The sequence below is a fragment of the Pholcus phalangioides genome, unplaced genomic scaffold, assembly GCF_987345545.1.
Source record: "Pholcus phalangioides strain wild (caught in Gottingen) unplaced genomic scaffold, Ppha-v1.0 ptg000014l_1, whole genome shotgun sequence".
In the NCBI taxonomy this organism is placed as follows: Eukaryota; Metazoa; Arthropoda; class Arachnida; order Araneae; family Pholcidae; genus Pholcus; species Pholcus phalangioides.
Window position 1 is genome coordinate 25,064,936 of NW_028301607.1, and position 72,089 is coordinate 25,137,024.

Genomic DNA, 72,089 nt, shown 5'->3' on the forward strand with positions numbered 1-72,089 from the left:
ACGGGCCACTCAAGTGATCTGGAACTGCATAGTGGGATTAATTAAGTGATTTTTTATGTGACACTTAGTTAATTGCGGTTGCTTAATTAAAATTAGGTTTGAGATCGCAAACAATATCTTCGAGGACCACATTTGGCCCGCGGGCCTTATGTTGAACATGTGTATATATATATATATATATATATACCATCTACACATCAAGTTCCCCGAGTTTCTTGTTCATCCCCCCTCCCACGCTCAGAATTTTCTCACCACCCCCCTTCCCACCGAGTGATCCCATAGGACGCTACATCGAATACGTAACTATTATCGCCCCCCCTCTTGGTCCATTGTCCCCGGAGGGTGGGTGTGATATTACACACTTTGGGAAACGCTGTGATTTACATCATAGCCCTTTCATCATATCGAACGCGCATGCGTTCTGATGAACGCCACAAATCATTATAAAAAAAATAAGAAGAAACAAGAAAAATAATTACTCTTTCCAGTCTTGCTCGGACTAGATCACGTATCCGATAAGAATTGAGCCAAATAATAATAATAATGATCATTATAACGATAACAATATTGTGTACTTAAAACGTGGTTTGTGGTACGTGTTTGTAGGGGGGGGGGGGGTCCCCATCACTTCCGCTTCACCCTTTTCCTCTCAATATATAACGATTATTACTATAAAGATCTTCTTTTTATTCAAGGAATGGTATCATCACGTGACCTTGATGGACAATACACGGGGAGAGGACATTGATCTATGAATACATTAGTGTAATGTACTATGCCATTACAATGCCAGATGGATGAGTAATTGTGAGAGTGCCCCCCCCCCCCCCTCGGGTCCGTAACTAGGATTTTTTCCACCTGGGGCAAACATGATTTCGCCTCCCAAACAACTTTAAAATTCGATAATTTTATAACGTTGTTCTTTGTCCCCATCTAAAACTGCCGCCCCTCTAAATTTTGACGTCCGGGGTTGTTTGTCCCCCCCCCTCTAGTTCCAGCCTTGGGACCCCCACCCCCGTCAAGACCAAAAGCTGAGATCTTTAGACCTAACCCTCCACCTAGTAAATTTTGGGTAAAATATGAACAATAATAAGTCGATATCTTGGGAAGCGCTGATCCAGAGGGAGGCGATCACACCCTCCTCCCCAGAGCCAAATACTAATATGGGGGAAAGTTCGTCTGTCCCGTAAAATACGGGACGATCCAACGAACCTACACAATATAAATCGCCCCCACCCAACACATCGTCTTTGATCCGCACCTGATGCCTATCCTCTTATAATACTAAGGTGCTCCGTCCAGCCCCCCCCCCCTCCTCCAAAGATTTATAGGACCCGTCTCCGAGTTCAAACCAATTTTTCAAGCAGTTTTTCCCGTTGAGAAGCGCCACTGGCTGCATCATCTACATTATGGCTACTCGTGATGACCACGATCTTCCACTCGACAGGGCCCTTTCCCAGAGACGCCAGCGCGGTAGCCCAGGTCGATAAGATACTCACCTAAAGTACCAAAGGATGTTTAGAGGTGTCGCGAGTTCGATACCCGGTTCGTTCTTGTCAGAAACATTTGCTGACACAGGGGTACAAAAAAAAAACGGCGGCATAACCGCAGGAAAAATTGCTACTGCAGGAAGTCCCCTCGATACCCCTCGATGAGTATAAAAAAACAAGCCTGACGTTCGGAATCGGCAATAAATTGTAGGTTCCGATCTAATTAGCCCTTGTGTGCAGAAAATGACCGTGGTGCGACAACAATGATCAAATGACCACCAAACCGAACATGATACCCACTACCATATCCTCCAAAGGAGTTAAGAAGTCATGCTGGAAAAGTCTTCCAGTATCCAGGCCGGGAGAGCCACCACGCAGAGGCGCAGCCCGCAGTAACCAACCCCCCCCCCGCACAGTGTGTTATTTTGGACATCCGAGGGGGGGGGGGGAGGGGACAAAAATATTTTCTCTGTTTTAAATTGATCGAGATGATTGGTTTATACAGCACTACACATAACAAGCATTACAGAGAAACAAAAAACTTCACGTCAGGTTTCACTACACGCACACGCACATTACCGCATGTACCGATTCGTTGGGGGTTCCGGGGGGGGGGTGCATGTGTGGTGTAGTAGTAGTAGGTAGGGCCTCCAAAAAATGGCTCGGGGATCCATGATGTTCTTAAGTCAGCCACCTCGTTGGGCAATTTGCCTGTTGTGGCGTTGTATTTGTATAAATTTTGGTCTATCTATTATATTTTCTACGAAAAAGTCGTTTTTATGTCAAATTTTAGGCAAAATTCATGTGATATTTTCGAAACACGATTGCAAAATATTTTATCAATGAAAAACTTTGTGATTTTCACAGTGCATTTAGCTAGTAATGTTGCAGGTTATAAACCAAAATTTAAAGGATTGCACGATATGTTCATAAGTTACACCAAAATATGTTTATGTACGTGTGAATTTTTTGAAATTTCATCCTACATTTTGTCTATAAAACACTGTAATTCAAAAAATATATGTGATAGATCTTAGATTTTGGTTCATAACCTCAACAATATATAGCAAAATATCACATTAAAATTTCGTAAGGATGCAATGCACCAATTTTTACAAATCACGTCACAAAGTCAAGGAAAATGTCAAAAATAGCATTCTTCGTAAAACACGTTTAAAGTCTTTATTCGCGTATTAGTTGTATGTAAAAACGCAGCACTAAAGTGAACGTAACTTTGATTCTAAGCATCATATAAACAAAACAAGGCCCGTTTTGGAATCACAACAAACAGGGCTTTTATAAAAAATAAAAAAATGAAAATCCATATTTTCTTCCAAAATGACGTCTTCAACGTAATCGGACACCTTAAAAGAAATTCGAAAAAAATAATAATAATTTGTGTGATAAAATTCCCCCCCCCCCCTACTTTACAAAGTAACGTCTTCGGGTTAATTCTAAGCAATTTTGAAGAAAAAAAATTTGAATTAAAAATATCAGAAAAGGATGTAAATTGAACGAAATCAGCGAAAAAGAAAACGTGTGATATACACTGGACAAGCAAAGTTGACGGAATGAAATGGGTGACGAAGCCCTGTGAGAGGTGTGTGTTTGAGACCGGGCATGTTTAGACATGTTCGAACACAAGTGTGCATGCTTAAAAAAAAAGACTCGAACCGCATTTCCACAACGTGGGGACATTCTTCTATCGAGAAATACAACGTTTTGCCCTTTTTCGGATCAGTCGAAAATTTAATTTTGTCCTCCTAGATCGGGGGGTTTGCAACGTGAAAGCTTTCGCGAAACCCTTGAAGAGTATGAGACTTCTTCTCCATGGAACCCTTGGTGGTAGGCTACTCTTTCTCAAAGTGTGCGTCGTGGGCTCCTAGGGTTGTCGCCAAGAGGCATCACGGCCAGCTGTGGATATATTGGTTTCCGTCCCTATTTATCCTTTGAAGTGGTTCCTTTATGTGGAGAAATATAACAAACTGTTCTGGGGAGCCACTTCCTCTGCCGTCCCCTAGTTGCGGCTCTGTCCATGCCTACCCTGGGATAGAGTTCCATAAGCTTTCTTGTTGTGGGGGTTTTATGTATGACCGTTTCAACATTAAAGGTTACCCATCATGGGTTTCCTGGGCAAAGAGATGTTCTGTGGCCCCCATACTTAGTTGAAAGTAGTAGTAAAGTAGGAAGTAAAGAGTAAGTAATAAAGTAGGAAATAAAAAAAAGTAAAGGAAGTAAAGTAGTTAAGATATTTACATACTTTTTACACTCAAAAATGTACCCGGGTCGGTGGAGATAAAACTACTATTACCGTTTTCACAGTTGTTTGGTCATCCGAATTGGTCATCTGAATTTGTTAAAATATGTGCCTCTTTTTCGTCAAAGACAAAGTGCAAAAGAAAAAGAAAGCATCTGCAACAAGAACGTTTTTTTCTTATTTGCGACCACACCGGGTTCCAAAAAGGTTTTATTGATCCATGACGTTTGATTTCGCGGAACACCAGTTGGAAATCCATGCCCTAGAATGTAGATTGCCAAAATGACACGCTGTGGCCCTGGGGGGGTGAGGAGGCTTGACTCCATCAGCAGCAACCAACCCCAGGAACTACCAGAAAAGCGAGCGCAAAGCGGCGCTCGGCATGGGTACTCCACGCCAAAAAAACAGATTATATGACATGTTGCTACAAAAATGTGAAAATTACGACAGCGGAAAACACTATGAACATCAAATGCTCGCCAATATGACACGAATCAAAAAGGTAAGGAAACAGATCGATGCAGAGAGATTACAGACTTACATCGACTACAGATACTATGCAGAAATGACATGCCTCCATGAGATGCAGTGGATATCAATGCCCATCAATGATAGCATGACACAATAATGTTCGCATATGGAGGATGAAACATGTTGGTTGCAAAGACAAAAATATACAGATAATAAACATTTTGCTATCACGAGCCCCCTTGCCTCCCCCCCCCCCAGACTACTACTTTACCACCCACCAACTCCTACCATATTGCCATACGGCAATTTCCGACCGATGGAATCAGGTGGGAAATGAAGGCGCCATCAGGTGGTCGCCTCAGGCTACGTAGGTCTTGCTTACATCTCTTAGTTGAGACAGCGGCGGGCCATGTTCTGGTTAGGAGACTCGGTAGGTAAAAAACTTTTTTTCTGTCCTTCCCACAATCAAACCCATGGACCCTGACAGTAACCAACTGAAAGACGAGCATCTTACTACTTCATCGTTCGGGCACAGGCCCCTAGGCTGGGATCTTTTACGGACCCCCTTTATAGTGAATTTATAGAATATATAATATGCATAGACAAAAAAATTATAAGAATCGTCCCGGGCCACAGCCCCCGGATGGCATCATTCTTGTGTGGGCCATGACGAGGCCCCCTTTCTGTACTTCATTCCTTGGGACGTGCCCGGATGTTCACACGTGTAAAGACGACACTGGTGGGAAAGCCCCCCCCCCCCCCCCCGCCATGCCAGTACTATACGTCTAAAAATGGATTTTATGGCAAATTTATACATCAATATGAAGAAAAATAGTTCTCCTTGTGTGGACCATGACCGCGACCTTCATCAAGGGAAACATCGCCGACAGTGTTGCCAAGCAGGACACGCAACTAAAGAAGGTGAAAGCAGGACTTTTTCTTCCTATTTCTTATGTAAGGATACTGATAACAATGGCGGCGTCTTTTCTTATTGTGTCCTCATCATGATGGACTGAATCCGATTTCGCGTTTTGGGTCGTCGTGGTTCCGTGGGCATGAGTTCTTTCCGGTCTCGAAACCATTGGATCCATTGTCTTTTGGGAATCTTCAAACGCGTATCGTTACGAAATTATACAGCCATTGATTGGCCATTGGTTTGGCGCATGTTAACAAACCGTGACATTGTTACTGAAGAAAGTGTTTCGCAATGTTGTGGTGCATTATTGTATATTATCAAGCAGTGAGGTTATAACGCGGACATGATTGGCGAATTACGGTATGTCTTAATTCAAGGGTGTTCAACTTTTACGAGAGCGCGGGTTACTTCGCGTTGATTTGAGAACATGTTGCGGGCCACTTAATTAAATGTGCCGCAGGTTGCTTAAGTGATCTATAAATGTCCCGTATGACACTTAAATGTGCCTCGGGCTGCTTAATCCGAAAACGTGCCGCGGGCCACTTAATTAAGCGATCTGTAACAGCACCGCAGGTTAACTTAAATTATCTGTAAATGCCCCCCCCCCCCCTCGCATGTCGCTTAAGTGATTTGGAAATTTTCCGTGGGTCTCTTGTATGATCTGGAACTGAGTCGCGGGTCACTATAAGTATTCTATAAATGTCCCGAAGGTCACAAAGTTTTCTGGAACTGTGGTGCGGTGCGGCCTGAAAAAGTGCTCCGGGTCACTATTCATCTAGGAATATAACGAAGGCCGCTTAAAACTGATATGGAACTGCACACAGGATCACGTAAATGATCTGCAGATGAGCCGCGGGCTGCTTAAGCAAACTGTTAATGTACCGCGGGCCACATAATTAATCTGGAAATGTGCCACTCGGTTCATTTTTTTTAAAATCAAAATTTAGTTTGACATCGCTGGCTACATCAAATGACTACGAGGGCCACATTTGGCCCCGTGGGCCATGTGTTGAACATCTATGTCTTGATTCGTTCGGATTCAGGTTCTCTTCGGCTGAAGTTGAAAGGATGATCGCCAGATTTGGCGATATAATCCCATCTGAGGCAATTTTTAAATGTGAATTTTAATTTTTCTGATAACCAATGATATGTTAGAAACTTTCTGGAATCTTTTTCTGACTTTCGACACTTTCCTGGTTTTTTTTCAATTTTTCTGATTGAGAAATTGTTACATTGTTCCTATGTAACGTATCTGGGGGATTAGAAAAGTGTTCGTTTAAACGAGATTTTCGCTATAACGGTATTCGGTTGTATTTCAGTTTCATTGATTTTTTTCTGATTAAAGAACATGTACATAAATGTTCAATAACCCAGAATTTTTCTTGAAATTTACCGATTATTTTAACTTTTTCTTAACTGTATTCCTAGCTTTTCATCATAGTTTAGGGATTCTTAAGCCATGGGTCACCGGGGCCTCCGAGATGGGTCGTTTAGATCAGCGTTTCTTAACCTTTCTTGCCCGTGGCCCCCCTCCCTTTGAAGCATATTTTTTTCTCTCGTGGCTCCCCTGTCTTACCCAGAGTCTTCGATCCTCATCTAGAAACAAGATCCTTTATACATATTGAATTGGTTTTTTCAGTGAATTTATACTGAAAGAAAGTTTTGCAAATAAGATTGGCCTCCAGACCACTGGCCTAGAATTTATTGAGCTCCCCGCTAATCCGAGTTCTATTCAGGACCGTCATCAACATCATGGGCCCCCTAGGCAATGATGCTATGGTAGTCCCATACTTAGCCGGAAATAAACAGCCTACATATTTCCTACTTATTTTCAAAATTTATTGTACTACACAAAATATCATAAGGTGGGATCACTTATGGACATTAGACCCCCCTCACAAGAGTGGGACTGACAGAGCTGCAGCCCGGGGCCTGATATGGTTTTCATCATTTTTTTGTTTTTCCACACTATGAATTTATTATAGAGGAGGGGTCTGTGAAAAATCTAGCCGGGGGCGTGCGAAAAAACCCCCATCCTAGGGAACCTGCTGCAAAATGTAGGTGGTGAGGCTCGGGTGGGTCCATGTCCTAAGATGTGCCTGGTTTTGTTGGATTCTGTAAGTGTATAGTCAGTCACCACTAATATAAAAGCTTTATTTCTTCACACCTTAATTGTTCTTCTCAGCTCTCTGCAGCCCTCCAAACCACCTGTCATATGGCCCCCCCTTCCTGAAGTATCCCAGTACCACTAGGGAGCCATATGGCCCCCGGTTGAGAACCACTGGTTTAGATCAACTAACAACCAGGGCCTCTCGAGCTATGGGTCATGATTCAAACTTGATTCGCAGGTGCTTCCGAGATGATCGTACAAATACATTTACAGCCAGCAACTTTTGAGTTACATAGGTCACGTCCCAAACTTGATTCTCACAGGGGATACACAAATCTTACAGTCAGTGATTATTGAGCCATGGGTCACCATCTAGACTTGATTCGCTTCTTAGATGAGTCGTACAAACCCACTTACAGTCGTTTTAGAAATGCACTTATTGCATCACTGGTTTTACCAATTTCGAAAAATAAATAGTCCCACGGGTCGCGAAGCCTTTTCCATAGTCCATCCACAGATAATACAAACTTCTTGAAAATTCCTCCGAAAATTTTATTTAAAATACAATTAAATTTTTATTTTGAAATTTCTACACAAAATATTAAATCCTATAACAATTTCAAATGACACGTGATCAAAATCGCGATTTTTCGTTATTATTGCCCGTAAATTGAGTACGTGAATCGTAAAATTTTAATATCCGACACACTACATATTATCTTATTTTACAATTTGGCGATTTTCCAACAACACATAGAAAAGAAGGCGAAAAATCGCTTTTAGGAATACATAAAAAGCGTATCAATCAATTCTCAAAGAAAGAAAGAAAAAGACATGATTATCACTTTCTTGAAGAACTTGATTTTTACTCTCGTTACCATTTTAAGAACCGTTTTGAAGGTCATCTCATGTTAGAGACAGAGAGAGAAGCCAAGCCTTATGACACTTATCTACGGACATATATCATAACGTTACCTTAATATGGGTCGCAAGGACTTTTTTTTCAAAAAAGGACTCGGACCCTGGACACGCCGCCAAGGTCTTTTTTTAATCTCTGTAACATCTGCCAACATGAGTTTTTTTTTGCTTTATTTCCGTCATTTTGTTTAATAAGACATTGAACACTTGTTAAAATTCGTGTCCACAATTGAGCTGTGGGTAAGACATGCATCGGAATCTCGTGGGCGATCGATAAATATCGAGACTTTTGTGGGATTACGTCTGTTTAATGGTCACTTTTGATTCCTGTCCGGGTACAGAGGTGAAGAAAAAGTCACTGTTGTGCGTGGGAATTTTTTCATTCAAACCATTGTTGCTGTTGTCCGAAAGAGAAATCCAATTGCATTGCAATGTTGATTTTAATGTCGAAGGAACTTCCTCTTTCACACATTATTATTGGTTTCGGTTGAAAGCAACAATGGTTTAAAATTTAAACACAGTTATCTCGATATCTCCCGATTTTTCCTGTAATTTTTTTATTTTATTTCCCTGATGTTTTAAATATTTTTGTGATTTTTCTGAATCTTTTGTGATTTTTCTGTTACTTTTGTGATTTTTCTGTTACTTTTGTGATTTTTCTGAATATTTTGTGATTTTTCTGTTACTTTTGTGATTTTTCTGTTACTTTTGTGATTTTTCTGTTACTTTTGTGATTTTTCTGTTACTTTTGTGATTTTTCTGTTACTTTTGTGATTTTTCTGTTTTCTGAAACTTTTGTGATTTTTGTTTCCTGAAATTTTTCGATTATCTGATTTTTCTGAAATTTTTTTTTCCCTGATGTTTTCTGTATTTTTGTGACCTTTTTTTTCTGAAAAATTTCGCGGTTTTTGTTTTCTGAAACTTTCGTGATTTTTTTTCCCTGAAATGTTTTGATTATATACGTATATCTGATGTGTTTTCTGAATTTTTTTTTCAACTCTCTGACGTTTTTTTCTGTATATTTTTGAGATTTTTCTGTAATTTTTTTTGATCTCCCTCATGGTTTGAGTGTAAGAATGTTTTAAAACTATTCGTGGCTGTGAGAATTTCTTAAAACCATTGTTGACTGTTACAATTCTTCTAAATCATTGTTGAGCGTTATAATTCTTTTAAACCATTGTTGAGCGTTATAATTCTTTTAAACCATTGTTGAGCGTTACAATTCTTTAAACCAATTTTGAGCGCGACAGTTTCTTAAAAAGCTGTTGTTTTTCAATAATGTTCAGCACGAAATTTTTTAGAGCATTGTTGACCTGAGAATTTTTTCAAACCATTGTTAAGCTTGAGAATTTACTAAAACCATTGTTGTCTAACGAAATACTTTGAACCATCAGTGAGCGTGAGAATTCATTTTTACCATAGTTGACCATGAGAATTTTTCAAACCACTGTTGAGCTTGATGATTTCTGTAAACCCTTGTTGACCGTCAGAAATTTTTAAACCATTGTTAAGCTGGAAAAAAAAAAATTGAAATCATTGTTCATTGTTGAGCCCGATAAATTCTTTTACAAACCAGTTGTTGAATGTTTAAAACCATTGTCGAGCGTGAAGAAATTTTTTAAAGCATGGCCGCAACTGGAGGGGAGGGAAGAGCAGACGGGTCTGGTGCCCCTGGCGCTGGACTAGAGGGGGGGGGGGCGCTGACATCACCCTTTAACTCAAGGTTTCTAGAATATATAGAACTGCTACAAGAACAAGGTTTCTACTATATATAGAACTTTAACTGCTCTTTATACATTACATGCCAAAATGAGTGCTTGCCCGGCTGACAAAGTATCTAGTTGCTGTGGTTGAGAGTGAGAAATTTTAAAACTGTTTTTGAGCGTGATAATTCCTTCGACGAGTAATAATTATTTTTAAACCATTGTTGCGCATGAGAATTTACTATAAGTCATTGTTGAGCGTGAAAGTTTTTTAGCGTGAATTTTTTTTTCAATCATTGTTAGGAGTGGAAATTCGTTTTAAACGCTGTTTAAAGTGAGAAATAGTTTTAATGCCATCGTTGAGGATGAGAAATATATGTTTGAGACATCGTTGAGGATGAGAAATATATGTTTGAGACATTGTTGCTCGATGAAAATATTGTGTTGTCCCTCCCCCATTCAGCATTAGTGAGAAACGACGATAACAGAGCCTCTAGTGGCGGATGAAAGAACTAAGCCTTTCCGACGATTTCTCGCTCGTATAGTGAAAGCAAAGAAAGAAAAGCGTCATTGTGTGTTGTGGTGTTAACCGAAAATTCAAGGTCAATGAAATATTTGTATTTAAAAAACACATTGTTGCCAAAACAACAATGAGAAATGACGATGGTAGAAACAGGAAGAAAAGAATGTCTTAATCTTAATCAATTCGGGGGAGACATTTTTTTGGGGGGGCCCCCTTCAACTCAATTCCAGTTAAAAAATCTTTCACACATCAATAAAAAAACTGCGAGGGCAGTTTGACCCTGGGCCCCGTTGGCCCGTTCGTTATAAAACGTCACTCCGCGGAAACTCTCCAACTCTATAACAATACCAAACACATACAAGGAGAGGCAAAAAGAAAAAAAAAAGATGTCTGACCTCGCCATGGTTGAAGTGAACTTGCTGAGAGAGATGTTTCATTTCTTTTCCCTCTCCTTCAATGAGACCTTCATGTGAAGGATAAGGAAGGAGAGCTTCGTGATGGGGTCCTGTGTATGTGTTTCGCTGAGTAATCAGGAAATCAGAAAAAAAAAAGGGAAGCGGCAAAAAACAGCTCGCTAAATCGCAAGTGTTCCTTTTAAAAAAAAAAGTATTTAGCTTTACAAACAAAACGCGATGGCTCGACTTCTGCGGGCCCTTGAACGAATATGGCACCAGTGACGAGATGGCAAATTAATATAAGACCGGGCTTGGGATATCCCGGCCAAACGGGAAAAACAATTCTTCACCACATGATCAGGGCCCGACTTTGACAGGGTGGGGCTCTCGAAAGCGGTATGTCAAAACATTGGGGGAGGGCGATGCTTCCGAACGCAGGATGATCAGGCGCCCGACTTCAACGGGGGGGGGGGGAGAGCCTCCCCCCCGAAAGCAGGATGACCAGGACTTGACTTTGACGGGGGGGGGGGCTCCCGAAAGCAGGAACCCCTTGTTCACCAAGTCAAAGACGTTTATTTTTATTATTACACAAGGCAAAAGAAATCAAAAAAGACAATCACAAAAACTGTATTTGACCCAAAGGATATGATCCTTCCATGGGCCATAAAGAGTAAAAATGGGTCATGAAGTCAGTGAATTTTCTATATTGTGCAATTTCGGGTCTCAAAATAAAGGAACTCTAGACAAGTTGGGGGAATACGCCCATGCGGAAATCCGGCCTTGGCCATTATAAACCTAAATGTCCCGAAATCAACCATTTTTCACACGGAATCACCAAATCCTGGTTGGAAGGGCCCTTTAAAGACATGATCCAAAGAGCCTTTATCTGAACAAGGTTTCGATAAAGCTTATCCAAGGGAAGAGACCTTGCGGGTCCCTTTGAAAGTCTTCTGAGAGGGCTCATCAAAAACATGGCACAAGGAGTCCCTCTCTACCCCCCGTCTGAAGAACGAGTCTCATTAAAAGCTCATCCAAGAGAGTCCTTGTCCGTGAGGGTCCCGCTAAATCTCCCGAGCAGTGTGAGCCCGTAAAAGACTTGTGTCAGACAGTTCTATATTTCTGGCTCTTGGGCACGCAGATTTATCATCCCGAGCACATAGGGCTTCTTGCAATGGACATAATCAATAAATTGATATAATTTTGATTTGCATAATTAAGCAGTTAAAATCAATAACGCATTAGTGCTGTTTTACGGCCCACTGGTCTAATTTTACCCCAAATACGTGAGGATTGTTATAGTCAGGTCCTGACTTTGACCCTAGAGGTTTTGGCAAAAACCAATATTACAGGAACGATGGGGGAAGGGTAGCTTCACCTAAAACAAGGGTTCTTAGCTAGGGGTCCAAGGACCTACTTGGAGATTCTAATATATATATATTTTACTCAAAAGCCCGAAATCAGCCAGTTCACGAATTGATGAATTTCGTTGTAAATTGGCAAGCATGTGCCCGAATAATTTCTGCAAATCAGACTTTGAGCAAAACTCTCGATCAATTCGCGTAGTGGCCACACTGCGGGCTTTGGCAGAGGACTTTCATGCAGACATTGGGGGGGGGGGGGTCGTGAGCTTGGGTGTGGAAAGCAAATCATTTTTCCATAGCTATATACCGAATTTTGTTTTGTAAAACGGGGTCCAGAGCCCTATTTCTTTAGCACAAAGGGGTCCACGGACCTTTCAAGACCAAAATGCCGGTCTAAGAACCTCGCACGAAAGCCAAAGATGGTAATTGAAAATGACAGAAAAACGTACTCGTGCAGAAATCGAACAGAAGTCACAATCGGACGAAATTTGAATTTTCCATAAATTTTAGCATATTTCAATCCTGTAATTTTATTTAGGAAATAAAGTTAAGGTATGATGTAACGATACTCGTATAAACACGGAAAATGTAAAACCACAACTACTAAGAGTGACCTCCGCCCGGCGAGTGACCTCAATATCCCGTCCGTCTACGAGAGAAACGCCCCGTTCAGTAGTAAAAAAAAAATTAAATTCATTTCAATGAAGATTTTCACTAGAAAGACGATGATGTTGTTGTTGAACACGATGACAAGAATCTACAAGAGGAAACACCTCCTTCGAATGTTTCAGAACACTCCCCGTCAAGAAACAGTGACAGGAAATAAAAAGGAGTTACATGAATTTCATTTCCTGCGTTTCTATGCTCATGGCACACTGCACTGGTAAGCAAAATTAAAAAAAAAATAACCGTAAAAACCGTGCATTTAAAGCAAGGAGTCACGACGGGGCTTCCGACATGAGTCGTACAAATCCACTAACAGCCAGGGGCTATTGAGCTATGATTCAAAACACTTGATTCACAGGGGCTTCTGACATGGGTCATACGAATCAACTTACGGCCAAGAGTTTTTAGAGCTATGAATCCTGACTCAAGCTTTATTCGCAGGAGCTTCTGAGATAGGTCGTACAAATCCAACAACAGCCAGGGGCTCTTAAACTACGTTCACGACCCAAGCTTAATTCACGGAGGACTTCCGACATGGGTCGTACAAATCCACTAACAGCCAGGGGCTATTGAGCTATGAGTCAAAACACTTGATTCACAGGGGCTTCCTCATGGGTCGTATGGATCCACTTACAACCAAGAGTTTTTTGAGTTATGAATCACGACTCAAACTTGATTCGCAGGAGCTTCTGAGATAGGTTGTACAAGTCCACTTACGGCAAAAGGTTTTGGTCACGACCCAAACATTATTCCCAGGGACTTCCGACATGTTAGACACATGTTGTTTTCAAAAATACGTAGAAGACTTTCTTACTCTTAGACTAGAAATGAAACCCTAGAAATGCGTCGAAGACATGCCAGCCAGGCAAGATACGGGAATCTCGAGTGCAGGGGGAGCGCCTCATGGTGATGAGATCTGGTAGCAACTTTGTGAAGAGTGCGTGTGTAAATCTGCAGGCAGGTGTTTCTAGTAGGACCACAGCGTACCCCCTCGCAAATTGTGCCAACTTTATTGGTTCCCCCACGTCATATTGCTCATTATTTTTCACTCATAACTCCCGAATGGCCCATCACACATACCTTTTTTTACCATACATTTTCAATTTATCACACCAGCGTACTCGATACTCCAATCGGCATAGGCATATGCCCAAGTAGTAGTGAAATGTGCGTTTCTGGGCCGTAGAAGCGTCTATTGGAGGTTGTAGTGAAATTCGACGGCTCCCATAGACGCTTCTACGGCCCAGAAATGCGCATTTCACTACTACTTGCCCAAAAAATGTCTTCTGTTCAAGATTCAAGACCTTACTTATGCCCCCGAATGTCACATCTGGTTTGTCTCAAATACATCACAGCAATTTCTTAATTCCAAGATTTATTTGGGGATGGGGGAACCCTTTATGGTTCTTTATCAACAACTCAGACTAGGGTGCAACGTTCGGGGTTTTAGGTCTGGCAAGGTAGCTGTAAGGGTCCCCTTTACTCATGAATATCTATCCATCTTCTCGCTGATGACTCCAACGCCTGCCTGCATCAGAAAAAAAAACGAACAAGTTATCAGTGAACGAAGTGGATAATCATCATTCCATCCAGCCAGAGCCAGCCTTCAGTTAGCGTCAGAAATAGAAGCTCACACACGCACGCACACTGACTTCTGAGGTATAACAGCATTGCTTGGGAGTCTTACGACCCTTTTATATTTTTGGAACGCATTCTCTCTGGAGGCCAACGTTTTCTTTTTCCAAACTCAAGGAACGACCCCGGTAGCGAAGAAAAACTCTTCCTGAAAACTTTTTAAGATTGACAAGGAAGAGGAAAAGAGGGGGGAGCCTTTTATAAAAAGAGTCTCTAGAGACTATTTGAGGCGCGCACACACACACCATTTCAGGGCCACTTCCACCACACGGCAGACCTTAAACGTCTTCGTGTATATTCTGGCAAATATTCTGACGTTTATTCTGGCACTTGTGCTTTTTGACCTTCCGCTTCTTGTCATTTTTCGTCAAACTGCTGACGATGAGGGGTTAAAACCTCAACATTCTGATCTAGAAAAGAATGAGATGCTATCGGGGGAACGGGGGGGGGGCGTGAGGGGCTCCTGTGGCCTCCGGTTTGGATTGATCGAAATTTCAGTTGTTTCACATCAGCAAGGATATTGGATCTATTCCCGTGATACTTTGCTCAACACGGCACACTGCTGAGCAAAATTAAAGGATAACCGTAAAATCTAGCGCATCTAAAGCAGGGATCCGCAGAGAAGGGTCACACGAACGAATCCACATATGGCCAAGGGTTTTTGCTTCCGAGACAGGTCGTACAAATCCACTAACAGCCTAGGCTCTAGGGCTCTTGAGCTATGGATCCCGAAACAAACTAGATTCACAGGGGCTTCGGAGAAGGGTCGTACGAATCCACTCACTGTCCTATTGAGATGTCTTGATACGCCTTACCATGCAATGAGCGGACTCATCGTCCTCCATCTTGGAATGGCAAAACCAGTTTTCTGTTCAAATTGTCGTCTAATCATAAAAAAAAACAGCATAAAGAACATCGACTAGCTGTGGGGACCATACTGACGTCACACTCCACACAAATATAGGTGGATTGGAGGCAGGCCAATCCACCTATCCTCCAGGATTTCTAAATCCAGTTATAAAAACACTTATTGCATCTATAAGGCATAAAAGTTATGCGAGCAACACTTATACCCGGAAATTGAAGAGCATTGATTGGGCGATTCTGACATGCTCAAATTAAGATTATCCTAAAGATGTTTTTCTAAAAGTGCTGAATCTTTGAGTTAGACCAAGTGTGCACAACCTCCAGCCCGTGGGCCAAATGCGGCCTGCCAAGTGATTTTGACCCGCACAACTCAATATAATGTATATCAAGGCTGACCATATTTTCTCGAGAAAAAAAAATATTAGAAATCGGATTTTCACGGGATATATAACCAATTATCACCACAAAAAAAGACTGATCCAAGTAAAGTTGCCAATTAAATCCTAAAAAATTGTCAAAGAAGAGTTGCCAATTGCTAAAAAAAAAACTTCAAATGCAAGTAAAATTGCCAATTACAGCCCAAAAAATTGTCGAATTCAAATAAAGTTACCGATTACAGGAAAAAAAAAATTGTCGAAGGCAAACAAAGCTGAAAACTGTCGTTAAAATTAATCACTAATGGCAAAAAATGATTGCTAACGTAAGTCGCAAAAGGTAAATTTACCAAAAAAAAAGTGGATGTTTGACAAATATGTAAGATGAATCGGGCTTTCAAAAGTTGAGAACCACTGCCTTAGAGCATGGCCCACGTGCCAAATGTGACCCTCGGAGTCATCTCATTGGCCTGCGATAAATAATCAAACCACTCAAGTGGTCCGCGAAAAATGATCAAATCATTCAAGTGACATATTTCCAGATTACTTCAGTGGCTCGCGGCACATTTCCAGGTCATTTAAGCTGCCAAAGGCACACGGATCACTCAAGTGCATTTCCAAATCATTTGAGTGACCCGCGGCACGCCTCCGGTTCACTCAAGTTGCTCGTGGTACATTTACAAATTATTTAAGTGGCTGGCGGCGCATTTCCAGATCCTTTGAGCGGTCCGAGCAGCTCGCTGCAGTTTGGTTACATGCTCTGTGGGGGACCACACTTCTTTTCTATTATCTTGACAGCAATAATATTCACAGGGGTCGCACAGAGCACGACACCGGCATTTTTATAGATAATTTTAGTGGCTCTTGGCGCATTTCCTGATCAATTAAGTCACTCGAAGCACATTTCCAGATCATTTAAATTTTTTTGCTACACATTTCCAGCAAGGGGACCCCGGCACACTTTCAGATCACCTGATTATAACTCGCGGCACATTCCCATAAAACTCTCGAGACACGTTTCCAAACACAATGAAGTGGACCGCACTCCTGCAAAAGGTTGAGCACCATTGCCCCGGAGCTCGTCAAGGCGGCCCTGATTAAGGGTCATTTCAGCGAAAATTCCGATGTGATCACATTAAGCGGCGTGCACTATATTTCATTGCCAGAGAATCACTCTCCTACCGTCCATCAGTTTTTTTTTTAATGTTTTAATAACAGTAGTCAGGTAAACGGTATAATCAGAGTGGACTGACCCGACGCAACGTAACCATTACGCGTACATGTTTGTGTGCACACACACACGCACGCACACAGTGTTCTTACTTAACAAGTTATTACGAAATCCCACTTTTTTACACAATACCTACACAGAAGAACTTTCACCTTCAAGGTACTTTTTGTCTTACGAAGATAGGGATCAGAGAGAGAGAGAGAACTAGATGAGAGTAGGTGGAGATAGAGGAACAGAGACCGAAACTGAAAGGCAAGAAAGAAAAAGACACGCGAACACAGAATATTATATTCTCTGACAAGTCACGTAGGAGGAGGTTTCGGGGTAAAAAAAAAAAGTAGGAGGCAGAGAGAGAGAGAGAGAGGCTTTTCTAATAACTGCTGCTACCATTTTTTTTTTATATTTCCAGTGAGTGAGTGGCCTTGAAGGCAAGCAAGCCAAATGGGAGGTGGTGGCTCGAGAGAGAGCCACAACGAGATCAATAAACTGGATCACGGGTCAGCTACACGACCGTGTGTGAATGCTGCTGCCGCCGCGCCATCATAATAACAGCACGCGATTCTCCCAGAGAACAACACTGCTGGTGCTGTCAGTGAGAGAGTGCCCGTGAATTCAACGGTGTGTGTATTGTGTGACAGAGAGAGAGAACCCAATTTTTTCGATCTAAGTCAATATTATATACCAAAAAAAAAAAAAAAAAAATTGGACTTTTTTTTTTTTTTTGGTTCTTGCAGAAATTCTTGTAATAATCCCTGTGTCCAAGGAAACCCTGGAGAAAAAACAGTGGATCCCGCTTATATCGTTCCCACTTAGAATGTTTCCCCGCTTAATAGTACGCTATATTTTCGTGGGCTCCAAACTTTTGCTAATGAAACTGAAACTTTATTTACACAGAAGAGCAGATGTAGGTGTCATCGAGATTTCCCGTTTAAAAAGCGTTTTCTCCTCCGCTTACAACTTTTTTCATGACGGTTTTTTTTTTGAAAAACGTTATAAGCGGAGTCCACTGCACGTGTTTCACAAAAACCATGAAGCAATTTGCTAAATAATTCTTGAAATTATATCCATAATCTACGGAACCCTTGAAACAACATAAAGTCGTTCTCTAAATCTCTGGGTTGCAGTTCGGTGCGCTTCACTGTTGGGATGGTTCCATGCGGAGCCGTCTCAACATCACAAATTGATGTTATGGGAGGCCACGTACAGACCTGTTTGGGACCACTGGAAGTATCAACTTACATATTTATATGCTAACTCTCAAACATGCCCCTCTACAAGGACGGGGGGCTGACGGGGCTCCAGCCTGGGCGCTTGGGATGACTTACTTTCTTCCACGATGTAAATTCATAAAGGCGAGACCCGTGAAAAATCTGGCCAAGGACCCGCAAACGATAACAGCCGGAGGGGGGTTGCTGTAACAGATTGTAATGCTCTTCAAAATAACAGTACCAGTATAGGTTTCCCCTGTGGACATGAGGCCCCAGGACCATGCTTTAAGATGGGCCCTGCGTCTATGAGCAGTTCTGTTGGAGTCTGAAAGTAGTCAGACTCTTCCCTCACCATGTTTCAATCTTGGAAGTTTTATTTCTTTACATCACTTTGTGCGGCCCACTTAACCACCTGTGTCACGGCTCCTATTACATTTTATTTTCACCAGTGATTTCCATAGAACAGTGTTTCCTCAAAGTGTGTGTTGTGGCTCCTAGGGGTGTCACCAACTTTTGTCAAGGGCGTAGCGATGAGCTGGAGATGTTGGATCGTGTGCCTATTTATGCTTTGAAGTGGTTCTTTTATAAGTGTGAAAATATCTACGAAATTATTCTACGGAGCCACGGATGAACTATGAATTGGGTGAGGGAACCGCGGGTGACAAAAGTTTGAGAACATTGCCCCGGGTATCCCAGGACCACAAGGGGACCGTATGAACTAAAATTAAGAATCACTAACCTAGGGAATCGTTCAAATCACCTAGAAAACAAAAATGTATTCTGTCACCAGAGACAAGCATCCATTTTGGCACCCTCTTCCCCTGGACCGGTGCTCGGACACTACACCCCTCCCGCATTTCTCCAGTTGCGGTTCTGCTTGAAATAGCATTCACGTTCTGGAGAAGTCTTGAAATAATATCCATGGACTAGATATTAATAAGTAATTAAAGTAAAATAATATCCAAGGCTAGGACTAGAGCCAGTTCATATTGGAGAAATTCCACAGATAGAGATGCAAATCTGTTCCTAAAAAAACTGGATATATATATGTATATAATGTACATTATCAAAACAATCTGGGTCCATGAACATGAACAACCTCCTACCCAAGTGCCAACCAGATCTCAAATGTTTGCCATTTTATTTCAGTTATGAAGCAGTGGCTGCAATCTCCCTCATCGAATAATCCTACTTCAGCATAATAATAATGTGCAGTTTTCTAGCCAATTGCATTAGACCAACTTCAAGAGCAATGGCCAAAAAATCAAGCCTGCATCATGACAATATCAGATTCCATACTGCTTTCAAAACTTGTCAATTTTTTACCAGTTCTACCATTCAGTTGTTGCCTTATCCATCTGACATTCCAGACCACCCCTATATGATTCTGCTACAAAGCTAGGCAGAAAGATCTCAACAACCAGATGAGTCCGGTGGCAGAGTTCTGACATTCATTCAGGTAGGACTTATATTTTGTTTCCTTAAGTCAAGAAAAGACATTCATAGTAAGTGATTTGCACAATACAATGCAAAATAGTTAAATAAAATTTTGAACAGTATACCACAGTTAAGTAACCACAAAACTCCTTGAGGAAGTCATTTGAAGGAATGCAAAATTGTATTCATGCTTAACAGGGAAAGATTCGAAGAAATATAGTTTCTACCCTGCAATCATGGCCCCCACATCCTGAAGCAGGGTGGATCTTTTAGGACCTAGGCTGGGATCTTTTACGCGCCCCCCCCCCCGGCCAGACTTTCACGGGGGGCCCCTTTATGATGAATTTATAGCGTGAAAAAACAATAAAAATGATTAAAATCACACCAGGCCCCCAGGGCTGGAACCTTGTCAGCCCACCCGTTGTGGGGGCCATGCCTGCAATATAATCAACATTTTCTGCCAAAAACTTCCAGAGTGGCTCAAGTACTTCAATAGAACAACTTGTAATTTACAGAATCCGTTGGCATTTTATTCTTTGTATGTACACAACTGATTTGATGTATAGTAGCCAAGTGATGCTAAGACTTGAATGTTAACAAGGGAAAACACACTATCAGTAATTAAATTTCTTGAAAACCCATTCAAAATATAACCCGTCTAAATATGATTGTTAAATTGGAGTCTAAGGATAAAAAAATTCTGATTTCATTACAGAATATAATATGGGAAGAAGCTATAAAATTGTACACAAGTTTAAAAAAAAAAGTTATTTAAGACCGTTCTTCTAAAGTAAAAACCACACTCGGCTTCTAAGAAATTTGATTGATGTCTAAGTATTTTTTTCAATTTATCAAGCCCTGAATTACAATAAATTGAGGGTTTTTGAACATTGTGTTCCACTAACCCTTTATGCCAATAAGATGTTCACAGGCCACCCTCGGCCAATAAAATGAAAGCATTGGAGCAAAGCCCTTTACAAAATACTAATTAATATATACTAATGCAAAACAAGTGAATTTCTTTTTTGTTTCTTTCATCCAAGCTCAAGGATACTCCGAAATCTCTCCTAGAACACCTGTACTAAATCCATTTTGTGCATCCCGAAAAGGAATGACTAGATCAGGGCTTGACAAATCCTAGGTGAGATGACCCCACACCAACTAAAAAATTGGTATTGGCACCTACGATTTCCTATGTGTGTTTACTAGCTCTGGGGAAAAAAACGCTCTTGGCTTCTAAGATATTCAGTTGGCAGCTAGATTTTTTTTTGAATTTGTCAAGCCCTGGATACACAGTTTAAACTTTAAACCTGATAATGCATAATGCCTATAAGCGAGTATTTTAACCACAGCACATTGAAGTTAAAGAGATTTTTTTTGTCTTACCAGTGAATTTCAGTTACTGCACATCACATGTCCAAAGATGGAAACGACATAAGCTATCGTGGCAGGCAAAAACAGAATAGACTAACTATTTTGGTATTTTTCTGGAGATATCACTCACTTCAAATGACAGAAGCAAAATCTGCTCCCGCTATCTCAATGTGATTTATGTGAACCTGCTTTGAAGAAGTTCCTTAAAAATTAGATAAAATTAAATAGTATTATTAAAGAATATCAAAGAAATAAATGTTCACAAGTAAACAAATTATAGAAAAAAATTCATTTTTTTTTTATAATTTATTACATATAAAGTCCTTTCTCTATATACACAATGCATTGTATTTTTTTTTCACACGAAAAAAAAAACCTAAGCAGAATTATTAATTTGTTTACATATAATATTTTGTTTTTTAAAAAAAAAGATGCCATCGGGAGAAAAAAAAAAACAAAAAAACAAATTTCTTCTACCTCCGATCGCAAAATCATTAAAGTGTTCATAATTACATTAATACACATCGACATTTAAAAAAAAAAAGAAAGAGGCACTTCCATAAGACACGTTTAAAAAGTTCATTATCGACACTTGAGGAACTTTTTTTTTCGCTACACATTTACACATGCACATATACACACATACATACACAATTACAAAATTTTTACACGATCCAATGACGATACATTAAAAAAAACTATGACAAAATAATTGTTAAAACCCTGCAATCACATACATTGACGCGCTTATATAAAAAGAGGGGTACACACATGCACATCGAGTTTCAATCGAAAGTATAAGTAACAGCAGAGCAAAATTTTTCATGCTACATATATATATATATATATATATGATGCGCGGCACACAGCTTTCGATTCAAGCACTATAATCGGAACATATTAATAAAAAAACTGAATGCAATGACAGGTAGAATGCAAACTCTCAAATTTTTCATGATATATCAAATACAGAGCTTTAAACTTTGATATTTATGCAGAGTAATTTTACAGACATTTTGCAATCATAATGCAATAAATTTAAAGCTGATCGCGTCATTATAGAGAACACATACACGAGACACACTAATGAAATAACGATAGGATATTGCATTGTTATCAAGAATAATCTTCATGACAGACGAATTATCCTCATGACAGACTAGACAATGCAACTCCAAGAGATCATACACATACATAATTGGTTTAACATCACATGCAAGCAACGGGCAGAAAAATTCTGGCGGGAAAGTCTTGCAAAATATATATATATTTTAAGGAAATATACTCGATGCATCAAAATATCTTGCAAACATTATAATTGCTTTAAAAAAAACTTTTTTATAACAATCATGCACTCAAAAACATTTCCTTTTTCTCATATCAACGATCAGATTTAAAACGGGGGGATTTTTATGCGAGACGATATGGATTTTTCACTGTTATTGCTCCGATATCATTTTACTGTATTTTCACAGCAAAAAAATGGAAGCACAAGTTTCTTAAAATATTGTTACATGTCATTATTACCCTCACTCTATAAAAACAAACTTGAAATCAAAACACATTTATCTCGCCCTTCACAACACATTCAAAATCAACATAACTTGTTACAGTAATCATCTAAGGCAAGCCATTCGATAAGAAATGTGCATATGATTAACAAATAATAATAACAAATACAATAATAATTCAGTAAAAACTCTAGCCAATAGAAATATCCTTATTCTTGAAAAAAAACTATATGCAGGAATACCAAAGGCGGGGAGTCACAAAATCGTTATTTGTGATTCCTCTTAAAAGGTGAAAGGCAGGAGTGACAAATCCCAGGTGCCAGGGTGCCTTGGCAACAAAAAAGTTCATACTGCCATCTAAAATTTTTTAGGCAAATTTATCACCAAATATTTATCACCTATGGGACAATATAGAATTTTCGTGTGTCAATCAACATAGGAAGGGGTTGTTAAATCAAGAAAAAACCTTATTTCAAATCTTTTTTTTTAAAAAGAAAAATGCTTGGCTCATAAGAAATTTGGCTGGTGCCCCCGCCCAAAGCAGAATATGCCAACAGAACAATCTGGAAGAATTTTAAGAAAAATATAAGAAACTCTGTTGTGAGAATTTTTACCACGGAACATTTCTAGTCAGTCGAGGGCTCATTGCAGAACAATGCAAAACATTCTGCTTTGGGGGCTGCTGCCTGATTTTTCATTTGATTTGTCAAGCCCTAGGGTAAAGAGCTGGGCTGAAACTGGGAATGGGCAGGCAGATTTTGAAACAACACTGTTCTAATTTCTCTTTTTGCCTTTCTTTGACTGCATTCAGCGTAACAAAGTGGCATCACCAAAATGAATGCTTGTCCCGTTGGCAGAAAATGTTTGTTTCTAATCACAGATCTGGCATTAGTGGTTTTGATTATCTGTCAACTATTTAATAAGTAGGGATTGACAAATCGAAGAAAAATTTAGGCACCTGTCAAAATTCTTTAACGATAAGAATTTTTTAAAGAAAGAATGGTCTAAAATTATTATTTTTGTTCTACTTTTTCAGGACTTATCTACCTATTTTTTACACTTTCACCCATGCTGAAATAAACCCTGAAGATTTTGTGTTGTCCTAAAACTTTAATTTTGTAACTATGAGGGCTTGACAAACCTCAGTCACAGGATCACCATGGCAACTAGAAAATTGGTATTGATCCTAAAATTTTCTGTGTATGATTTGGGAGCCAACACGCTTGGCTCCCAAAATATTTGGTTGATACTTAGATTTCATCTCAATTTGTCAAGCCCTGGTAATCGCTCATGGAAAAACTTTATGCGGCAAAACTAATTATTTTAGCCACCACAGCACTGGGGATTAGCTGTGTGCACTCATAAAAATGTCTAGTTTAACATGAGAATGACCATCACCTATTCAAATTTCTCTGTTCTAAATTTATGCTCCCCTTCCCTGCCTATAATAGCTTTCGGCATCCCTGCTTATATGAAAAAAATACACCGGTTAGCTCATAAAAGCATTTGTGAATATGAAAACCTACAGTAAATAATTTCGACACTTCCACAAATTAGGCAAAAAACACTCTTACTGGTGACACATAACTTAATGAAAAATTATTAAAAGTAAAAAATGTGTATATCCTAGATAAAAACTTGACACGCTCAAGGATTAAATTGCCTAACATTAAAAAAAATAGAACAGATAAATTAAGATAAATAGGTAAATAAAAAATTGTACGATGAACATTTTTTTCGATATATAGGTACCACTTCAAAATTCTAATATTCAGAGCAAGGGAAAAAAACCTAAATTAAATGGCAGTGCTGTCATGGTAAAATACTATTAAAAATAGTTAAGACCTTGGCTTTTACAAAACTAAAGAAGCATAAATGATTCAGAGAGATATTGCATTGCTTTCGAGCTACTTGAGCATCTTCAGGAATAATTACTCCAGAGTGCTTGCAAAACTTTAATTAAAACCTTTGAATGAAGGTCCCCAAGTAATCTGAAAGCAATGTATTTTTTCTGCACACACACAAAATAGTTGGACATCTCTGTATACACGCATTACAGAGAAATAAGCATGTTACACATGTTACAGAGAAAAATTATTTTTACCGATATCACAAATAATCAAAAGTGATTTATCAGCTAACAAAGCTCTTGCAAGTCGTCTAGGGACGACGATGGGAACAGTTCAAGGGTTGAATAACGACTGTAAAAGCCTCGTATGATTTGACTTATTCTTCACTATACACCAGCGTTTCTCAACCAGGGCTCTTAAGACATAGTTAGGAGAGACTCTATAAGAAAAAAAAATTTTGAACAGCAGGGGGAGGGGGGGGGGGGCGGCAGTGAGTTCTTTTAGTCTATCCCATTTTAATGCATGGGCTCACATGGCCATGGCCCTTGGTTCTCATGATCGGAGCTTGAGAAATAAAAAACTCAGATGAGAGCCAAATTTTTCTGAAGCCAAACATGGTTTTCGTTTGAGAAAAACTGGCTGAAATATTTCTTTCACCTTTTACAGCTTTAATACTCCTTGCCCACGTCAAAAAATGCATTGTCATGAAATCAGAAAATTTTGTGTCATCATATAATTGATGACTCTAGCTATCAATTATAAAAATTGTTTAGACACCAGCACTGATTTCTCAGTTGTTATTGTGAGTGGGATTTATCAAGCTCTGCTCACTGATAATGAAATCTTGATACAATTTTCAAGAGCATGTAAATTGGTAGGAAGGAATTTCAAGCCATGTAAGAAAAATCCCTTTGTCTGAGATGCCCATTATTGTCTTAAGATAACCCTGGTTTTTTAGTACAATAAAACCTAAGTAGGACATCTACCATTCCATTAAAATCTGCCTAAGTTAGAAAGGTGAAGAGAGAGAACATAAATAGTATTGTGGACAATTTGTACTACATTAGGATTATAGTTATAACATTAGGGTCAGTTCTCTTTAAATATGTCCAGTGTAGGGAGGTGTCCAAGTTCACCCGTTTTACCTCGATCAAATTTTTTGATTTAAAAACATACAGGAAGAATTCTCTTGAGCAGTGGTTCCTCTAACTTATACCACTTGCGGCTCCTTTGCCCTAGTCAATGCTTATCCTCAGCTACCTCAGAATAGTCTAACAAAGAACTGCTTAAGAACAGCAAACATGCACACATCAATATTGGCAGCTCACCACGATACATGATAACCCCTGTCAAAAGTTGGCAACACCAACACCCCTAGAAGCAACAACGTACACTTTAAGAACTACTGCTGCAGAACATAGACATTAATTCAAGGGTTAATGTCGAAGAGGACAGATGAAAATAATGCAGAGTCCTTCTCAATTACGAAACGGCTCTGAGTAAATGTTCAAGTTTTGATCTAGTTGCTTATTGAAATGCCAGTTGGGCATCAGACAGTTACAAACATCAAAGTTTGAGGGTCCACTATAACAGTGTTTCTCAACCGCTGGGCCAGCCCAGTACCAGGCTCTAACACTAGTCACATCGGGCCGTGAGTGATTTGTAGTTTCATTTTCCCCCATTAATTTCTCGTTGTGTGTATGACCAGACCTTTTACTTACGCAAAAGAGATTTACCAGGCCGCGGGTTTCCAAATATTGAGAACTACTGCTCTATAACATGGATATTTCTTCTATGGTTCCGTAGAAGATAGATGTTGCTTTGAGGGTTGCTAAAATAGGAATATTACTTTAAGGGTTACTAGAACATGAATATTATTTCAAAAGTTGCTTAGGGCATGGGAATTAATAAAAGGGTTCCGCAAAAGCAAAAAAGTTGAGAAACACTGCTCAACATCATAATAGATTCATTGCAATCATTATTCATATTTTTATGCCAGAGGTAAAGGACACTATGTTTATTTTATCATCAATATTGGGATAACACTATTAATTTACAGTACAGTGATATCTTGGCGGAGATTCAGAATCATGTTAGTTAGCTGAAATTCAATTTTACATAGGTTTCTATGGAAAATAGTTTAATTCGTTCTAAGAAATGCCCAAAATATTTTGAAGATATTTTCATAAAACACTAAGAAGCATTATATAAAAATAGAAACCGACCAAAGGCTGAGATAAACAATTTCATAATTGAATAAACTCTCAGGTTTGTCAGCCATAGCGATGTGAGGTGGAGCTATGTGATATATTCAGCTCATTTCTCTCTCACACATATGCAGATGGAATAGTTAAATTCCCAGAATGTCCAGACTTCAGTTTGATATTAAGAGTCTTATCCTGCACTGATACCATTCAAGTCTGAGATTTTCTTTTCCTTTCTCATATAAATGCATTTTCTCTCTTAGCTTAATCATTCATTCTATATGAAATAGCTCAAAATCTTTCTGCAAGAGAAAGACAAGTGCTTACCTAGAAAGCGATTCCGAGGTAATTTAAGTAAAATAAATTAATCTGACTCGAGTGAATGCTGATCATTAGATTCATTTTGATTGGTATGAAAATTTAGCTCACAACACTGCTTTTAATGTTCGCGCATGCATACATATCAACTAAAATATTTGTTAGCAGAATCCATATTCATTAGCTGAAGCAGTAAAACATTGCAAAAAAAATCTTAATTAAGGTATCACTGTACTTTCGCTTCACTACACATAGGTATAGGACACCAAGTCCTATTTCAATAAATAACAGAGATATTCACTTTATAAAGCAAGCAAGAAAGACATGGCAAAAAAAAATCTTTAAATGGCTCTCATGTAAAATTTCCCTTTTGTGACAAGGTGCTCTTTACCTCCGACATATAGATATCTACATAAACCCTTGAATACTTCTGCAATATTCTTTCCCACGTAAAAATGCATACAACTCCATAAAAACAAATACTCTTGTCTCATGACAAAAATTGGTACAAACAGCGTTGTGATACATTATAATCAAATAAATTTTTTTACATACACAAATTATGTATTTGACAGCCCTCTATAAAAAAAAAAACAGAAACGAAAACTGTATGTAGTGAATGTTTTAGATCAAAATATGAAAAACACAATCTGTACAGTCAAACTTTTACAAATTGAAGCAATATCGATGTCTAGAAGCACTTTGAAATATTAAAATTTGATTGCATCAAATTTAAAAATGCCTAAGTAAAAATTCTTACAAAAAAAAATGCTTGCAATTTAATGGGTGGAATGTTAAATATCAAGCAGCTAAATGTTTGCCGATTATGCATTACATGTCACGTCAATTTGAAATAAGTAACCAATTTAATTAATAGAAAGTTATGTTTTTTTGATAAACGAGAAATACAACATAGTAACAAAACCATGCCATGGAGATTCATTGAGTAATTTTTTAAATGGCTCATCTGATTACGCATATAAAAATATAATTAATGACATTTTTTAAATACTTAGCATCTCTTCATAGTACAATGTTGTTTTTTTTTGTTTAAAGGATTTTCAAATTTATCACTTTCATCGCCACCTACATAGCACTTCCACAAGCACCCTTGCTCAGCCGAACTTCTAAAACTCCAATTTCTGAAATTGAATTCGAAGTTCTGTATCTTTAAGCAGTTCAAGGTATTAAAGTTTGGCACCTACAGAAGGGCTGAAGAAATCCAACCTGACCAGTCGCATTGACGATCAAGCGAGTTACAATCGTGAATTTATCCGAAATTATAGACACATAATAATTTCGTCAACACATCCTGTGGTGCATTTTTACTCATTACGGGTCTATTTTTTCACGGCAATCTGGGACCTAAACATTTCCAAAGTGACCAGTGTTTCTTTGATGCCGCTGTGCAGTTATGCGAGCATCACACTCGAATCTTATCATGAGGATCCAGGTTCAAACTTCGTTGATGGTGGTTGGCTGAAGTTCGTTTTCTGTGATTTTCCAATTTTGAGGCATTATTGCAAGCCATTCTCCCATTCGAAAAGGTCTCTCTGCAGAGAGCAGGTAGACCTTCAGCATCATAATTAAATACCATGAAAATTCAAGCATTTACCATCTTTACTCCAAAATATGGAACTTTTTTCCAAGATTCCCTCTTCAAATTCAGAGACAAATTCTGATAATCTTGCGTTGTCTTCGGACTTTTATTCAATAATCATTCACTGAATATTTTAGGTGCTGGTCCCAATTTTTCAGTCATCGTGGTGACCCTGGATTTACCAAGCCCTAGTCTAACAATTTAATTCTTGAATCGAACTGGACACAGGTTCTTCATCAACATCTGTTCTAGGGCAAGGCTGGACAAATCCCAGACATCAGGTCACCATGGTGACTAAAAAAACTGGTATTGGCACCTAAAACTTTCTTTGTGTAGTTACTAAATTGCAGCTGAGAGACAAAGTCAAAGGAAAAATTATTTTGGACCTTTTTTCTTTATGTAAAAATTTTTTGGAGCCTCAACATTTTTTTTTTCTGGCACCTAGATTTCTTTGCGATTCGTTCAGCCCTGTTTTAGGGAGCAGGGACAAGTGATCTCACTCTATTCCGATTGATTTCAGTGATAAAAGCCTGAATATTTGTGCCAAATTTTGCCCTTCACATTCCTTTGACCACTCATACAGTGAAATATATAAAGATCACATGTTTATTCAGGTACATTTCAGATTTTTTCAGCCCTGCTCTACTGACAGTCAAAAGTGTTAATTTCTCTTTGCAATTTCAATCACACTAGGTAAGAAATTTCCACATTCGTACAAGAGTTCAACGAAATCGAAACATATGGAAACAATACAATTTGAATAATAAATGTCACTATATATATATATGTATCAGGGCTGGACACATGGCCCCCACAAGGGCAGGGCTCTAGCACTGGGGCTCAGGACAATTCTCATCATATTTTATTTTTTCATATTATAAATTAACTATAGAAGGACTGCAAAAAGTCTGATCTGGGGCCCGCAAAAGATCTCAGACTAGAAGCTCTGCTCCAGGATGTGGAGACATGGCTGGACAAAAAAAAAATTTAAGTGCCAGACAAATTTCTTTTAAGAGCCAACCACAGTTTTTCTCAGGAAAAAAATCCTAAATATTGTATTTTACTCTTCCGAGAGCTAATAATCCCTTTTCGTGTTAGAAGATGTAGAAGATACTCCCCAAAGCAGAATGTTTTGCATTGTTCTGCAACGAGCCCCCGACTGACTGGAAATGTTATGCAGTAAAAATTCCCATAATAGTGTTTCTTCACAACATTTTTCTTAAAATTCTTCCAGATTGTTCTGCAGTAGCACTAATTGTTCTGCAACGTACGTCACAGATTTTGGCATATTCTGTTTTGGGGGGGAGGGGGGGACACTGATTATGAAATCAGAAAATGTTGTCGTTCTTAGACTCTAATTCAGTAATCACATATAGGAAATTTTAGATGCCAATGCAGATTTTTTAGTTGCCACAGCAACTTGGCCTCTAAGATTTGTCTAGCTCTGATATATATAGATATGTATGTATAGCCTACAATATCTATGATTATATCTCCATGGGAAAAAATAAAAAAAATATCCCATTCAGAGCCCATTACACCACCAAATTTTTTTTTGTAATACCATCTGATGCTTTTATGTCAAACAACATTTACCATTCATAAATGCATAATGCATACAGAGGTAGACGAACATGACGCATCTCACAAAAAGGTTGAAGTATCAAGCCTAGTTCATATTTTTGTTTCTCGTAACTTTCAAAACGTTTATCTCAAAACTGTCTGCTTCATGTTAAATTCCTCCCAATATAACTAAAACGAGAAGCCTAATCCAAGACTTAACAAATTGAAAAATTATTTAGGTGCCAACCAAATAGGAGCTGTAAACATAGTTTTTCGCCCAAGAAAAATATTTGCCTTAAATTTTGTTTTTTTAGACTTTTGCAGGATTTAATATTCACCTTCTTTTGTTAAAAAACACACTGGCATGAAATCGGAATTTTGTGCCACTCATAGACTTCAATTACATATAGAAAATATTAGACAAACCAATAACACTGATTTTATAGTCCCTACATGGCAACCTGTCAGACCAAACAAAGCCTCAACTCTGTTCCTTCCCGGATATTAGCTCTGGCACAATCCGTGAAAATAGTTACTGCAAGGCTTGACAAATAAAAAAAAATTAGCTAAATTTCTTAGGAACAAAGAACGATTTTAATCTCAAGAAAAACTGCACTAAGCAATAGATCATTTTTTCAACTTTTCTGGGCCCGATACCCTTTTCTTATGTTACAAGACACACTGTAATGAAATTAGAAAATTTTGTATCATTTGTAGACTCCAATTTAACAGTCACATATAGAAAATTTTAGGCGCTAATACCAATTTCAGTCGCCACGGTGGCATGGGATTTTTTAAGCACTGAGTTACTGTCTTTTTCTTTCACTACCACCAGAACATAGTCCCCACTCAGTCTATTTTTCTTTGATTTCACCTCAGCTTTTCATCTAGGAAAAAAAGTATCTTTACTTCATACAATGAGAAAAATCATCTCATTCTCACTACTGCCGCCACTTGCTGAAATGCGGGAAGCGTTACTAAAGTCTCTACTTTAGAACATCACGTCACAGTGCATGAAATAGGATGGGAAAGATAGATTTATATAGATAGCAAAGATTTATATATATATAGCACCAGGGTTTGATTCCCAACAGAAACCAGTTGACTTTCCAAGTTCATATCTAGGCATATTATCTAGAGGGAAAAAGGTCCCTTTCTTTCAGTTACTGGAAATTCCGAGAATATATTCCTGTCTATATATTGTGATGATGGAGATGTGAATTCGATATTCATAGATTCATCTCCAAAGTGAAACTAAATTAAGTAAGTACAGGCCAAAATATTAGATACGAAAAACCTGAATCCAGTCATTACCATCAGTATTTTTCTTAACAAATCCTGAAACACACCACCAGATGAATTATACTGCCTTTCAGACTTTTAAAACTAGCCTATGAATGCAAATAAATAAAATAGTTTGTTTTATGCATCCTATCTATGCTGTCGAAATTGTTCCCAATAATTGTTTCCTGCTGGAAGGGCTTTCAGTCCCTTGAGGCTCTAAAGTGTTTTACTGTGTGTATTTGTGCAATAGCACTATATAAATTTGTGTAAATATGTTTGTATTTGTGAAATAAATATTTAAAAAAGGAAGCACAGCGTTTCCCAAAGCAGAAAATGCTAAAAACTGATGTATGTAAATCAGTGCTGCTGCAGAATAATCTCTGGGAAAAGAATTGCAAGAACTCTTCTGCGTAGAAAATACATTATGTCAATTTTTACCACAAAACATTTTCAGTCAGCTGAGGGCTCATTACAGAAAAAACTCAGAAAAAAATATAATTCGAAACTTCACCTCAGCCTTTTTTTACTTTTGTTTTTCGAGTTTTAGTTTTTTCCCATTCACAGAACTTTTCCTTGACTTCTATGAAATATTTGCGTATATCCCTGACTTTTGTTAAACAATATACATTTCCCAATTTTCAAGGTCCCTGGGAATTCAGGTAACAAATAATTATTGGAATAATTGAAGCTTAAATGATAAGTGTTTGCACCTGGAAAGTGTATATATGATGACAAGGGCCTATAAGGTAATATAATCAGGCATGCCCTACCACCAATGTTGCCAACACAAATCTAGATGTGTGATTCACCTATTAAAATTAAATTCTACTCCTCCAAATTTTATTAAGAAGTGAAAATTTTTCTAAATTTGGGTGATTTGTTTTTTAATAGTTATTTGTTTTTTCATAGAAAAATGTACCTCTTTACACAAAATTACTCCTTAAAATTTTGGAGAGGGTGACATTACTCTTCAAAATTATTTTTTCAGATAACACTCTGTTCTTCCTTCCCCACCCACACACAAGGATGGGGTTGAGAGGGCTCTAGCCAGGTAGAAGGGGGACCAGTCAAAGATCCCGATGTGGGGGTGGGAATGAAGGCCACGAATGTGGGTGAACATAAAATTGGCAAAGATCTCTAAAATTCTATAGTAGCTGAATGTGATGCATTTTAGTTTAAGTCAATACTACTGTTATTATCATTGTTACATTAATAAAAAACTGTCTCATTTAAAATTAAAACATGGTTAGCCTCACGATAGTAACATGCGTGGCTTGATAGATCCCAGGTGGCCCTGGTGACTAAAAAATAGGCATTGGTGCACTTCACATTCAGCTTCATGTGATTGCTAGATTAGAATCTAAAGATAACAAAAAATGTGTCCCATTTCATTATCTTTCAACATGAGAAAGGGTCATTATGTCCTAAGAAAGTCTTTAAAACGATTTTCTGCAACTAAACCCATGCTCGGCTCCTGAGGAATTTGGCTGGCACCTAAATTTATTGTTTTGATTTGCCAAGCCCTGGTTTAGTCCATATCACCTACATAACTTTGGCAACATGCCAAATTTGAAGTGAATTTCTCTTCAATTTTAGAAATGTTGCTGATCTGCATTTATTCTTCATTAGGAAACATCTCTCTTAAGAAAAAAAAAAAAAGTTTCCAATAATTTTCTTACACCGCAGTGGATAAATAAATCAATGTGGCATATATTCCGTAAAATGCAATAAGTATAATAAATATTCTACTTTTTTTTTCATTTGACGGTGATAATCTTGGTGATTATCACCATCATAAAATTTCATCACTTCATACTTTTGGTGAAAACAAAGAAATTTAGAATGCAAAACACTAAAATTAAATGCTGTATTTACTTGAATCTAATCTGTACCTTATTTCTAAGCAGCCAAAATTATAATATTCCCTTGAGATATTACCATTGATTCTTTTTAAAGTGCACCCAGATAAAAACAATTTGATATTTTGAAGGAAAATGATGAACGTTAGATTCAAATAAATACGGTAGGTTAACTGTTGAAAACAGAAAAAGTGATAAAGCATCACCTTTTCTCTGGGAACACTCACAGAATAGCACAGTACACTCATGATCTTGCAATAATTTAACAATTTCCTCAACAACATAATTCTCTTTCGTCCCAATTCGGTGATATACTAAACCAACACTATTCTCGACTATAAACAACTACCTACACAAACAGCTGTTATTTAAATAACAAAAGATGTGCAATACACTAAATCAGTATTTCTCAACCTACAGTCTGCAACGATGGTACTGGTGGTCTGCAGACACATTTGATAATTTACTCCCAAATCAATTGTTCAATTGATGTAACTGATATTAGTAGCATTCTTATGGGTTCAAATAAAAATTTCAGCTTCATACTTGGCATCACCATATCTCCCCGAGGAAAATGCAGGGAATTGTGACCCTAAATATCACTAACTGTAACCAAAAATGCAATTTACGACAAATTTGCTAAATTTTGTAAAATTTGCTGCAAACCGCAGTAAAAAAGATGCATTTCTTGAAACAAACATTCTTCATGACCATATTTAATTGAGTAAAATACAAGATGCTGGGATCTTTCTTAAATAAGGCATAATACGGGACATTGTCGATTTTCACCGAAAATATTGTCATAAGTGCAATAAAAACACACCATAAACCCACAATAGTTGTTAAAACTGCTGAAAAATTACAAATTCTTAGGAAATGAAGGAATACTGGAAATCGCTGTTACTTTAAATGTTGCCATAATTATCATATGATTTATAGGCTAAAAAACTATCATTAACGAGTTTAGTAATCATTACAAATTAAAATAAGCATCATTGAAAAAAAACTTGGGCAAGTGTATAAAACAGTCAGAATAACCAAAATCTGGCCATTTTGAAAGTCCCATAAAATACAGGACAACATCATGTGTAAGTTTGTGGTCCATCAAATTGTTTCAGACATATTACTGGTCCTTAGATTCAGAAAGGTTGAGAAACACTGCACTATATTAATACCCAAGGAACAATGTACTCAGTCATATAATGCAGCGGTTGGCAAATCCCAGATGCTAGGTCACCATAGCAACTGAAAAAAATCGGCATTGATGTTTAAAATTTTTCTATGCCTGACAATTACATTGGAGTCAATGGACAACACAAAATTTTCAGAATTTATGCAAGATTCAACAAGCGCTTCCATAAACGGGAAAAAGGTCACAAACTCGTGGAAGAGCTGGAAAAAAAATATATATGGGCCATTTTTATCTATGGAAAAATGTGCTTGGCTCAAAAGAAATTTGACAGCTGCCTAATTCTCCCCACCTGGATTTTCCGATCCCTAACTTGATAAATTTTAAGGCAAGAGAAACGGGAGGAAATGGCAATCGTGACATCCAAATCACAGCTGCAAAACATACACAGTGGATCACACTTACGTTTTTCAAAAAACTGCCATGAAAAAAAAATGTGGTAAGAGGGAAAACACGTTAAACAGGAAATACCAATGAGTATATAAGTTGGAGCTCTGACCATAAAAATAAGTTGTACTAAGTGGGATCCACTGTATATCAAAATATAGCCAAATCAGGAGTGATGTTGCTTATCTGTAAATGGTCCGAAATGTTCATAAAACCAAACCCATATATGATTAATATGCATAATTCAAGAGAATGGGGTTTTTTTTACGCAGACAAGCACACTCATGATATACTGAACACAGAAACATCTCACACATGCACCAGCGAGAAAAAAAGATTATAGCAAAAAATGTGAGAAAGTGTTCACTTAAAAAAATCCACAGGCTAAAAATAATTTGAAGCAAATGTTTGACCGCGACATTGTGGATTTAAACCCGGAAGCCCTACAAGCACTCTCACCTATCAAAATTGTGTTGAATTGTTTTTTTAAATCGCTAAAATGATAATGAAAAACTATTAAAAGCAATTAAGAAAATGAAGGTAGGGCAAAGAAAACTCTTAAAATTGCATTAAAACACTAAATGACTACAACTTAAATTCAAAAACATGTTCCATATAACACGATAAAAAATGCCATACAATTTTAAAAAAACAAACGTTGCTAAAGTTCACATGAAATGATGTCCTCCTATATTTTTGGCAGTGAATAGCGTAGATGAATGAACGCTCTCAAGCACAAGCGTTATGTGTACAAAGCGTATTTACTTAGCTCAATAATAATTAAAAAAACATGTTCAGAAACAAATGAGCACCAACACTTTCCACAACGAGAAAAAAATTAACGGCACACACTTACCACACACAGATGCTAGTAACGCTTCTCCCTTTCTCTCAAAAAAGACCAAAATAAAAAGCTTCTCACAATAAAAAGGGGGCAAGAGGAGGAAAAAAACCACTTTGAGCTAAATTTACTACCAATCAAGTAACAGAATTACCGATCTGTGGCAATTTATTATGGGAACTCAACGTAGAGTTCACATCATCACCAATAATTGTAACTACTGTCCTAGACTTGGTGATATCTATCGTGTTCATTTTAGCGATGATGCTTGTACGTGCGGACACCACACTGTTCTGGGCAGATGTACTATTGGATGATTTTGAGCCATTCTCAGAGCTTTCCGGAGCTTTAGGTAACCGCCGTCTCAACCAGCCGTGCTTCAATGCAGCGGGCGGTGTAATCCTGACTGCGGGATCCCATTCCAGGCACTTCTTTAGGAAGTCTATGAACAACGGATCATCACAGCCCTTGAGGGCAGCCGTCCAGTCCCGGCTGGCAGGCGGACCTCTTAACTTCCCACGCCTCGACCTGCCACCGTTCAACACCACGCTCCCATCCGGCAGCGTTGTGGATGTGCAGTACCTTGGATATCCTTTCGAACTGACGAACGTCTTCGCGCGCTTGGACTGCTGCAACAGTTTTGAGGGCGGCATACCGATCAGCTCCACAATACACGCTAACTGGTCCGCCTCATCCTCTCCGGGTAGCAGCGGGTAACCAGTCAAAAGCTCGGCTAGAATACAACCTAAGCTCCACATATCGATGGCCATTCCATACTTACCGCCCAGTATGACTTCAGGGGCGCGGTAAAATCTAGACTGTATGTAAGAGTAAACCCGCTGATTCTCGAAACAGCTGGAACCGAAATCAATCACTTTAATCCCACTGCGACCAGGTTGTTTGAGCAAAACATTTTCAGGTTTCAAATCACAGTGTATTATCTTGTTACGATGCAACGTATCCAGACACAGCAGCAACGAATGAGCGAACTTCCGCACGAGTTGGATGCTGAACCCCTGGAACTTATTCTTTTTTATCAGCTCGTACAAATTTATACTTAGCAACTCGAACGTGATGCAGGTATGATTGCGGAATGTGAAATGTTCCAACATGTGTATGATATTGCTACTGTTCTCCTTATCTTGTTTCTTCAGGTGCTCAAGGATCCTAATCTCTTCTTGCGCCTGCCTGTGGAAGCGCTTCTCATTCCGGACTATCTTCAAGGCAACGTTCTGATGGTTCTTGTGGTCATAGGCCTTCAGCACCTGACCGAAGCTCCCCTTACCGATCACCTTGATGATCTCATACCTGTACGATATATGATCATGGGGTATGTGTATGTACGAACCCTGGTCATCATCATATCCGCTGTTGTTCATCGCTCCCATCACCCCGGACAGCTTCTTCGCGTTGGCGCCTATGAAGTAGACCTGGGGGTAGTTGAAGATCTCGTGGTGCTCGTAGGGGGTCAGCTTGTGCATGTACAGCTTCATGACCTGCTGCGGGGACGCGCCCATGTTCTTGGTCTTGGATGACAGCGAAGACGAGTTGTTCCTGTTGCTGCCCGACGTGGTGTCGTTGTTGTCGACCGACGACGGCCGGTGGTGGTGGCTATTGCTGTCACCATTCTGCTGCTTCGACTGGTGGTTGTGGTGCTGGTGGTGATCGCTGGGCAGCTTGATGTTCGGCACGTCGTAGTATCCACCGCCGACGCCGTTGTTCTTGCTGTAGCCATTGCTGGTAATCACCTTGCTGGTGTTTTTCTCCGATATTTGAGGTAGGAACGGCGCGTTACTCGGCGACGAAGTCCCATTTGTTGCGACCAACGATCGCGTCCTGGACAAGGGCATCCTTTCAAGCAGCAGCAACGACAGCAGCTAAACATCCAACGACTTGCAGCAGCAGCTCAACGACATCAGCGATTCCAATAACACATCGGACACTAAACACTGCACGAGGATGGTCATGAACGGCATAATTTGGCTATTTTCTCTCCGACTTGTGGACATTATAACACGTCGAGGAACGTAAACACATGCACAATATCCATTTTTTTTCTTCTTTTGTGTGTTATCTACTATTATTATTGTCTCCCGACGCTTTGGGCTTATGAACTCGCGTCTCTATAACCCCGCACGCACGCGCACCGCTCACAAGAAGCGACTGAACTGAACCTGACTTCCTCTTTTTCCTCCGATTCGGTTGGCCCTTGTTGCTATGCTCCGTTGTTAAGCGCCCGCCAGTGACGTCACCAGAGGGCGAGAACTACGCCAAGCCGAACAAAAGGAAAAAGAAATCTTGCCGAGCAGACGAGAACTCCAAACAAGAAGCCAAGCTCAAACAAAAAAAAAAAAAAAGGGAAACCTGTCGAGAGCAGACGACAGAGCCAATAACAGGGCCAAGCTCAAGCAAAAAAAAATAAAAAAAGAAGAAACCCGCCTAGAGCAGACGACAACGCCAACCGCAGACAAAAAGAAATCGCCAAGGCGGATCAGCTGTTGGCACTACTTTTATCGCATCAATTGCTTTTGCAATCTAAAAAGTCACTGGCGTATTAAAAAAAAACCCTTTTAAAAAATAAAAAATAAATAAAATGAAGAATTTTTTTTTGTAAAAGAAAAGACGGTCTTTTCACGTCAACACAGAAAACCGAAATACTGTGTAATTTTATGCGTCGCAATTTTTTTTTTTTTTCCTCACACGCGAGAAAAACGTCGTCAACGTGTGAAAGGAATTCCACTAACATAGAAAATATTTTATTTTATCCATTGAAAAGGAAAAAATGGTAGAATAAGGGATTGAGTTCAAGCTATTTTTAAATATTCGGGGCATAGCGAAAGTCATCTCTTGCACGCTAATCTGTGGAGCGAAAAACAAATTCTTGATACCACGTTCAGGCAAAGGGCCATGCATGCCGGAACCCATACCCCCCCCCACAAGGATGGGGGCTGATAGGGCCCCAGACCGGGGCAGTTATAATAATTTTTTTTGTTATTTCATGAAATTCAATACGTGAAAAGTCTGGATTCGGGGGCCTGCCAAACCCCAGTAGCACAACAATATCGTACCGATACCGGTCCGATGTCGGAACGTCGAATAAATAGCGAACGTCGGAAATTTTTACGAGTCCGATATCGAACGATATAGTAAAAATATATTCACTCAATAAACGCCAAAATATCCTTTTTTTCTCTAAAATAGTTTTACTCTTATTTTTACATTTCGTTTCGAAAGAGAATATCCTGTATGATAATCAGTCTCTTTTTGAAATAATCCAAATTTCTCTCTACGTCGACAAATGTGTGCCATTTCTACGTCGAACGGAATCAAAATCTCTACGTCGTTCTATATCGGTGTTCTAGCCGCTGTGCTGGTCCAGTGGTCATAATGACGGACTCGCATCGCGAGGATCCGCGTTCAAACCCCACCGTCACCACAGAGGTGGTCGGCTGAAGTAGGGTTTCTGCGGTTCCCAACTTTGAGGCGCGCATGCGAGTCGATTTCCCCGTTAAAAAAGTCTCACCGCAGAGAGCAACAGGCGTACAGCGTTACAATTATTCATTACGTTACACATCACTCTCTATGAGTTGAGAAAACCTCACATTTAAAAAAATTGATTGCGGATGGCAGCACTACACAGAAACACACTTCACTTCAGGTTCACCACACATACACATTTCAATATGTACCAATTCGTTAGAAGTTCCGCAGAGGAACAAGGACCAGGTGCATATCTGGTTTAGTACTAGTATATCGGTGTGCTACTGGGTAAAGATCTCAGCCTAGGTGCCCTCCTCCGGCATGTGAGGGCCATGCCGGAAACCTTGAGCTTCCCCCACATCGGCATCAATGGACTTACAGCCCCCCGAGGCGAGAATTCGAGCTCATCTCTCCGTTAAAAAAGTCTTGCCACAGAGAGCTACAGGCCTTCAAGGGTACAAATCTTCAATCATAACACTCCATTCATAGTTCGAAATATAGACGGCAGATGACAGCACTATAAGTAGCATTACACAGAAACAAACTTCACCTTAGGTTCTCATAATTCTTAAACACACACATTCCTACATGTACCCATTCGTTAGAAATTCGTATAGAATTATGGACGAGGTGCATGTGTGAGGTTTAGCAGTAGTAGTAGTACCCCCCCCCCCTCACTGCTTGTGTCCTGTCTCTACCGGAACTCTGGCAACTATATAATGATTTCTTCGTGCTATTGCTTCTGAAGAACTGCACAAATGACGGAAAGGTTTTTGAATCTGCCCCTAGGAAATGGCTTTCGCTGACCAATGAATGTATAACATGGAAAAATCAAAATATATGATGGTAATTGTCTAGGGCCCCAGGACTGCAACCCTGTCAGCCCCCACCTTTGTGGGGGGGGCATAGGTGCCTCATTTCTTTTTATATGTACATGATCCTTTTCATGTATGAAGGACGCCAAATAATTTTTACGTTTTCGATTTCAGATGTCCCTTTTAGTGAGCAGCAGCTGTCCTAATCACAGGACAGCACATCTCAACACGGAAATGCGAACCACACAACTTATTTTGTAATTAAAATTATCGTAACAGTCCCGGACGTTTTGTCTACTTTATGTACGATAAAAAATGGCATAAACATCAGTGACAAAATTACGTCATAAGTGAGGTCTAACACCAGTCCAAACCCAGCAGAGTGTAGGGGGAAAAAAAAAACATAGATAAGGCGGAAGAGCGAGGCCATAGCCCTACTACACATGCTTCCTGTTTTACAGCGATTGAGGAGGAGGGCTACTACCTATTTCCTGCCTAACATACATACATAACCGAACAAAAAAAGAACGCATATCCGACAATATTATTAACCTCCAAACAAATAGCGCATATCCAAGGTCAAACAATCTCAAATATATCACACAGAAATAAAATAATAATAATATCTGACCCCTTGTGTGCAAAACAGTTGTTGTTGTTGTTGTGTGTTTTATGGAAATGACGAGACAGCACACATACACATAGAAAAAATTCGAGAACTCTCCGCCGTATTGGTTTCTATCTCTTTCTATATAATACAGGTCGAATATATCAATCCGTATATTATAAGACTTTTTCCTCTTCTAAACCAATAAATAATAATAAGACATGGTCTGGTCCCTTCCCCGGGTAACGCTGTCTGTATGATGATGATGATGCCTTTTATGGTTAAAGAAAACAAAACAGCGCAGTAAAAATATGTCGAGGAAAACAATGGAAGAGCGGGCGAACAACTGCTATATCCTATGCATTTAATATCACCCAGTTTCGCCCCTAGGGGGTCACGCATTTACGAACTTCCACAACATTACATTCAAAATAAATAAATAAAAGATAAGATAGAAAATCTTCCTATATGTGGATGGAGATAAAATGTTACTTATAGTAATGAGCTTTCCTCTCTCTCTAGGGCCCACGCTGAAAGAAAAAAATGTTCGAATATAATTGATCGATTAGATCCGATATAAATAAATTGTTTTCTTACGGGTTTTTATTTTTGTGGGATTGATCGGTTTCTAATCCGACAGGAATTTTTATTTATGTATTTTTTTACTTTTCGTGGTTATGTCTGTTAATATGATTGATGGCTTTTTGGAAGTGGAATCGAGGGCTGTGGACCAATGTTAGGAAGGGTATCGTTGATTGTATGAACTGGGAATTCAATGGCGATGACTTTTTTTTTTTGGTGTTTTTTTTTTAAATTAAAACAAACAACAAATTACAAGATACAAATGCAAAGATGTAATGCATATTCAAATGCAAAGATGTAATCCATATGCAAATGCAAAGATGTAATACATATACAAATGCAAAGATGTAATACATATACAAATGCAAAGATGTAATGCATATTCAAATGCAAAGATGTAATCCATATGCAAATGCAAAGATGTAATACATATACAAATGCAAAGATGTAATACATATACAAATGCAAAGATGTAATGCATATTCAAATGCAAAGATGTAATCCATATGCAAATGCAAAGATGTAATACATATACAAATGCAAAAATGTAATACATATACAAATGCAAAGATGAATACATACACAAATGCAAAAATGTAATACATATACAAATGCAAAAATGTAATACATATGCAAATGCAAAAATGTAATACATATGCAAATGCAAAGATGTAATACATATTCAAATGCAAAAATGTAATACATACGCAAATGCAAAGATGTAATACATATTCAAATGCAAAAATTTAATACATATACAAATGCAAAAATGTAATACATATACAAATGCAAAAATGTAATACATATACAAATGCAAAAAATGTAATACATATACAAATGCAAAAATGTAATACATATACAAATGCAAACATAAATAACACAAACACAACGGCACAAGATACACACATGAACTACGTAACCCCAAGGGACGGTAAGGCCCCTCCAACAGGCCTATATATGATTTTTATTGACTTTTTTTTTTCCTGCAGTAACGGCTCTTTTATGTATATATTAGATGTATTTTACTATATTTATATATTTTTTAACATGCATTGGACAATAACTGGTTTTAAATCACTGCATTTATACAGGGCGGCTTAAGCGAGGGTGCAAGGGGAGCGGGGCACCCGGGCGGCAGCCTAAGCTTTTGTACACACACGAATTTTTGAGAATTTGGAATAATGAAAATTAAAAGACACCACTCGCTGTCACTCTTCTGAGCCATACCTTGACAACGGAAATGTTGAGAAAACTTGGGGAACAGACAAGGCCTGGGGCCGTAATACCAGAAACAAGAATGGACTCTGTGCTCTACTTCTCTTGAGCATAGTGCGGGAAAGACTGCGTTTTAGTTCCGCCATGGCCCCCACGTAGTGCAGTAGGGCCTCTTTAGGTTGGGATCTTTGGCGGGCCCCCAGGTAAGATTTTTCGCGGGGTTCTTTATAGTAAATTTATAGTATAAAGAAAAGATAATAATCGTCCCGATCTGGAGCTCTGTCAGCCCCACCCAGTAATTTTCCAGGAGGGGTCAAATAAAGGCAAAGAAAAAATTAAGGTTCTCACTTGTCCGGGGTCTAAAGCAGCAAAAAAACTCCCACACTTCCTTAATTTTCACCTTGGGAAGCTTGGAGTAAGTATTTTGACATTAATAAGGTTCAACTGTATTAAAATTTTTTTTAGAATAATTGAAAAATTCAATCAGGAAGGAAAATATGAGAGTTCATCAACAAGAGCTGAATGGGGAAAAAGTTATCTGGAATAATATTATATTAGAAAACAGCAAAATAATTCTGGACCAAAAGAAACAGGACAGTTTCTTTAAAAGCGGGACGTATGATCAAGCACATTTTTGGTTGAACATTGGTGTGCGTTTTCCGACGGGTAAAAAATCAGGTTTAAGAGTAGGGTTTTCCTAGGAGAAGGCTTTTTGCACCGCGTTAACCGAACTGGATCATTTCGCGTCGGCAGAAACGTATTACGTAATCAACGTGACGTGTTTGTGTTTTCCTAGCGTGGCGCATCAGCTCAGGGCAGTTTGCCGCTGTGGTAGTCCGTCAGAGTGACGGATCGCATCGCGAGGTCTCGGGTTCAAACCCCACCGTCGCCACAGTGATGGTCGACTGAAGTTGGTTTTCTGTGGTTTGCAACTTCGAGACGTGAATGTGAGCCGATCTCCCCATTGAAAGTATCGCCACAGAGAGCAACAGGACTACAAATGTTCATTCATTACACTTTACTCACTTCACTTCTCAAATATAGATGGCAGCACTGAGAAAAAGCATCAAAACAGAACACTAAAATACTCGCTCAGACTATTAGGAACACGCACTTACACTTCTGGCGCAACTAGCTAGGTAATAAATAGCCCTTGACGATAGACCTGAGTTGTGCTCGGTTTTAAAGAAAGCTCAGGGCAGCTGTATAGAATATGACCCTGGCATCAGCTACCCTGTCGTCTGCATGCCTCGGTTTGAAGGGAAGGGAAAGAAAACACAACAAAAATGAAGAGAAGATCGGTGAAACGCACGACGCATTTGACTCCTCCAAGAAGCCAATCACGCCCGACGTAAAGTGTTGTCGTGAGCCGTATTGCACTCTGTAGGAAAACAGTCATACTACTTTTCTTACTAGTGAGTGGAAGGCGTGTCACGCTGGGTGATTCACGTTGCGCGCGGCACAGAAAACTTGCTCTTAGGAAAACCCGGCTTTATCTCAGTCCAGAATGCATGATGTCTCATAATTTTACATCTTCACGATGTCTCATAATTTTACATCTTCACTATGTCTCATAATTTTACATCTTTACAATGTCTCATAATTTTGCATCTGCGTCATTTTTCATAATTTCGCATCTGCATGATGTCTCATAATTTTACATCTGTATCATGTCTCATAATTATACATCTGTATCATGTCTCATTTTTTATGCGTTCACGGCTTTTTATGTATGAATGATACCTCATTTTTTGTTTTTTACATCTGCATGATGTCTTATAAATTTGCATCAGCGTGATGATTTCATAATTTCACATCCACATGATATCTCATAATTTTACATCTGTGTGATGTCTCATTTTTTTATGTGTTCACGGTCTTTTTTAATTATGAATGACACCTCATTTTTGTTTACATTTGCATGATGCTTCATTTAAAATGTGTATATAGTGCTTTTACTGTGGATGACGCCTCATAATTTTCGTATCTGTATAATGTTTCGTAATTTAACATCTGCATGGTGCCTCATTTTTTGTGTTTAAAGGTGTTTTTTGTGTATGATTTTTTGAATTTGGTGAACTTGGATGGCTTTTTTTTCAGGATTGGTGAAAAAATGTTGTATATGTCATCGATTAAATGTTTCTAGATTACTTATTCATCTTTAATTTTAACGATTTTTTGAAGTAAAATAATTTTATCGCTGATGAGGTTTCATGTCGAACATGTTTCAGATTGAGTTGATTGGGCTTAAATTATGCTAGGGGCCTATGTTTGATGCTTCATATGTATCTGGATAGTGGATTTTTTTACGTCTTTTTGGTGTCTTATTTTGAGTTTACGTCTTATGCATCATTTTAGTTATGTTTACGTGATGTTTTTTCATGTCTAAATAAGTCTCTCTTCTTTTTTTACATTTGTATGCAGTGTTTTTATGCTGTTTTATTTATGTTTACGTCTGAATGCACACCTATTTTTTATGTCCATATGATGTTTTACTTTAAAATGATGTTTTCATTCTGATTATGAATGATGCTTAGTAATTTTTCATCTCCATAAATCATGCCTAATAATTTTAACATCTGCAAATGATGTCTCATAAACTTTACATCCACATGACTCTCCAGGGGCGCGGTAGCCCGGTCGATAAAATACTCGCCTAAAGTACCGAAGGATGTTTAGAGGTGCCGCGAGTTCGATACCCGGTTCGTCCTTGTCAGGAAAGTTTCCTGACACACAGGGTACAACAAAAAAAAAACGGCGACTTGACCGCAGCAAAAAATTGCTACCGCAGGGAGTTCCCCCTATCGAGGGGTTGGCACACCAACCTCTCGATGAGTATAAAAACAAGCCTGCCGTTCGGAATCGGCAATAAATTGTAGGTCCCGGTCTAATTAGCCCTCGTGTGCAGAAAATGACCGTGGTGCGACAAAAATGATCAAAATGATCTGACTCCCCATAATAAACATGACTCCCCATAATTTTACATCTGTATGACGTCTCATTTCCATTTCGATGTAACATGGTGTTTTTATGCATGAATGACACCTCATTTTTTTCTTCACATCTGTATAATGTTTCATTTTTAATGTGCATGATGCTTTAATGTCTGAACGACACCACATTTTATTTCCATTTTGCATGATGCTTCGTTTCTTGTTTGCATTTTCAATGCGTTAATATTTTTCATTGACGTCTGAATGAGCATTGAAAATGCAAATTATAGTCAAAAGTCACATGTATACCCAGCGAGAAACAAAACATTATACTGACATAAAAAAGATTTATCATGAAAATGACGCCCTATTATTTTTACATCCGTATAATGCTTTATTGTGTTGTTGTTGAAATGCTGCCTCGATAATTATGTCCAGATCTTCCTTTTTTGTTTGAATACTGAATGACACCTCTTTTTTATGTCTATATGATGTTTCATTTTCTGATGTGTTCATGGGACTTTTAATTATGAATGACGCCGTATAATTTCTACAGCTGTATGACACCTCATGATTTCTGTATCTGTATATGATGCCTATTTCACTGATGTGTATAGGATGCTTTATTTCATTGGTATTGAAATGACACCTCATTTATATATTATGCCTGCATTATGTTTTTTACGTCTGAAAGACATCTATTTTTTAATATTTTTTGTGACACCTCATTTGTTGTTTGTGTTTTTTTATGTCTGTGCGATGCGTCATTTTATGATGTATTTATCTGGCTTTTGATTGTGAATGACGCCTCATAACTTTTACATCTGTGTGGCGCCCCATTTTTTTAAAGTGGAATGACGCCTCATTATTTTCAAAATTGTATGATGCTTATTTTGTTAGTGTTGAAATGATGCTGATTTTGTTAGTGTTGAAATGATGCTTATTTTGTTAGTGTTGAAATGATGCTGATTTTGTTAGTGTTGAAATGATGCTTATTTTGTTAGTGTTGAAATGATGCTTATTTTGTTAGTGTTGAAATGATGCTTATTTTGTTAGTGTTGAAATGATGCTTTATGTATTATGTCTATGCTTTTTATTTTACATCTGTATGATGCCTCATTTTTTTAAAATATCTATATTATGTTTCATTTTGTTTGTATCTTAATGATGCCTCCTTTTTCTCTTCGTATATATCATAGTTTCTCAAACTTTTCGTTCCATCGCTCCCTTTTTAATTTTTTTTTCTTCTCTTCGCCCCCCCCCCCAACTCAAGCCAACCCATAGGATCCTATACTAAACCCTAAGCTTCTTCCCCTTCCCCTGGACCCGTTCATCTCCCGGGGGCGATATTTCCCACTTTGGGAAATACTGGTCTACATCATAGTTTCCCAAACTTTTCTTTCCATAGCCCCTTTTTCAAATTTTTTTCTTCTCATCGCTCCCAACTCAAGAAAACCCATAGGATCCTATACTAAACTCCAAGATTCTACTCCCCCGTACCCTTACATTACCTCCCAGGAGGCGATATTGCCCATTTTTGGAAACACTGGTCTACATGATGATTTCTAATGGTGCTTTTTTGTGTTGAAAGACGCATCTTTTTTTGCACCATCCTTTACGTCTGAATATATAATGGCTATTCCCCTCCACCTCCTACTTGTTGATGTCTGTGCGTAACTTTTTTAATATCTATATTACGTTTTTTGGAAGGGGGGATTGTTGTTTTTGTTGAACAAATTTGAATGTTGTCTCCTTTGCGTGATGTCCTGTGACACTTTTTACGCCTTAAAGTCGATCTCATTTTTATTTTCCATCTCCACGGCAATGTCTAATTTTTTGATTATATATGTAAGTTGATGTATTATTTTTTTAGCACGTTATGTTTTTATATTTCATTTTGTTTACGTCTAAATGATGCTTCTTGTTGTTGGTGTCTTTATTTAGTGACGTTGCCACCATTTCACGTCTGCATGATGCTTTTTTGTATGTTTGAATGATGCCTCATTCTTTTTTTTATATCTGCATGCCTTTTTTGTGTACATCCGCATGACCCCCCCCCTTTTCGTGTACATCTATATAATGCCTCTTTGCGCACATTTGCATGATGCCTCTTTTTTTGGGCACATCTGCATGATGCCTCTTTTTGTTTATTTGTATTAATATGATGTTTATTTATTTTTTCCATGACCGAACGATGCTTTTTTATGTCTGAATGACACTGACATAGGTAAAAAAAACCTATTTTTTAAATGGTTTGTATGTTTGGTTTTATTGTTAATAGTTTGTATATTTTTTTTGTTTATGTTTATGCCGCGAAGTATTTTTTATGCCTATGTGTTGTTCTTTCACGTCTGAAGGATGGGCTTTTTCCTTTTGTTTGCATATATGATGTCTGAAGTTTTTGCTGATATCTACAGTTATATTGTTTTTGGGTGGTTTTATTTATTTATTTATTTTTTTGTTTTTGTTTTTTACGTCTGAGGGGAAACTTTGTTTACGTCTGAAGAAAGCCTCCCTAATTTTTGTTGATGTCTGGATGATGCATTTATTACTTTTCGCGTCTAAATGATGCTAGTTTTGTCTATATCCGTTGTTTGTAATTTTTATTTACAGTTGACGCATAGTTTTTGTTTACACACACATTCAAACTTTTTGTTCCGAGTCCCTCGTTTACGTTGACACGTTTTTGTTCAAACCTGACATTAGATTAAGGGTAGCAAAGTGAAAATAAAACCCGTAAAGAGCATAACGCTGCTCTCTGCCAAGTAATGTTCGAGTCTCATGATTAGAAAAACACAGTGTCACGGATTTGACCTGAGACACTTCCGAGAGCCTGATAATCACCAGCTACGGAAACGGAAACCATTTCCACATGATCAATAACTTCAATAGATCATTCGATTTCTTTTAAGAGAAAGATAGGAAAGAAAACACAGAATCGGTCTATATTTAGTTCTTCTACAGAGTCGGGTGAGCACGCTAATTGACTTCTGTAGATTGGCATCGGCATATAATTGCGAGTCTGGTTTGATTATGTTGAAAGAAAAAGAACTACTCCATTGCCTTTTTTTTCTTCCAGACAAAAGAAGCAAACAAAATAGAAGTTTTTAAGTTCTTCAACATTATTTATTTACAGTACTTTTCCTGAGTGTAAAACATTTACGACACCAATTTACGCAAGCGTACGGGGTTATAGATTTTTTCTAAGAAAAGAAACATTCAAACATTCTAGGCAGTTAGATAGATAGTATTAGAACTTCCTTTTTTCTTGAAACGGATATGTTTAGGCGGAATTCTGTTTCCGCATTCAAGCATTGGATCGGAAAATATCCGATAGGGAAAAATGAAAGTACGGAGCTGCTGAGAAACGAGTTGTTGTTAAATAGTATTGGTATATGAGAGATTGTTTAATCCTGGGGTGTTTCATCTTTCAGACACTGCGGGCCAATTTGAAACTTCCCACCAGAGCCGTCCTTATATGTGCGCGGCAGGTGCGGTTGCACCGGGCTCCGCGATTTGTGAGGTCCGGTACTCACGGAAAATTATTGGAGGCTTTCACCAATCCTTAAATTATTTCTTTCATTGATTCTGGAATTTTTTTATGCCGTTAATTTTGAATTATCATCAATTGTGGAATTATTCATTTCATTAATGCTAGTAATGTTTTTTTCATCAATTTTTGAATTATTTCTTCCATCAATTCTGGAATTATTTCTTCCATCAATTCTTGAATTATTTCTTCCATCAATTCTTGAATTATTTCTTCCATCAATTCTTGAATTATTTCTTCCATCAATTCTTGAATTATTTCTTTCATTAATTCTTAATTTTCATCAATATGGATCTCATCAATTGACTGTTCCTTTTTTCGTCAATTTCGAATTTTCATTGAATCGGGAATTATTTCTTTCATTTGTTCTAGAATTATCTCATTCATTTATTCTAGGATTATTTCTTTCATTTATTCTAGGATTATTTCTTTCATTTATTCTAGGATTATTTCTTTCATTTATTCTAGGATTATTTCTTTCATTTATTCTAGGATTATTTCTTTCATTTATTTGAGAATCATTTCTTTCATTTATTTTAGAATCATTTCTTTCATTTATTTTAGAATCATTTCTTTCATTTATTTGAGAATCATTTCTTTCATTTATTTGAGAATCATTTCTTTCATTTATTTTAGAATCATTTCTTTCATTTATTTGAGAATCATTTCTTTCATTTATTTTAGAATCATTTCTTTCATTTATTTGAGAATCATTTCTTTCATTTATTTTAGAATCATTTCTTTCATTTATTTGAGAATCATTTCTTTCATTTATTTTAGAATCATTTCTTTCATTTATTTGAGAATCATTTCTTTCATTTATTTTAGAATCATTTCTTTCATTTATTTTAGAACCATTTCTTTCATTTATTTTAGAATCATTTCTTTCATTTATTTGAGAACCATTTCTTTCATTTATTTTAGAATCATTTCTTTCATTTATTTGAGAACCATTTCTTTCATTTATTTTAGAACCATTTCTTTCATTTATTTGAGAATCATTTCTTTCATTTATTTTAGAATCATTTCTTTCATTTATTTGAGAATCATTTCTTTCATTTATTTGAGAATCATTTCTTTCATTTATTTGAGAATCATTTCTTTCATTTATTTGAGAATCATTTCTTTCATTTATTTTAGAATAATTTCTTTCATTTATTTTAGAATCATTTCTTTCATTTATTTTAGAATCATTTCTTTCATTTATTTGAGAATCATTTCTTTCATTTATTTGAGAATCATTTCTTTCATTTATTTGAGAATCATTTCTTTCATTTATTTGAGAATCATTTCTTTCATTTATTTGAGAATCATTTCTTTCATTTATTTGAGAATCATTTCTTTCATTTATTTGAGAATCATTTCTTTCATTTATTTGAGAATCATTTCTTTCATTTATTTTAGAATCATTTCTTTCATTTATTTTAGAATCATTTCCTTCAGGAATTTCGAAATTATTTCTCTCATTAATTTTAAAATTCATCGCTTATTCTCAAATATTTTCTGAAAATGGGCCACGACAAAAAAGCTTCGAGATTCAATGCTGTCCCGCGGGCCATGCGTTCAAGACCCCTGATTGAAGACTTTTCGGAGACTAATGTCCCATATAACTTGCATGTATATCAAAAATTAGTTTTCACGGCAAATTATTTCATCGAATTAAATACGGGAATGTTACGGTAAATGTGATAAATGCGGTTATTATACATAATTACTAGTTGTTATTCATACTTACTAAGCGTTCTGATAAATTTCCATTCACTTTTACAAGTGATTATGCAATGGTACCCAAGCGTCGTTGGTTAATTTGATAAATTTTCCTAAATTTATCACTTTTACCGGCAATTATGCATAATACTCAAGCGTCACGTCTTGGTGAACATGATAAATCGTACTATATGATATACTATAAATGATAATTCATACATGTATTGTATCATTATATCGGGGAACGATCGTAAAATTTGTTATCATTATATCGGGGTATGATCGTAGAATTTTTTTCATTATATCTGGGTCCGATTATATTCATCACACAAACTAGATTCATTCATTCACTATAGATTCATTTGTAATTTTTTATATTTACCAAATCCCCCCCCCCCCCCGATTACACTATGGTATTGTGCATAATCACAGATGAAGCCGACAAATTTCAAGTATTTATCAAATTTACGAACGACACTTGGTTATTATGTATAATCGCTGGTAAAAGTGACGATTTTTTTAGTATTTATCAAATTTACTAACGACGCTTGGGTATAATGTATATTCACCGAAAAAAGTGCTAAATTTATCAAACTTATCAAAACGATTGGTAAGTATGCATAATAACCGCATTTAGCACGTTTACCGTAACATTCATAGTCGGAATTTTACAGGTAAAACATTTCAGTTTTTCTGATTATTCTTTTCCTCACCCCTTATTTGCCTTCTGGCAGGATGGTCTCAATGAAATCGATTTGAGTGTTTTCGTCTCAATGAAATCGATTTGAATGTTTTGGTCTCAATGAAATCGATTTGAGTGTTTTGGTCTCAATGAAATCGATTTGAGTGTTTTGGTCTCAATGAAATCGATTTGAATGTTTTGGTCTCAATGAAATCGATTTGAGTGCTTTGGTCTCAATGAAATCGATTTGAGTGCTTTGGTCTCAATGAAATCGATTTGAGTGTTTTGGTCTCAATGAAATCGATTTGAGTGTTTTGGTCTCAATGAAATCGATTTGAATGTTTTGGTCTCAATGAAATCGATTTGAGTGTTTTGGTCTCAATGAAATATGATCAACCGTGGGTGCCCGTACTTTTTGTGTTGGAGAAATTTGGTACCACACGGACAGTTCCTTATATACCACTCGTATTCAATCGAACAGCAAACTTCATCCAACGCACGGAGGTGCAAACACGAATCCGAGAGGAAGGGGGGGGGGGGTGATTCCCCCCTTCCAAGAGCTGAATAAAATGGGGAAAAATCAGCCTACTCCGAAAAACGCGGAATGATCCAACGAAACTACACAATAAATCGCCCCTCCCAATACATCCGGACTCGCGTCTGCGCATGTGGCTCTAAAAAATCTCGTCTATGTGGTTGCGTGAGCATCGGCGTGCAACATGGAAGACAGATGGCAGCACTAGTAAAGCACGGAACAAGCATAGAGCTGACAGCATAAATGCGTTAGGGCTACTCGTTTAACATGGAAGACAAGTTGGCATCACCAGTATAACACTGTACAAGCATAGGTACGACAATGTAAATACGTTAGAGCCACGTGTGTACACACGCGTACAACACGTTCCAGCCTGTAGCAATTCGTTAGAGTTTTCCCAGAAGAATTTTTACGAGGTGCGTGTACGGTTGAGTAGTAGTAGTAGTAGTTCTGAAGAGAACGGTAGGACTCTGCCACGGGACTTACCCTTTGCCGAGGTCCCTTCCAGCCCAGCTTCGTGTCAGAGTCTAGAAAAAAGTAAGTGTACCTGACAGTCTGGGTGCGTATCTAGTGTAGTGCCTGATTTTTTCAGTGCTGACATCTATATTTCAGATTATGAGCGAAGTGTAATGATTGAATATTTGTACCGTTGTAGGCCCGTTGCTCTTTTTGGGGATAATTTTTAACGTGGAGATTGGCTCGCATTCGTGTCTCGAAGTTGGGAAAACTTCATCCGACTACCACTGCGGGGTTCGAGTAGTAGTGAACAAGCGTGAACCTCATACTAGTGTTTCTCAAAGTGTGCTCGCGGCTCCCAGTAGCGTCAGGGCCGTCTTAAGAGCATCATGGGGGCAGTGCCGTCTTAAGGCATGGGCCCACACGGGCACGGCCCGGGGGCCTCAAGCGAAGAGGGGCCTCACAAAAATGAGATCTGGTTGAAATTTTCGAGAATTTGTTTGGTAGGGCCCCCCGAAAAATCAATTGGCCCGGGGGCCCATGATACTCTTAAGACGGCCCTGCATGGGGGCCCCCCCCGGGTCAAGTGATTTTTCTGAGGCCCTATCTGGCAGATGCTCGAAAAATTCAACCACTTTTCATTTTTTTGAGGCTCCTCTTCTCTTGAGGCCACCGGGCCGTGCCCGGGTGGACCCATGCGTTAAGGCGGCACTGAGTAGCGTCGCCGACCATTGTCGGGGCGTCAGCTGGAAATACTGATGTGTGTGTCTATGCCTTAAAGTGGTTCTTTTATGAATTCTGAGGAGCCGAGATGATCCATTACATAAGGAAGGGAGCTGCGAGTGACAAAATTTTGTGAACCACTGCCTTATACAGGGTGTTTATAAATAAACTGACACAACTCAGACAGTAGCACCCATTCTGGCGGAGGTATTTTGATGAAAATTGGTGGAATCGGATATATGGACTATGGGGGAAAAGAAAGATTCAACAAGAAAAAATAGTTCAATTTTTGACCATCAGGTAAAAAAAAGTGGAATTTTTTTATCGTAATTATTTTTTCCCCATAGTCCCCTATAAAGTTCTCCTACTCAGCTCAATTTTACTGACACTATTCCGACCTATATAGCACCCGTTGTGGTGGACGTATTTTGTGGTGAAACTTGGTATATAAGTTATTCGGACCATGGGAAAAAGCTAACTGCGATTAAAAAAGCACCATTTTTTAACCTGGTAGTCAAAAATCGAACTATTTTTTTCCTTACCGTGAATCTTTCTTTTCACTCCATAGTCCCAATATCCTATACATTAAGTATTATTCCTATTAAGTATTATATCCTATACATTAAGTATTCAAGTATTACGTCATCATCGAGGGGGGTTCGGATTTGCTGACTTTTGATGATAGGGAGGGGGGGGGGTTGAAAGTTGCTTACGTCATCAACCACCCTTTTTGAAGATATGAAATATTCTAAGTTGCTGACGAAATTTTGCTGACAGGGGGGGTGGGGGGTCAAACATGGCTAAAAATCTGCTTACGTAATACTTGAATGGCCCCCCTAAACCACTCATACACCTCGTCCATATTCCTATGTGGAACTTCTAACGAATTGGTACGTGTTAGAATGTGCTTGTCCGTTGTGAACCTACCGTGAAGTTTGTTTTTGTGTAATGCTTGTGATGTGTAGTGCTGCCATCTGCCATAAATTTCTCTAACCATGAGTGAAGTGTAATGATTTTTTTATTAATTGTACCATTGTATTCCTCTTTCTCTTTGTAGCGAGACTTTTAAAGACTTTTGGCGACGGTGGGGTTCATATTCTGTATACCACGTTTCATCGAAATACATCCATCAGAATGCGCGCTACATACGTCTGAGTACCGTCAGTTTATTTATAACCGCAAATGTACAGTCGCGTAACATACGGTGAACACCTTGTATGAAAGAAACAATAGCAGCGGCAACAGAATAAGCATCACGTAATAACAGAACAGCAATGGATCCTTCTGTAGGGGGAAAACTTCTGACAAGGCTGAAGGCAAGGAAAAAAAAAACAAAACTAAACGCAGAAGTGGAGATAACAGACACCATTATGGCGTGTTCGAGCACCAGCGCACAAAAAGACTATATGAAGATAAAGTCTAAAGGTCAATTCGGATTAAACTTTGACACCAGTTGGAGGAAATGTCGAAGTAACACGTTTCGAGTCTGACTTTACTATTATTTCATTTTATTATTATTTTTTTCCTGCGCACGCGATGTGTTGTGCTATATATATATACGATACTACGTGATGGGCAGTGCATGAATTAGACATGAGGCTGCAAGGAAAATGAGCGCTTAGTTGTTGCAGAGTAGCGTTATAGCAGGTCCTTTCTTTATAAAGCTCGAAGGAAGCTCGATTTCTTTGCGTGACAGAGAGTCGAACCTCTCTCTCTCTCTCTGATCATGGATTGTATATGTACATACACATGCGTAACATACATACAAGTTTCTTGGATTTCCTGGCGAACGGTACATTTTAATGAGCTCACGGAAATGAGTCCAAGCAGTTTGACGTTCACGCCGCTAATGTTGTTACACCCTTGATATGCCAATGACTGCGAGGTCACAATCATCCTCAGGGAATATACGCCAATTTTACTTCTCAACTCCCGAATTCACTTACCCGTATATACTCGTGTATAAGCCGAGTTTTTTTGTGGAAAAATTCGTTCCTCAAGTGGGGATGTCGGCTTATACTCGGGTCAGTTTTTGATGAGAAAATATCGATCCCCCGCAATCAGTAGTCATTTTTGTAGCGGTGTTCGAGAAACCGGCATTATTGGTATGGGGTACGTTCAAAACTCACAGAACCGATAATGTCAAAGCCGAAGCAAAGAAATCGAAAACATCATTGGCTTTGATACCAGGTGGGCTAACGCGTCGATCGTAGTCTTTAGATGTAAGCATCAACAAGCCTTTCAAAGACTATTTGAGGAATTTGTGGATTGAATAGATGAGTTCCGATGATAGAGTACAAAAAGTGGTGCCTTGAAGAAACCTGACATAGGCCTAGTGTGCCAATGGGTAGCCTACATGGGGCGTGGAATTCCGTTTCCGCCGATCCTTCAAAAAGTGTTGCATTAACAATGCGATGGACGGAACTGAGGATGATATCCTTTTTGAAAGTGACAATGGCAATGACAGCGCAGATGAGGATAAAAACGAAGATGCTGGACCCCCTACGATAATCTGATGGATTACGATGAGCTTGCAGACTCAGAAGAAATTAGATTAAAAAGTTTGAATCATTTTCTATTGTAAATATCCATAAGCCATTCATTTTGAATGAAAATGTAAGAATTTTTTCTCTAAAATGCAAGGCTTTTTTGGGGATCGGCTTATACACGGGTTTTCAATTTATTGCGGTTTTGGTGGTCCTGAAGTTGGGGGGTCGGCTTATATACGAGTCGGCTTATACACGAGTATCTACGGTATTTGGGCGCACGTGAACTAGGGCTATCAGATTTTTAATTCTCAAAGTATGGACACACCACCGCTGGCCATATCGCATTGAGGGGAAGAAAGACGGTACGCGCATCAGACAATTATTGCCGAATGGCGTCAAAAATTATAAGAAAAAAAATTATTGTGGCTATAGTTAAACAAACGTTTCCAATTCATGAAAAACGGGAAACACACAAGGCTGGACTATATTTTTTTTACGAATTCAAGGATTCTCTTTGTTTTGATTTGTGTCATCATTCAATTTTGAAAATAAATTCTATACATACAGAGCATTGGTAAAAGAGAATAACTGAAATATGGAGCATTGTAGAAAAAAGAGCCATTGTAATATAAAGAATCGTTGGGAGAATTATTGTGATGTGGAGCATTGCTGAAGGAATAACGGAAATGTTTAGCATTGTTAAAAGAATCCCATTCAGATTGCACATTTAAAAAAAAATCACTTTCGTGTGGAGCATTGTTGAAAGGATCATTATAATATGAAGAATCTTTTTGGAAAAATCATTGTAATATGAAGAATCTTTTTGGAAAAATCATTGTAATATGAAGAATCTTTTTGGAAAAATCATTGTAATATGAAAAATATTTTTGGAAAAACCATTGTAATATGAAGAATCTTTTTGGAAAAATCATTGTAATATGAAGAATCTTTTTGGAAAAATCATTGTAATATGAAGAATCTTTTTGGAAAAATCATTGTAATATGAAGAATCTTTTTGGAAAAATCATTGTAATATGAACATTTTTGAAAAAAATCACTTTCGTTGCTGAAAGAATCGCTATAATATGGAGCATTGTTGGAAGAATCACTTTTATATGGAGTATAGTTGAAAGAATCATTTTCATATGGAGTATTGTTGGAAAAAAATCACTGCAGTATGAGAAATCGTTGTGAGAATTATTTTAATATGGAACACTGTTAAAAAACAGTGACTCACTTTCATACGATGAATTGTTGAAAAAAATCATTATAATATGGAGCATTGTTGAAAAAAAATCATTATAATATGGAGCATTGTTGAATGAATAACTGAAATATGGAGTATTGTTGAAAGAATCAGATTCATGTGAAGTGTTCTGGAAAGAATCAGATTCATATGAAGCGTTCTTGAAAGAATCAGATTCATATGAAGCGTTCTTTAAAGAATCGTTGTAATATGGAGCATTGCTGAAAGAATCGATGTAATTATGGTGCATTGCTGAAAGAATCGATGTAATTATGGTGCATTGCTGAAAGAATCGATTTAATTATGGTGCATTCTTGAAAGAGTCATTCCATGAGAAGCATTGTTGAAAGAATGATTGTCATATGGAACATTGTTAAAAGGAGCATTGTCATATGGAGCATTGTTAAAGGAGCATTGTCATATGGAACATTGTTAAAAAGAGCATTGTCATATGGAGCATTGTTAAAAGGAGCATTGTCATATGGAGCATTGCTAAAAGAATAGCTGAAATATGGAGCATTGCTAAAAGAATAGCTGAAATATGGAGCATTGCTAAAAGAATAACTGAAATATGGAGCAATTTTTCAAAAATCATTCAATAAAAACCATAATCATAACAACAGTAGACCGTATGTAAAAACTGCATCCGTGCAATATCACGCATATTCAAAATATCATTGTCATCCGGTAAATATTTAAAAATATATACAAATTTAAAATGTAATTTTTCGATGCCAATTTGTGAAATGATAAATTAAACTCGATGGAGATATTCTTAGCATTCAAAATTGTTGATTCGAAAATCATTTGCACACATTTTTCTAGAGAACAACTACTACAATAAAAAAAAAAGAGCCAATCCCCGTAGATTTCTACGAAAACCGCCGAATCCTGAATTTGCAATTTGAAACGAGGCCATTTGAATAGTGTTACAACACAAAAACAAAGAAACCTGCTTGTTTTCGTCGAAGTCATTGACGAATTTATTTATCTTTTTACATTTATGTTCTGTTTCTATATTAATGACCCAGAAAAATATGAAACAGATAGCCATTGTTGTGAGAAAAAAAAGGGCGCGGTGGCGTATTGATAGAGCTGTCAGGTACCACCGTGAGGGAAGAGTCAGCTGGTTCGATTCCAGAGCTACAAGGTCAACGATGCTCGACAATAGGCTGACCGTATTTCCCAAAATACGGAATTCCTAATGCCGAACATTGTTAAAATAATCCCTCTCAGATTGAATAGTGTTTAAAGAATCCCTCTCGGATTGAATAGTGTTTAAAGAATCAATTTCATTGTTGAAAGAATTCCTTTCAGATTAAACATTGTTGAAAAAATTCCTTTCAGATTAAACATTGTTGAAAGAATTCCTTTCAGATTAAACATTGTTGAAAGAATTCCTTTCAGATTAAACATTGTTGAAAGAATTCCTTTCAGATTAAACATTGTTGAAAGAATAAAGTTATTAAGCACAGTATTGCTAAAATAACTGAAAAATCGCCATTGGCGAGAAAAGAAGCGTTATCGTAAATCGCAGTGGATTAAAATTAATTTGAATTCATGCATTGATTTCAAGGTATCAAGGCAACCCTTAACTCTGATCAATATCTTCAGTGGCCCTCAAACCTTGGAGGTCCTATAAGATATAGTAAAAGTTGAAATTAAAACAATGCACGGGCCTTCTTCTTGTGGGGAAGTCACCGTCTGAGGTTATTCCCCCTCTCATGATAGTGATATATACAGGGCGTCCATAATTAAAAGACCCTATTTTAAAGTAGCCTACAGGCGAAACCAGTCCACAAAATTTCACAATTTTCAGATGACTGGTTTCGCCTGTAGGCTACTTTAAAATAGGGTCTTTTAATTATGGACGCCCTCTATTTAAAGTTTTCGAGAATAAGTGGGTTAATTGGTATGTAGTTACTGCATTTGTAGCCTGGTAAAGAGCCGCCAGAAAAAATGATTTTCCCTGGGACCAGGGGTGTCTCTTGGGGGCACCGGTCTAGGAGGGCCACGGAATCTGAAGGTTGAAAGGGCGAAAAAACTTTGTCAGCAAAAAAAAAAAACTCGTGGTCAGGGAGAGCCAAAAATAGGTCCCACACAGGTAGATATTTTTTCTAGGGGCGAAAAAAATAGTGCCCACTACACGAGTAAAGATTTTTCCTCGACACACCCCCTGCCTAGACCCATAATGCTCTTAAGATGGCCTTGGGCAGTGGACGCAGGCGGCAGCGTGGGAATATGACTAGTTTTATACGTCTCTGTATACCTTCATCCCTCATCAATACCTTCATCCCTCATCAATACCTTCATCCCTCATCAATACCTTCATCCCTCATCAATACCTTCATCTCTGATTGATACCGTCGTAGTATACCTTCATCCCTGATTGATACCGTCGTGGTATACCATTGATACCGTCGTGGTATACCTTCATCCCTGATTGATACCGTCGTGGTATACCTTCATCCCTGATTGATACCGTCGTGGTATACCTTCATCCCTGATTGATACCGTCGTGGTATACCTTCATCCCTGATTGATACCGTCGTGGTATACCTTCATCCCTGATTGATACCGTCGTGGTATACCTTCATCCCTGATTGATACCGTCGTGGTATACCCATGGCCCCCACGTCCTGAAGCAGGGCCCTAGGCTGGGATTTTTTGCGGGCCCCTTAGCAGACTTTCACTGGGCCCCCTTTATGATGAATTTATAGCGTGAAAAAACAAAAAAAATGATTAAAATCCTCCCGGGCCACAGGGCTGGAGCCTTGTCAGCAAACCCCTTGTGGGGGCCATGGGTATACCTTCATTCCTGATTGATATCTGCGTGGTATACCTTCATACCTGATCAATATTTTCATCCCTGATTGATACCTTCGTGGTATACCTGATCAGCATCTTCATCCCTGATTGATACCTTCGTGGTATACCTGATCAGCATCTTCATCCCTGATTGATACCTTCGTGGTATACCTGATCAGCATCTTCATCCCTGATTGATACCTTCGTGGTATACCTGATCAGCATCTTCATCCCTGATTGATACCTTCGTGGTATACCTGATCAGCATCTTCATCCCTGATTGATACCTTCGTGGTATACCTGATCAGCATCTTCATCCCTGATTGATACCTTCGTGGTATACCTGATCAGCATCTTCATCCCTGATTGATACCTTCGTGGTATACCTGATCAGCATCTTCATCCCTGATTGATACCTTCGTGGGGTCACCCTGTATACACGTCTGACACGGGTTTATTGCATTATTGGATGAGGCTCAGCTCTCTCAAATAACTTCTTGTGTGGGGGCGGGGGGCTCAAAATTTCTTCACACATCCCCGATTGATACCTTCGTGGGGATCAACCGGGATGTTCGTCTGACACATGTGTCACGGGAGAGGGGGCATGCATTGCAATCATTGGATGAGGCTTAACTCTAACAATAGCTTCTAGGGAGGAGCGAGAGGGGAGGAGATCTCAAAATTTCCGCCTTGATGCCTTGAAGACACTAATCTATTGACACCAATGATTGATCAATATGGATAATTGCAGTTTCAGACGGGACTCTAACGGATATCCAGTAAGCATCAGATTGTAGAACAGTCCTATGGTGATTGCCAAGATAACCCCCCACCCCCTTCCTCTCTGATTTAAGAGTACTGGTACAGAGTAAAACGTCGAGAAAATAATACACACTCAAGGAGAAATAGAAATGATTTACATTGATTCTTTTTTGAGGTCCCCTTGGTTATACACAGTCTCTGGGAGGTTAGAATAATGCGAAGTGAAGACGAGACCCACCATTTGGGGCCGGAACAAGGACACGCCGATATATCATCCGCGATGCCATTCGTATGAATAAAAGATTTTTTTTTCTATTATTTTTATTTTATATATCAAGAACAATACAATAACTCTTTCGTTTTAGCTAGCATTCAATGCCGTGACTCTATTGTTTGATGCTCATGGATGGAGAAAGAGAAGGAGAAAAAAATGTATTGTCGAATTCAAGAAAAAGGAGGGGGGAGGGAATCGAAATGAATGTACCATGGATCGAGCGGAATGGTATATATACATACTAAATTTTGATATTATCAACGTCGATACGACAGTCATAAAATAGATCTGCGAGGACGGCGAATACCACAGACACGGACGTGTTTTTATTCAGTTTATGACATCTCGAAGAAGTCACCTGCAACATTAGGAGATGGTCTCAAGAATTGACAACTTCTAGCCAGAAATGATCCGTTGTTCAGACTTCATACACATCTTCTCTCTTTTCAGGAAGTAGAGACGCTATTTTCTTTGAGATCGGGAGGGGGGGGGGGGCGGGATGTAGTCTAGTTGTTGGCTTCACCCGGCTTCCCATCGTGGTAAACCTTCATCCCTGATCCCTGATCGATACCTTCATCCCTGATCCCTGATCGATACCTTCATCCCTGATCCCTGATCGATACCTTCATCCCTGATCCCTGATTGATACCTTCGTGGTATACCTTCGTCCCTGATTCATGATTGATGCTTTCGCTGGTAACATTAATCCCTGATTGATACCTTCGTGGTATACCTTCGTCCCTGATTGATACCTTCGTGGTATACCTTCGTCCCTGATTGATATCTTCGTGGTATACCTTCGTCCCTGATTGATACCTTCGTGGTATACCTTCGTCCGTGATTGATACCTTCGTGGTATACCTTCGTCCGTGATTGATACCTTCGTGGTATACCTTCGTCCCTGATTGATACCTTCGTGGTATACCTTCGTCCCTGATTGATACCTTCGTGGTATACCTTCGTCCCTGATTGATACCTTCATCCCTGATTGGTATCTTCGTAGTATACCTTCGTCCCTGATTGATACCTTCGTAGTATACCTTCGTCCCTGATTGATACCTTCATCCCTGATTGATACCTTCGTAGTATACCTTCGTCCCTGATTGATACCTTCATCCCTGATTGATACCTTCATCCCTGATCCCTTATTGATGCTTTCGCATTAATCCCTGATTGATATCATCGTGGTTCCCTTCATCCTTGATTGATATCTTCGTAGTATACCTTCGTCCCTGATTGATACCTTCGTCCCTGATTGATACCTTCATCTCTGATTGATACCTTCGTAGTATACCTTCGTCCCTGATTGATACCTTCGTAGTATACCTTCGTCCCTGATTGATACCTTCGTAGTATACCTTCGTCCCTGATTGATACCTTCATCCCTGATTGATACCTTCATCCCTGATTGATACCTTCATCCCTGATTGATACCTTCATCCCTGATCCCTTATTGATGCTTTCGCATTAATCCCTGATTGATATCATCGTGGTTCCCTTCATCCTTGATTGATATCTTCGTGGTATACCTTCGTCCCTGATTGATACCTTCATGGTATACCTTCGCCCCTGATTGATACCTTCGTGGTACACCTCATCCCTGATTGATACCTCCGTGATATACCTTCATCCCTGATTAATATCTCCGGAGCATACTTTCATCTCTGAGTGACACCTTCGTGGAAAACTTTCATTCCTGACTAATACCTTTATCCTTGATCGGTACCTTACGTTAATCCCTTACTTCCCTGTAAATTCTCAAGTCTTTACGCCGGTAAATTCTCATGGTAAATTGCGTGGTGATCAATTTTCCTTCCAAGAACCTGCGTGGCGGTGAATTTTCCGCACATGTTTAGTAATGTCACACTGATCCTGCAACCCTGAACGCGTCCATAAGCTGCTATTACCGGTAGGAGCCAATAAACGTTTAGCAGACCCCCTTCGCAGTTAGTGAATCCATTTTGAAGTAAATTTATAGCGCAAGAAAGCTAGAAGGAAAAGAAATTTATCATCAGGCTCGAGGACTAGAGCCCTGCCAGCTTTCTCCTTGTGAGAGTTATCAATGGACAGTTCGTTTGACATAACGGCATTTCGGCAAATGGATTTCTTTTAAAAGGATATTCATTATCCTTCCAGTGTCACTAAACTCGACGTGGAAGACGACGTTCCTGGAAGCCAAGAGTCCCTTGATGCGAAACTAAACCGAAAATTGCCATAAACGATACATCTCTGAATGCCTCTTAGGTGTTTGGCCTACATAGGCATTTCTTTCCTATCCTAACAGCCTTCTCTCGTTGTGACAAAATACATACATATACGTTTCTTTCTTGTTCTTCTTCCTCATCATGTACGCAAAACTTCCGCCTTAATCTTCTCTTATTAATAACAGCGCCAGCTCGAGCAAGCAAGCAAGCACTACCCTCAATCTTATTTCCAATGATTAAGATTCAAGGTTACGAGAAACGTTGACCCTTTGGCTAGCGATTATTAGAAAACGGACCCGACCTCACATACAACATGTGCATTAATTGTATCCGATCGCATGGAAAAAGAAAAAGAAGTAAAGTGCTTAACCTTATTTCCGCCCAAGTGGGCCAAAATACGCTTTAGGGGGAGCCAAATATAAGAAGAAAGGGGTTTGTTGGAAACGCTCTCCTTTATTATGTAACCATCATCAAGCTTTCTTACTTGTTGTTGTTGGCTGCTTCTTTCTTTGGAGTCTGCTGCTGGGCTTCCTTTGCTACAGTGGAACCTCGTTTGTACGTCGCTCAGTTATACGACTTTCACATTTGTGCGACGTTCGGCTTCCGTCGCAATTGGTTTCCATGGCCCCACATCCTGTAGCGGGGCTCCTAGGCTGGGATCGTTTGCGGGCTCCTCGGTCAAACTTTTAACGGGCCCCTTCTGTAGTTAATTTATAGCGTGAAAAAGCAAAAAAATGATAACCATCCCGGGCCCCAGGGCTAGAGCCCTGTCAGCCTCCTCCCCCCCTATGTGGGAGCCATGTTGGTTTCTATATAGTTTAATGTTAAAATACAGTCGGACCCGCTTATAACAAACACGGATATTACGAATTTTTACGTATAACTAACTTTTCCCATGTCCGGTGAATTTTGCATTGCATATAACGAACACGATTTCAGCAAAGCACGCCTAAAACGAATTTGCGAGCAATTTTCAAACATGAATTGACATGAATTTCTTTTTAATCTTATCTAAATCTCTTATCTGTAAATTTACCTTTATGCAGTGATTCAAAACTCAACGTACAAACTTTTAGGGGAGGTAGAAAATCGGGTGCCACAGATCGGGCGATCGTGGTGGCCATGGGACGATTCCACAAGGATAACACTGGATAACGGCACCCTCAACCGTGCATAACTGTGGATGATAAGGATTTCGAGCACTTGTTGTGAAACTTAATGTGTACACGTACTGTCCTCGTGTAAAAGTATCGCTAAATAAAGAGTTTTTCTACCCATTATTGGCTTGTCATTCTAGTAGGGTGGTTTTGAGTAATGTAAAATCCTATTTTGTTTCTTTTTCTCGTTTACGTTTCTCAGTTAAACCCAATTTTGTTTGCAGAGAACCTCATTAGGAAGAAAGAATTGAGGGTATTTATTCCCAAGAGAAAATCCAACCTCCAAACCACCTTTGGGCCGGTATTACACTATAAGCGTTTTAGAAAAGTTCTTTTATAAAACTTGAAAAATTCAACCAATAAGCGTATCAGTTACATCTGAGCGAATGTAACCAATAGGCTTATTGGATGTTGTTTTCAGGTTTTGTAAAAAATCTTTTATCAAACTTTTATTGCGTAATCCTGGCCTCAGTTCACATTTGCCATTTCCAATCTAGATTCGGATGCTAGTTTTGGGGGTTTCATCGTGTGTAAATTAATTTTATGAATGTCCAAGAGTGAAAAATGCTACTCATTGCAGAGTCTGTGCTTTTAAAGAAAAGACATTATATTTTGCACATGCTGATATTCGGCAAAAATTATTTGAACGCAAAACCTATCAATGAAAAAAAAATATGGTTTTTGCATTGATTCACGCATATTTTTGTTGATGTGTTTATTCAGTTGCGTAGGATTTCAATTGAATTTTTAATCCTCATAATCAAAGCAGAGAAATAAAATCAATGACCAAGTTGCTGGTTACAAATCATCTGCTACGAAAAAGATAAAAGTGCGAGATGAGAAATTTTCCTAAGCAAAAGGTTTCTGAAAACCTTTATTTCTCTAAGCCCGCGGTTCTCAACCTTTTTTGACTCGCGGCGCCCTTTCTCGTAAAAAAATTCTATGGCGGAGCCCCGTAGGCCCATTTCTTAATCATTCATTAAAGTCACTGATTTATTTTTACTATTTGAAAATATTTATACTCCTTATTTTTTTAATTTTACTGGTTCTTTTTTTATTTTCCTCAAGCGGCCGCGGAGCACCGGTTGAGAACCGCTGCTCTAAGCTGTTTTCAATGCATCGCCTGCGGGTCAAATGTGGCCCTCGGACCTTTCTACCTTGTCCTTTTTTTTTAGGAAATAGTCGGAAAACATTGAAGGAAAGGAAAAGTAATTGGATGGAGCATGCACACATCTGAATATCACCTAGGCCAGTGTTTCCCAAAGTGGGCGATTCCCAAAAATGGAATTGTCTGGGGAAAGGGTGGTAGAAGCTACTGAAATGACATAGGATCCTATGGGTCGACTCAAGTTGGGAGGCGATGAGTGAAAAAAATATTCTAGAGAAGCGATAGAGAACAAAAAATTTTGGAAACTTTGACCTACGTCATATATACCCAATCCATGGCCCTCGGGCCGAACCCTCGGTGTTATTTGATGTGGCTCGGAACCTCAAGCCTAATTTTGTAAAAAAATCGAAGCAGGTAACATAACGGCATATTACCAGATCCCTTGAATGATCAGCAGCACAATTCCAGAGCACTTAAGTGGCACGCGACAATCTTTCACAGAAGTGAAGTGGCCTGCTCTTTCTAAAAGGTTGAACACCCTTGACCTAGGCCGTCTTAACATGTTGAGGTAGAGCAAACACTTTTTTGGAGGCCTTCATTTCATTATCTTTATAGGGAAAAACCGGTATACAATGTTTCAAAACCCCTAAATGAAAAATAAAAACTTCAATACGTAATTTCTGAATAATTGAAAAAATAATTTCCCAACAATTGCAAAAAAAAAAAATAATAATTTCGGGAAATAATGAACGAATCAATGAAGGAAATATCGGAATTATTTAAATTAATTTCAGAATTTATAAAAGGAACAATTAATCAAAAATTAATATCAGAATTGGTGAAAGAAATGATTTCAGAATAGATGTATAGGTCTTCAATTATTTGGGACCCCTCTTCGGGCCCGTTGTCCCATCCACCACTGTACATAATAGTCATTGTGAATCTGGATGCCATCTTAAAATTTTCTTTTCACAAAAAAGATTCACTTTTGAGAGGGTTGTGAAAAATCGATCCTGCCCCCCCCCCCCTCGAACAGGATGTGGGGGCCCCATGAACCCCCATGAACTTGGCAACCGTGGGCTTCATGGGAAGTTTTAAATTTGGTCCACAATGTCTGGAAGGTTGAAGACCCCTGCTCTAAGCGATTTAAAATGCGATTTTAAAATTCAATTTCTTTCGTTTCCACCCAGTATGAATGAATTTTTTTATATATCTGAATTGGAGATGCAATAAAACACATTAAAAATTTTACAATATTTATAGTACGTCTGTTGGGGAAGCTTTTTAAAAGACGATTTAAGCATTTCTACGACGACGTTTTGAACCGGCTTCTCGGACGTCGTATAATCGAGGTTCCACTGTATATCCCATGAAAGTCTTCAGATATATACCGTATGTAGCCTTTGGCTAACGTCGACCGCGAAATGAAGGCAAGGGAGAAAGAAAAAGAAACCATATGATGATGATAGACAACTTTTTAAACCAAGGAACTTCGATGTCAGTAGGATTTTAGAGCAACAACTTCGGGCTGAAGAAACACAAAGACTCGCTTCAGGCGCAGAAAGAAAGAAAGAAACTCCGCTTTGTTTCTTGTTTTCTTCTTTAAGACGACATCTCGTTTCTTTCATTTTCAAGAACAGGATAGAGGGGGAAAAATAAAAAATATCCGTAATTTCAATCAGATATTGTCCAAATGAGAGAAAGAAAACTCTTGTGGAACCACATGGCGGTCAGAAACGGAACTCGTTCTGCGTCAGTTGTGGAAACAAAAAAAACCCTCACTTTTTGAGTCATCTGTTTATTCAAGTCAACTGTTTGCATGAAAAGAAACGTCAAGATAGAAAGAATAGTGGAATTCATTTGAAATTTATGGCGTTGATTGCATATCGTGATAAACTGCCGATAAAGGGTTGCGTTTTTCTTTCTGGGCTGTATGTTATATTCGGTATGTTCGAGGAATTCGGTATCGTTGTTGGAAGCCACCTCGGGCATTGATTTTCAAAAATCACAGTATACAACAAAAGCTTCATTTTTTTTTTTTTCGATGTGTCGTGGTTTGGATTCTGTTTCATGCGTGAGGCTTTTCTACTGGTCGAGACTGAACTTAAGCGGGAATTGAGAAAGCTCGACTCAAGAATCCGCGGTTGTGGTTGTGATTTCTAACATTCACTAATGAATCATCCAAGCAAAGTCAGATCACGCAGAGCTAGCTCCACGAGTGTACACAATTCGGCTATACCCTCTAATTGAGTAAGATAATTCCGAATAAATAATTTTAGAATTAATGAATAAACATAATTTCAGAAATAAGGAACGTTTTCAGAATAAACAATTTCAGAGCTAATGAAAGAAATAATTTCAGAATCAATGAAAACAATTATTTCAGAGTTGATGAAAGAAATGAATTTCAGAATGAATGAAAGAAATGAATTTCAGAATGAATGAAAGAAATGAATTTCAGAATGAATGAAAGAAATGAATTTCAGAATGAATGAAAGAAATGAATTTCAGAATGAATGAAAGAAATCATTTTAGAATTGGAAGATACAAATAAATAAATAATATCAGACATCATAAAAGAAATAATTTCCGGAGAGTAAGGATAATTTAAAATTAACAAAAAAGGAATAATTTTTGAAGTTCTATGGATAATTCTGTATTAACGAAAGGAACCATTTCAAAATTAATGAATAAAATCATTTCATAACTAAGAAAAGATATAATTTAAGACATAATTTTCTGAAATAAAGAAAGAAATAACTCAAGTAACAATGAACAAAAACTATAATTTCATGATAAATAGAAAATCCGGAACAATTAAAGAAATAATTTCAAAAACAATGATAGAAATGAGATTTCAGGATAAATGGAAATTCAGAAACAATTTCGGGCTAGAATTAAAATTCAGGAACAACGAACGAAATAATATCAGAATTGGCAAAATAATTCATTAATTTGGAAGTTCCGTTGGCCCCACTCTTCGATACGTCACTGGCTGCTAATGATTGATTTTTAAGTTATCGTCAATTACTTGTTATTACATCGTTTTAAACCGGCTTATCAAAAACAGGGGACTTTAATAACCGTCAAGGAGGAGGAAAAATGCGGAAATGAAAAACATTTTCTAGAAAAATTAATCTCAAAATATTCCGTTGATCTCTTCTTAACGCCGCGATAACGTTCCATATTAAAATAAAGAAGAATCTTATTAAGAGATAAGAAGAAGAAAACGTCTCATGCCCTACTCCATTTTACTTTATGATAAACAGAATGGTAATGAATAACGCAAATGTCAACCATTTTCAACGATAGTTATTATTACTTCTCTCTCGGTATCGATTTCCAAAACATTAATTTTTACCATTATTAATATATTCCATAAATCTTAGATTAAAGAGGATTATTTCGGTAATTCTGTTTGAAAATTAATAATATTTATATCAGTTCTTATATAAGTAATTATTATAAGTATTGCATAATAAGAAAATAGTTTTACATTTATTTTTTTAATGTTTTATCCTACTTTAATATCAGGAAAAATGTTTATAATACATAGTATAGTATATATCTGAAATTAAATTAGATGTCTTTTCCTATTTTTATTAAGTTTTCTATAAATGTACTACTTATATATTAAATTCCGATTTATGATTAGATTTTGTTAATTTATTTTTAACTGTAATTTTACGATTTGCATATAAATTTTTGATTAAAATATTTTTCACCAAAATAATTGATAGGAATAGTTTGATCGTAAAGTTGAATCATATAATTTTTGATTTAAACTTTTTTTTTTTAAATGTTATATTTAATAAAACAAAACATAGAGGAATCATTTGTTTAAGTTTGTTTATTTAAAACGTTTGAAAATTCTTCAATTTGTTTTTGTTTTGAATTTTTTTGGAAATTATGTGCAAATTTTCTACTTATTTTGTTAGATAATGTTTTTACACGTGGCAATTTCATTTTTCAAATATCAGATAATATATTTCAAAAATTATATTTTTAGAAATGTTCACACACACACACAAATTTTTCTTGAATTTCCGATCTTCCCAATATATTCTAAATAATTTTTAACGTTTTATGTTTTTTTTTCTCAAATTATTGAAATTCTTTTTTTTTGTCATTTTTATAATTATTTTCTTTCGAATTGTTGTAATTTATTTTAATTTTTATCCTTTCCTCTTTTTTTACAAATTATCGCAGGGAATTTTTCTCTAATAGGGTTGTTAATAAATGGAATAGTTTACCCCCGGAGGTAGTAAATTGTAATGCAATTGACACGTTTAAAAAGAAATACGATAAACATGTTGGGGTAAATCGAGAAGCTCTGTCCATTCTTAGAATAAGACAACCACAAGTATTTTTTATGGGCGTTGTATAATATTTTATCATGTGTATATATTGTTTATAATTTTTGTTAATTGCATTTTTAAAATATATGCTATATTTTTGAAATATATGACATCCATATTTGTTATAGGCATCTTTTTCTCAGCCACCTCGTTGGGCATTTCGCCTGTTGTGGCGTTGTATTTGTATTTATCGTAATTTTTTTTTTAATTATTGTAAATTTTTTTTAATTTTTTCTAATTATTTTAATTTTTCTCTAAACATAGTATTCCAATCTTTTCTTAATTTTTATAATCTTTTTTTAAATTACTGTAATTCGTTTTTTAATTTTTATATAATTTATTATTAGAATTAAAAAAAAATTATTTTTGTTTTTTATATTTTCCCACTTTTTTATCCAGTTTTCTATTAACTTTTGTTTTTCTTCCTGATATTTACTTATTTTATTCTTTATTAGTTGATAAAACATGTAGCTCCTTTTTAATTTAAAAATTACGAAATTGCAATGTACATTGTAATTCAATGAATTTGTAATTCTTATTTGAAAAAAAAATCTTCAATTTCTCCTTAACTGGTTTTTCAACATTTGAAAATTGATAGATTATATTACAAATAGTGATTATTAATATTTTTCGGTAATAAATATTAAAAAAAAATTAATGCACATAAATTTCCAAAAATAAAAGAAAAATTAAAACTTTTGAAAAAATAAGATCATTAAATAAATTTATTGAACCAGAAAACTTCCTTTCTCAATAAAAATAAGTCATCAATGTAAACAATAATCATAATATTTCCATTACCGGAACTTAATTTAAATATCAAATATCAATAAGGAAGAACATTTGCGGTATTTAAATCTTCTTCTCGTTGGCCATCGTAAAATTCAATAAACAGGAAAGAAACCCACAAATTGGTATAACTCAGCTTCATATAATTCCTTATTATTATCAATTTGAAAGTAAAAATTTCATCGATTTCTCAAAGATGTAGAGATCATGAGATTGGAATGAGTGTGTGTGTGTTATTATCCTTGAAATCGTTTTGGAATTTTGTCGAGTCCTTTATAGTCATTCTAGCGTGAAGTATTTACATTATATGCATATTTTAATGATATTATTATCCCCCCCCCCCAGTCATAATAATCATAAATTTCCGGGTGGAACTTATTTAATGTAATGCAAGGGAATTTCTAATAGTAATATCGATTGAAAAGACTGATCTGTTGTCGATGTAACTTGATCGGACATTCGATGATTATATTGCCGGCAAAGAGTAAACTTTTTGACATTTTTCTTACGATGTAAGTATTAGAGAGAGATTGTTATATTTGATGTTTAGTTAAGAAAATAAATTGATTTTAAGGGTCTCTCTGTATTACACCCCAAACCTTTGGAATCCCGATGTGTTCGGATAGCGACTTATTGCGTATGTGAATTAGCCCCCGTATTGGGTTCCGGTTGAATTATATTTTTAAGTGGAAGGCCTGGTGACGAACGCGAGTAATGGGAAATAAATGGCGAAAATCAAAAAATGAATCACTCACGGCCCGGTTCGATTGATACCAGGGGTTCGGCGGTTGAGAAACACTGCATTTATGTTAACCTTATATATATTATATATTATTATTATTATCAACCACATTCTATTTAAAATTTTGAGAGGAAGTAGAGTGTATCCGAATGCTAAATAATGCATGTGAAGAAGAAACACCCGATTCAAGAATTATTTCTTTCATTGGTTGTAGGATTTTTTCATCAATTCTAGACTTAATGAATTAATTTTTCATTAAGTCCTGAATTGTTTCTTCATCAATTCTAGAGTTTTTTCTTCCAGTAATTCCGGAAATATTTCTTTCATTAGTTTTAGAATTATTCGTCTTTTAAATATTTTCCACCATTTTCTGAAACCGATCGTCGTGGAACGACTACTAGGCTATAGGGAATCCCCCTATAACTCAGTGGCCCCGACACATGCATCTAAGGACCAAATCTGGCCCGCGGGTCATGCGTTGAAGGACACCCCTTCTCCGACGTAGAGCTTCGAAACACTCTGCATTCATATGTATGGCTCACAAAAGTAGAATTGCAATGCGCTGTAGTTGTGATGCGGAAAAGGATTAAAAATAAAAGAAATTCCGAAATTTCAGAAGTCTCTTTGAGAATCAGACATATTACTTATCTCTCCGTCGGAAAATTCGCGAAAATTTTCTCTTTGAAACTAGATAAAGACAAATAAGTGCTGAAGCTGATCGATTCTTGCGGAACCATTTTCTTGTGCGAAACGAGCACTTATTTGTTATAAGCGACGTAACATGCGAGCACTCATGTGCACCGGGATTCACACGGTACTCGTAACCGCGTGAAAAAATATCGTTTGAGACATCGCTAACGCGTGCGCGTCTCTCTAATGTTAGTCTTTGTGTGTGTTTGAGACAATTTATGGATTATAAAGGACTGACTTTACGCCACTGGAACGAATCAGCGTAATGATCGGTTATAGGGCTTCGTAGCAAATGTACGGGACGTGTACATACACACATTGAATCTCCGTGTAAAAAAAGTGATTTGGCAATTATTTTTTCTTGAGGAAAATTGCAGTGACACGCTGCTTAAACTTTGATGCCAAACGTCACAAATTCTGGATCATCATCATCAAGATTTACGGTTTTAGTATTCTGAATTGGGGGGAACCCATCAAGTAACGACTGGGACAGCGTCTTGATAACGGCCGCCGGGAACCCATGGGATCCAACCAGCTTTCGGGAATGTACCGATGATATATTCACCAGTTACACCAATTGCAGTCGATTCCGGCATGGTTTCCGGTGTTGGATGACGTACGTGCACTCCATTCTC

General features: G+C 37.8%; 1 protein-coding gene across 1 annotated transcript; it reads right to left on the reverse strand.

The window, feature by feature from the left end:
* Positions 1 to 21,234: 21,234 nt before the first annotated feature.
* On the reverse strand, positions 21,235 to 37,710 carry LOC149078328 (dual specificity tyrosine-phosphorylation-regulated kinase 2-like). Its single transcript, XM_089241981.1, has one exon. It carries the CDS (start codon positions 37,390 to 37,392, stop codon positions 35,680 to 35,682), a length of 1,713 nt encoding a protein of 570 aa, XP_089098107.1. The 5' UTR covers positions 37,393 to 37,710; the 3' UTR covers positions 21,235 to 35,679.
* Positions 37,711 to 72,089: the final 34,379 nt, after the last annotated feature.

Coding starts and splice junctions, on each gene's coding strand:
- LOC149078328 (XM_089241981.1), bottom strand. CDS start 37,392: ATGCCCTTGTCCAGGACGCGATCGTTGGTCGCAACAAATGGGACTTCG.